This window comes from Furipterus horrens, unplaced genomic scaffold, assembly GCF_987537825.1.
Source record: "Furipterus horrens unplaced genomic scaffold, mFurHor1.1.pri manual_scaffold_16, whole genome shotgun sequence".
NCBI lineage: Eukaryota > Metazoa > Chordata > Mammalia > Chiroptera > Furipteridae > Furipterus > Furipterus horrens.
Genome location: NW_028327186.1, coordinates 6380476 through 6445000, shown reverse-complemented (window position 1 = coordinate 6445000; position 64525 = coordinate 6380476). Strand labels below are relative to the sequence as shown.

The 64525-nt window shown below is 42.8% G+C and overlaps 1 long non-coding RNA gene across 1 annotated transcript; it reads right to left on the bottom strand.

Annotated features, from left to right (window-relative positions):
* Positions 1 to 4542: 4542 nt before the first annotated feature.
* Positions 4543 to 12907, bottom strand: LOC149992037 (uncharacterized). The gene is made up of 3 exons (XR_016508503.1): positions 12793 to 12907; positions 8852 to 9036; positions 4543 to 4957 (listed from the first exon to the last, which is right to left on the bottom strand). It is a non-coding gene; the product is annotated as an uncharacterized LOC149992037 (long non-coding RNA).
* Between the last annotated feature and the right edge of the window lie 51618 nt (positions 12908 to 64525).

Here is a 64525-nt window from a genome sequence, read left to right as displayed (position 1 = left end):
CCAAGGACAGTAACAACAACAAAAAAATTCCCTTCAACTATAACACAAAGACAAACCCACGTAACTATTTTTCTCTTCACGGGTCAACTAGGATGTAAATGGTAGAACCGTGGTTCTCAGCTAGAAGTCATTTTTGCCCCCTCCTCTCCTCCAAGAGATATTTAGCCGAGGCTGAAGACATTTTTACTTATTTTTAGTTGTCATAATTTTCTGAGACTGTGATAATGGCATCCAGTGGGTACAAGCTAGGGATGTGGGACAGACGGCCAACCCCACCCCACCCCACATCCCCGTGTCCCCATGCAATAAAGAATTATTCTGCCCCAAATAACCAGAGGGTCACGCTGAGAACTTCCGCGCTATAGAAAGTGAAAACGTGGATTATAGAGACTGAAGGACTTGGGCTGGAACCTACCTGTGCCTTCTTAGCACGAGACCCTAAGTTCCTTGTCTGAGTGATCCTTGTTTTCCAAGTGTGAAGTGATATCACAGGTTTGGTGTGAGAAGTACGTATATATAAAAGAGTATAAGTATAACATCAGGCCCAAAATAAGGTCAATAATTAGGGTTTGCTTTCCTTTTCCTAATAACACAGGGCAAAAAAAGGCTCCACCTCAAAGTAAGTTCTGGAAGAAAATAATTTTTGAGGTGTGCTTTTCTGGGAGAATATTATATTTTTTCACTGGCCTGAGTATGTCTCACGTTTCTGTCATTGGTTTTTAAATATTCAGTAGTAAGTGGCAGATAGAGTTTGTTGAACTGAACAGAAAGGAGGAGTCTTTATTGATTTGAGGGACAGCTGAAACATTCTTAGTTCCCTCCGGCACCTTTCTGGTCGCTTCCAATGGCGTCATAGACTGTGTGATATAAACAGAAAACATGGAGGTTTGGGAGTCAGGCAGACCTAGTTTCAAATTTCATGTCTGCATTTCTTGACTCCAGGAACTTGGGCACAAGAAACCCTACACAGAGCTAGACGGTGCTCAGGACCTGCCGTCATTACAGTCATTGAAAGTAACTACTCTTTTTGCTTCTGTTTTTCTTGTTTCATTAAAGAGACAAGGGGTGGGCTGACAGGAGGACGAGGCTGTCTTCTTCAGTGGGAAGACCAAGTCCCACAGGACAGACCAGGGAAGAGAGCTCCCTTTAAGTTCGTAGAAATCAACCCTATGCATTTGAATGTGATCTTTGAAGTACTGAACTAGAGAAGCCCCCGATATTCAGTGTGATTTTTAAGGTGAGGATGTGGCCAGGTCCCACATATTACCAGAGGGACTCTGTGACAAACCGAATTTTCCAAAGATGGCTGTAAACCCCTCCCGCCCCAGACCGCACAGTGAGAAACACTGCAGATTAAGTCAAGGCATTTTATTTTAATATAATTTTGATACGCCCATTTGTTTCAAATTATAAATGCAATGCTTATTATAGGAAAAAAATTTTTTTTAAAATCTATGAAGGATGTAACATAAAAAAAATCAGATGACTGGTATTACATATTGTTCGGACAACTTTCTGTTTTCAAGTGTCTTTAGCTACAGAGTTCAGGGACAAAATTGTAAGTGACCAGGGTGCTAACTAAGTATGCGTCTTCCTATCCAGATGAAGTGAAAATTAAGATAATTATTACAAAAATGTAGGCCCCAAACCTACTTACCTGGACATTCCCTATAATTAAGGAAAGGTGTTTGGGAACATTGCCTCAATTTACCACTTCAGTTGTTTGAGGGAATGAGGTATCAGAAATTGGGTGGCGTAAGTTTCCTTTTCTGATTACATAAAACGCTTAATCATGTGATATTCTCAAAGTGTGTTTGCTCCGTGAAAAGCCTTTTTAAATATGAAACATACTTTGACTCAAAGTCAAACTGTTCTCAATGCCCAAATTACCAATCAATTCTATCAATTTCATTTGTAAAAAATAAAAACACAACCAAACCAGTGAACAAATTTAAAATCCATATTTCAAGGTATAAAATGCGTCCTAGAATACTTCTAGCAAGTAACATGAAGCCTACCCTGCATATTGTGCTGACTTCTGCCTGATCAGATCTACATGGACGATGGGAAGGAGACGGTCTTGGACAGACAGACTGTCCATTTGTCCCCATTGTATGGGCATATTGTTGGGTGGGAGTCACGGGGCTGGTTTGAGGAGAGAATGAAGAGGGGCTGCCGTCCAACCATTTAGAAGAGATTGCAAACATTTTTCTTTTTTCCAAACTTAACTGAGATACAAGCCCTCCAAAGGGTTTGGGTGCTTCTAGTTTTATTCTCTATGTCTCATATCAAAGGATGCTGGGTAAGTAGAGCTCTTTGTTAAGAACCATGAGGAGAATTGCTATAGTATGAAAAATCAGAGGAGTGAATAATGGGGTGAGCAAACACTTCCTTTGGCCTCTGGTTTCATCTTGAAGGGAATGCAGATGAGAAAAAGCCAAGCTGGAACCCAGAAACGCACAGCTATGCAGGCCCTGGCTACGGCCACGGAGAAGCCAGGAGGCATGTGGATGGACAGGAGAAGAGGGAAGTGGGGGCAGACGCCACAGACTTGTGACGCAGGCCCATGAGGACTGTCCCATATGGGAGAGGATGGGTTGAACATTTGAGGAAGGTTGAGTAAGACCTGCAAGTTGACAGCCTCCTTCCTTCTGGTTACCGTCTGCCTTTCTAAACCTACGCTCCTGGTGTCGATTTGCTGGTTGGTTTGTTGGTTTCTTACATTCAGGATGGCTGGTTTGAGACCGGCCTGCCACTCGGAGAATCATGCTCTGCAAAAAGGGAGGAAATATTAGCACAGGGAGGCTCTGTCTTGCCAAATGAAGTCTTTGGTTGATTTAGAACTGGATCGTTTCTCAGAGATTTTCTCCCTTGGAGGCCAAGCAGCTTTCCTTTCTACCTGGCCTCTTCTCCAATGGGCTTGTTTGTAAAATCACGATTTCCCAATGAATAGTCGTTTGCCAAGATCCGTAGTATGTTTGGTAGAACACAAAAGTGTATCAACCAGGAAAATCCTCAAGTTTTGTTTCAAAGACATAGACTGTCTGAAACTGTAGCCGTCTGTCCTTGACAGAAACGCTGGAAAGCCTAACCATCCAGATAAATACTTTTCTCCAACTTTGATTGTTCACCTGGAGTTTCAGAAATAAATGTGGCCTGTGTTAAATATTCCTGGGGCTGTGGTTGATTCATCTGGTTCTTTTCATGGCGAATATGTGTCCTGGTGAGGGGACCGTGCTATGGGTATTAGTGTCCAGCTGGGAGTGCAGTCTTCCTCTCACTTACGTTTCCTGTTACAGCCGTATCTGCAGGTGGTCACAAAACTGGAGGGCATCTATTTCCTGGCTTCAGCTGACTAATGAGCACCTAAGACATGCCTAGGACTTCGGCCTGCTTGCTCTGACAGCAGACTCTCTCTCTCCACTTGAGTAGTTCCTCTCCTTCTTAAATCAATCGAAACTTCTGTTTCCATACTTAAACAAATTAATTCAACCAGGGATTGTATTCAGTCGCTTAGGATACATAAGACCAATTTTATTATGGAACTGTAAGAAAAATAACAAATATTCAATGGCATAATTTGTTTATGTAGAAAAAGGAAACTTTCTTCCACATCCTAATCAAGAGCAATTTTTCTTTTTTACCGAGTAGAATGGGAAGGGAGAGAAGAAGAAAAAAAATTACCAAAAATAGGTGTCATATATGAAAATCAGTAGATAAGTAGAATATCATCTTGAGAATAGAAATAACAATAATAATAATAATGGCAAGTCACAAACAGATAGCACTACATTTCCCTCCCTTTTCGCCACCTTACAGGATATCCCGTCTAGCTGCAGAAACAAAACATGGAAATGAATCAGTCGATAAAGGATTTTCTCCCATTAAGATGTGGCCGATTTTGCCCCGTGTAGGGGAAGTGGAACAGTAAGATGGATGTTCATAATCTGTAGGGACCACAGTGGCTTCCCTCACCCACCGCAGTGGGCTGCAGACTTTTCTCTGTGTGATAAAGAATGTCAAGCTCAAGGTAGAAGCCCTTTATCTAAGTGTGATAATAAATTACACCATAGACTGACCTAAACATTTAATTTTTTCCAACATTGATAGTCAATATGTTTTGACTGCTGCCATCACTACCTTTGTTTTTCTTACTAAATCTCGGAAAACTGATGTCCATAGAAATCTCATAACTTTTCTTTGAGGGACAGGAATGGAAAATAAAGCAATAATAGTGAGGACTTGGAGTCCTGACAGAGCATAAGAGAGGCTGTTTTATTCAGCATAAATTCAAAGGTTATTCAGATTTTGTTACTGTGATATTTTTTATTTCGAAGAGATGTAAATTACTCTTAAACAACTTAATAGTTTTTCAAAGTTAAAATAAAAATTATTAATTAGTTGTTTTGCGGTGATCCCTTCACCATGTATGTGCATATGAAAACATAAAGTGGTGCACCTTAAATACAATTTTAACTTTTCAATTAGACTTTGAAAAGTGGAAAATTAAATTAAATTAAACATCAAGCATTAAACAAAGAAAACAAGGTGTCAAAAGTCCTTTACATTCCCAAGGTTCACGTGACCTAGACACAAACGTGTCCTCAGCATCAGGTACAAGACACATATTCAAAGTTGTAGAAGGACGTCAGCTTTTAACTCTCCTGAAAGAAAGACTTAATATGACACATGTTATTATCATGTTGGGATCAAAAGGGAGGACCGGCGGAGATGAAGTATCTAAAGAAGCCGCAGAAGGAAGATTGGGGCAACGCAATGGCAGGCAGCCTTCAAGGTTAACGCTGGTCCCCGTGCACGTGGCCGACTCCCCTCTCCTGGCCCACGTGGCCCGCTCTGTGTCACTGGCCTCTACCGCTTCTGTGACATGTTGGCTACAGTCCCACAGCAAACCGTGCATATCCTCTGATGAGTATCTGCCGAGCCTGCAGGCAGCGCGCTACGGTGTAAGCAGAAAAGAGGAAGAGAAGGAGGGCTTTGAACCTCACCACCGTCAGCCCGCTCAGGCCTCCGAAGCGGGCACTGCAGCGGGCCACCCAAACTGCTGACACCCTCCCTTGACCCTCACCAAGCACTCGTGAGCCTAATGACTTTGTTTTGGGGTTTTGGGAACTGAACTCGCCAGGGATGGGTTCCAGTCTTGGGTGGTGCTGAGAAAACCCGAGTGTGGCCAGAATCTGGCTGAGACCACCAGACGCGTTTCATGGGAGGGCCTCGTCCCGTCCTCTGGCCGGAATGGCTTACGGATGTTCTGGGGAGCGAAAAGAAGCCAGTCCCTGCCGCGCCCTGCTCAGTGAGGAGGACCACACAGCCCTCCTCTCGTCCCTCTGTGGGTTTATAGTTAGAAAACCACACCCCCTCTCCCATTTCGGAAGCTGGGGGGGTGAAAGGGAGAAAAAGCCAGGCAACACCCATTGCATCCTACAGCTGAGAAAGCCGCTCTCTTTTGGAAAAAAAAAAGCTAGAAAATAAATAAATAAAGGGAGAAATCCAAATGGGACTGCTCTTCAAACACACAAACGATCTTATGTTAACAGTTGGGATTAAACAGCTGTCTCGTGGTTATGTGATCATAACAGATGCTGTGTGCAAACGTTCCCTGCTAGCTTTGTTTTCCTTATTGCTGTTTGTGCAGCTCAATGGGCTGGATTCAGCTTAAGGGATACAGGTTTTTATTATCCTTCTGTGCTGCCCGGGCAGCTTTATCATCTCTTTAAGGGGAACGGGGGTGAGTGCGAGGGAAAGATGGAGGGGAGATGGGGGGGTGGGCTCTCCCGTGGCAAACCGGGCATGATGTCCTATTGATGAAATTCCAATACACTGGTTTACGGCCACTTGCCATTTAAGTGGCCCTAGTTCTATTCCTTTTTTTTTTTTTTTTTCTTTCTCTCTCTGTTTCTCTCTCTGTTTCTCTCTCTCTCTCTCTTTCTCTCTTTCTTTCTTTCTGGTGGAGTCTGTCCTCGCCAATAGTGCAGTGTATGCAGCTGGGATGGAATTTATAAAACAGAGAGGGAGGCTTTCTGATGGCTTACAGATGACAGTGTTGTCATGATCCGTATTTTGTCTTTCTTCCTCCCTTGCCCTCCAGAAGTAAAATGCGCAAGCCGATGTGGATTTTTCCTAGAAATTTTATTTCAGCCTCAGGGTAGGAATTGCCCTATCTGTCAGCCAAGTGATGTGCTGGACTGTCACTGTGTTTCTGGAAGTTCAAATCTGGAAGCCATTTTGGCCTGAATTATATTACTTGCTCAAAACCAAAATATCCTCTTGGCTCAAATTCTTCACAACATTGCTGTGATTCATAACACACTTGGCCTACCAACAGATTTAATTCTATTACTTATATTTTCCAAACTTCTGAAAAATGTGATGTAAGTGGCAAAAATAATGTTTCTGGACTTGAAAAGCACCTGGCTGCCATGAGGAGGAGGGAGAGAGAATGTCGTGGGCCAGTTTTAGCAGGTCTGGCGTGGGCTTTCCTGCTCATCCACCTCCCGCAGAACCCCCGTTCTCATCTATAATCGGCTGATCTTCCTTCACGGGCCAGCGACTCATCTGCACTGTCTGAAATTTTGGATCGGGGGAAGAAGGAAGCAGCTTCCATTGCTTAACATCTTATCCTACGACTCATACCTTTGAGTGGCATATCCTACCACGGCTAAGTCCCTCCCTTCTCTCATCATTACTGAAGAGGACGTTTTAATAATTTGCAAACTTATTTAAGACACCAAACTTTAATTGCCATGTTATTCTCACTCAGAAAAGGGATTTAATGATTATGGTTATCCCTCTGTATCCACCGAGGGGTTGATTCCAGGACCTCAGGCGGATACCCAAACCTGTAGCCGCTCAAGTCCCTGATGTCACGTGGCATAGTGTTTGCAAATAACACGCACAACCTCTCGTAGGCTTTTAAATCATCTCTAGATTACTTATAACACCTCACTCAATATAAATTCTGTGTAAATAGTTGTTAGGCTGTATTGTTTAAGGAATAATGACAGGAAAATTTTTTTTTACATATTCAGTACAGATAACAGCCATCACTGGCCTAACTGGTACATGTCAAGAACAATAGCACTTTTTTTCCAAATATTTTCGATCCACAGCTGGTTGAATCCCCAGATGTGGAGCCTTTGACTGCAGAGGGCTCTTCAGGGTTCCCCGACTCACAGAATGGAGTTGCCAAAGCAGTAACATTGCTATAGTGTTTTAAATACATTTCAAAACAACTTTATAGGCATTCAACACTTGGTTCCATGAACAGCTAGAAGGCCTTTTCTTAATCTTACAGAAGAGCAAGGCAAGGCCCATCTTCTAAGGCAGCGCCATGTCTGAAGTGGCCAGTTTACATGGTGGTAAGTGGTGCAGCCCAACCTGGTACCCAGAGCAGGGAAGCAGGGATCTGAAGCCATGCAATGCCGACGTCGAGGAGAGCGTTTACCCAGCGACCTCTGTTGTGTCCACTGTCTGGGTGTCTGGGAGGCGGCTGTACAATTTCGGGCTGCCTCCGTGGCCTCCAAATCATGCAGGCAAAGATCAGCACTCTTCTGCCAGACAGTCTGGGTGCTCCACAAATACGGAGAGTTTGTTTTCTCTGAGGCTGGAAGAACTGAACATCAGCTCTCTTTGTGGGATCAAGCCTGTGGCCACCCCAGCGCAAAGGGTCCTTCCAAAGAAGTTAACCATTAGGTAAATGCACATCTAAACTATAATAGGATTATACCTCACACTCATGAAAATGAGTCCTACATTCCAAAAAATAAAACACCCCAGAATATAAAACTTGTAGGCAAGGATGTGGAGAAATCATGATCCTTGTGTACTCTTAGTAGGAATGTAAAATGGTGCGGCCACCATGGAAAATATTATGGAAGTTTCTCAAAAAATAGAAATAGAGGCCCTGGCTGCTGTGGCTCAGTGTATTGAGCATCAGCCTGTGAACCAAGTGTCGCTGGTTCGATTCCCAGTCAGGGCACATGACTAGGTTGCACACCAGGTCCCCAGTTGGGAGTGCATGAGAGGCAACCACACAGTGATGTTTCCCTCCCTCTCTTTCTCTTTTCCCCTCTCTCTAAAAACAGATAAATACATACATACATAAAATTGTTAAAACAAAAAGAAAATGACTTTACATTAAAAAAAAAAAAAGGAAAAAAATAGAATAACTATATTACCCCTCACTTCTACTTCTGGGATATACTTAAATTGAAAACAGGGTCTTGAAGAGATATTTGCACACCTGTGTTCATGGCTGCATTACTCACAACAGCTAACACGTGGCAGCAACCTAATTGTCCCTCAATGAATGAATGAATAAACAAATTGTGTGCTATAAATACAACAAAATATTATTCAGCCTTAAAAAGGAAAGAAATCTGGCATATTCCAAATCATGGATAAACTCCGAGGACATTATGTCATGTGAAAAAAAGACAGTCACAAGAAGACAAGTACAGAAAGCAGAGTGAGAGAGATAGAAAGGAGCGTGGTGGTCGCCCCTGGCTGAAGAGGAGAAAAAGGGGAGTTACTGGTTATGGGTACGGAGCATCAGTACGGAATGATGACCACATCCTGGAGGTGGCTGCCCAATGATGTGACTGTACTTAATGCCTCTGAAGTAAACTGGACAGTGAAAACTTTGGTGTTATATGTACTTTACCACGATAAAGACGCAGGAACCAAACCAAACCAAACATCCAATAAGGGGCTCCCCTTGGCCTATTGATCCTGCCCCTCCACCACTGGGAGCCCGTGACTCTGAATGTAACACACAGTCAGCTTTTCGGCATCATCACGCATCCAGATACAGCAGCGCATGCAGAGGAGATACCTGCCGCGAATCAAGCCATCAGAGAGGCTTGATTTATACCCTTTCCTTGATGATTAGAAGTATGTCTAAGACCTTCATTCTTCTCAGGCTTGATACCAATTAAAATGCAAATCTTTCCAAGAGAGAATGTTCGGAGCATTTTCATTTTTGAATGCATTTCAGACCCTTTTATCTTCGGCCTCTTTCTGAAAACAAAACAAAAAACAGAACGCCAAAGGTTCTTTTTTATTATAGAGGCAATAGAGAAAAAGGGTTAATAGCTAGTACATACCAAGAGCCCTTACAAACTGTCAGGATGGAGACAAACAGAATGAGCCGGGGCTGTGAGAAGCCAGCAGAGAGGCTGATCCAGATGGCCCCAAACACATACAAAGAGGGTCAAAGGCACATGGCGGCAGGAGAATAAAAATAACAAAATAGTGAAGCATCTCTTTGTATTCAAGTTGGCAATTTCTTTTGAAAAAGCTATCTCACCTATGAGTGGCAGGAACACGCAGGAAAAGGTATATCCATACAGAGTTTGTAAAAATATGAAGACTTTGCCTTTTAGGAAAGCAATCTGATAGCATACTTTAAATTAAAAATACATCTACCCTTCCATTTAGCAGCCCCAATCTTAGGAATCCACCTCAAGAAATATAAGCCTTTTTCTTTACAAAAGTAGGTTTACAGTTGTTCGGGTGGAAAATAACACAATAATTAATAATAATACAAGAATAAACTCGGTGTTGGCATACTCACAACTGTGAGCCTATTTTTGCCCAGCCCTGTGTAAAGGATGTTTCCTCTAGCACTCTTTATCATGGTGGGGGGGGGGGGGGGAGAAAAGAAAAAGGAAAAAAATTTAAGCTTAGTATATCTATGCCATGAACTATAATACAACCACTACCAAGAAAAGAAATGGAGTCATATCACATGACTCGGATGAAATTTCCCGAAGAATTGCTGAGTCAACGTGCAGGAAGCATAGCCCGTTTCAGAAAAGCAGGTGCACACACGCACACTCTGTGGGCCCTCACACGGGGTCACAGGATTGTATCTGTAATGCATGTGCTGGAAGGCCCACGGAAGGGTCATTACGAGGCCATTCATATCATTTCCCTCTGGCAAAGCAGCTGACATGAGCAGAGAAAGAAGAGGAAGAAGTGAGTTGACACATTGAAAAGGAAAAGAAAAAGAAAAAAAAAGGTTGGCGCCCAAACCGACACGTCTTTTTGGCTTTGCTCTTTCCGTGAGTGAGAGTAGAGGAGGGATGCATGGAAGACTGAGTTTCTCCTACCCCAGGTCTTCTTGCGGTTTACCGATCATGTCAGGCTGCTCCTAGATTTCTTTTTCCTTCTGCTTCTGGCCCTGGGCCACAGGCCATGTGTGGCTTTGGCTGTAGAATTTCCTTGCTCCTCCAAGTTACCATTGCTCCTCCTCCCTCCGCACCCTCCGAAGGGCCCTCCATCCAGAACTCGTGTTAAGTGGGGCACCTTGAACCTCACTCATGGTGCACCTGGGCACTGACTGAAAACCTCTTCTGAGAGCTTTGGCTGGTATTGGTTTCATGCCCATGGCCCAACCCCAATTCCCAGTGTTTAAGGGCAGTGATTCAGCCAGGCAAAGCCAGATCTTATCCTAATCCTACAGTCTGGTGCTTGATACAACAGTCTGTGTAAAACCGACACCCCATGGCATCGGCCCCTCCTCTGAAGGGCGCTTCCTGTAGGCATACCCCCCACTCACACACAATAAAACAATCAAGGCCATTCCCCACAGCCCTGCCATTCCACATCCTCCATACTTGGGTCTCCTTGTCTTTTTCTGAGAGATGATGAATTCCTGCCAAGGTGAAAAAGTTAGATATTAACCTGCAAGAACTAGAAGGGGTAACTGAATTCTGAAAGCCTCAAAAAGAACCTCTACCTACATATCAGATTGTTAAAGAGCCCAAAGAGTGATTTTCACGGGAGGCGGTGGGGGTGGAGCACTGGGCGGGGGCAGGGAAGTGCAAAGGAAGGACCTTTCAGCTTACATCTTGGTGGCGTGCAGGGGTGAGAGATGGCTCTCTCTTTTTTGGCCAACCGTCCAGATTGTGGAAATCGTTCTTGATTTCACTGAGGGTTATCTGTCAATGGGAATGTTCATTTAAATCTTTTCCCATGACTTCACAGGCGTGAAGACGACTCTTCACACAACATTCTAAACCAAAGTCCTTACACTTTCACTTGTAAGAGCAGGAACTTGCGAGGAAGGGGGGATAGAGGAGAGAAGTGGATGAAGACACTAGCCCATGGGGGAGCCAGCAGGCAGCAAGGGTCCTGGGTCTTAAACCAGCACAACACACCTTCATGGAACCGGCTACTGGACATTCTGCAAAATTCCAAATTCACGTCAAGTCAGTTAACATCACTCAGTTAGTCTCGAGTTTGCTCAGCTCGGTCTTTCCTGGCCATCAGCCTGCCTTCCTTTCCCGGACAGAATCCTTTTTCTGCAGCTAAACACACCTGCCTCCAGTAGTTCTATTCTCTCCTTCAACTGGATTCGTCCCTGAACCTCTTTGTCAAGACTTCTTTTTTTTTTTTTTTTTTTTCCTTGCAGTGGCAAATTCTAAGTGGCTGCTTGCTCCCTGATTCCCAGCCAGAAATAGCTGTCTCATCTGTGGACACTTAATGTCTTCCGCGTCGCCCCTGAAGCCCTGCAGCCCACAGAAAACACACTGCTGTCACCTTTCTGTCTAGTTAAAAGCTTCTCTTTTTGTTCTTCGTTCTTGTTCCTACTCTGTTGAAAATGGCAGGTCCCCAGGTAATAACTTCTTACCGGACCCGCCTATCAAAAGCTCTTCCAATCACTCTTTCGAAAGCCAGTTCATTTACATTGTTTGGGGTTGCTTTGTTTTCCTCTCCCCAAGTATATGCAGAATGTTTGGGGAGCCTGAAGAATGGTGTTTATGGACTCAGGTAAAAGCCTAGTGTCTTTAATCAAAGGAGAAGGGGATCATGGATATTAGAGATCAGCTGTCATCTTTTGCCAAAGATACAGTTTGATTTTTGTTTGTTTGCTTTTTGTGTGTGTGTAGGTGTTTATACTGTTTAGTTTGTAAGCTGATCCAGTAAAGAAAGAGCATTGGATGCAGGAGAGCAATGGACCAAAGTCCCCAGCATTCTTGAGAAGGATGGGGGGCTAGGATTTAGAAGCTATGTCAAAGGGCTGGCCTTTGAACACAACAGGCACCTTTTTCGTCCGTTGCAATATTGAAGGAAAAAGATGAGACAGTGCATAGGTAGCTCAGTTTTTAATATTGAAAATTTTGTAAAAGACGAGAGATTCCCAATCAATGGCACCTATTTCCTAGGTGACTTTTGAAGCAAGGGCAGCTCAGAGAAAACCAAAGTTTCGGGAGACTAGAGAGGGTGTGGACTTTTTCAATGGTCCAACTTAGTACAGAAACCCAGCAGAGCTACGGGGTGGTGGTACGGGTCTGTCTGAGGCTTGGGGTTTTATTCTTAAAGCAAACCCAAGGTCGGCCAGGGGCAGCCCCCTGAGCCCAGTGCAGCTCAGGTATGGGAAAGGCAGATGCCTGAGTTAATCCAAGGCTGGGGTTTTTGAAGGCAAGTCCCAAGAGATGCCAGAGAGTGTGAGGTTGTTACAGAAACTTGGAAGGAAGTGATTTTAATGCATATCACCACATGATCATCACTGTGCTCCAATCACAGCAATTCCTTTAAGGCCTCATTTGCATAGGGCTCTTGTAACTTCTGAGGTTGGATATGTTTATAGCTCGTCTTCGTTGTTTGTAAAAACTCCTTTTTTCACTTTCAGGGTTCATAGGATGTGTTTCTGTGCATATGAAATCGTTCCTCATTTAAGTCCATTCCCCAAATTCTTATTACTTTTTCCCATGAAGGAAATAAGTCCTATTTTCTCCTTATAGATCATTTCATCCTGTACCATCTCACCTGTTTTGGTGCAGGTTGGGTGGCCCTTAGCAAGCTGCCGAAGGGTTCATTTGTATTTCCAGTGGCCCTTCTTCTCTTGAAGGCATTTTCCCGGGAAACTGTGTTTCCAGGCCAACTCTCCTAGATGGAAACACACACCATTATTGGTACCAAAATGCCTTCAGTGCTGTGTCGTTGGATTTTCTATTCCCATTAAGAGTCAAGTTTTAAAGTAAGCTTGTGGGAGAGCCTCACAGTTCCTTTTAGCATTATTCTGTGGGAAGAAAAAAAACTATTCAAGTTTCAAAATGTGATTTGTCCCCACAGTGCCATATGGAGGTGGTAGGTAAACTGAAAAAGACAAGGTACAATTCCTGGCCCTTCCTGTTCTGATTCCCGGCCCTCCGTGGTGGTATTCCAAGAGTGGTCAGCCTGGTCCTTTGGCTTCTTTCCTTTTTAACCCTTACTGTGCAATTCCTCATTAATTCCTGGGCCTGTCCTTGTTTCATTTGGCTGTCAAACTTCTCAGTGGGATCTGATTATACTTCAGACTATTTCTGTAAGAACACTAGCTCAAATTTGCAATGTTATGTTTTGTATTTGATTTCTAATTTCCAAACTATGTGCTCAACTGATGGTCATTTGCAAACTTTCAAAATGCATTCTCGGTTTCAAGCTCAGCTTGTTTGTCACCATCTTGTACGGAATAGGTGGCAGGACAAGGTCCCCATACCATAGCCCCTCAGGCCCCTCCACCCAGGGGGTCAGCCCCTATAACTTGGGATTGAGCCAGACCATAGACTGCCCTATCTTTAGGCTCATAAATAAGTAAATGAAATGTGTATATGTATATAAAATATGTGTACACATATGTGCATGTGTATCTATGTGTATGAAAACATATTGCATAATTTGTGTAAATATATTGATATGTGGGTAAATACATAAATAGATGTTATATATAATTTAAAATGCTGATTTACCATTTGGTTAAAATCTAGAGGCACTCTGTCTTAACTTCCACATTTATTGTCCCCCAAGCAGATGAGAAGTAACAGCAATAGCAAGCATTTCTTTAAAGGACATAAAATGCCTTTTGCCATTTATTCTAAAATGCTTCATTTATTTATCACAAGATATAGTCGTAAACTCACCAATATATTTTTTTCTGCTGTGTTTTTTCAACAGATCATTTCCTGTACACCCGCAGTGTCACAGATTCCCGGTCACGTCCCAAATGATCAGGACACTTTGCGGTACCCGGTACTTGGCTCCCAGACCCTGCTCTGCCGACCAGATGGAATGTGGGAAGGAAAGGACATCTCTCTTTGCCTTTGTCTTTGAGAAAGTGAGTAATTGTCTCTCTCCTCCCCTCGTCCCTCCATGGAGAATTTCCTGGCCCAAATTTTTAAAAAAGCTCCTACCACACTCCCATTTTCTGTAAGTGCGATTAGTGGCAGGCACAAAATTTGGAGCAAAGAGGCCTCTCGTGGCCTGTTGTGCCTGCAGGAATCCGACTGTGGCTTCAGGTTTTCAGTGCACAACTGATTGCACCCACGGAAAGACAGGCTGAACTCTGGAAATGGGTCCCTTTAAGACAGTTGGGGGATTGCATGCCTCCGGTTGGCAAATTGCAATCTTTTATAGAGACGCAGCCGTAGCTCCGGCTCACGCTGCCGGTCTGAAATCCAGGTTAGGCACCTTGGGTGAGGGAGAGCCCCACCCCCACTCTGCCCCCGCCTCCAGGTTCCCCTTGAACTACCAGTGGTCAGTGCATTAGTATTCAGCCTTCCTGGCTCCGTCTCCTGCTTAGCTCACCAGTCACTCTCCAAAAGGGCTTGAAGAGAGAAGCTCGGTCACACTGTCAATACAGCACATTTAACCAACTCTAAATTTGCTTTAAAGAGACAGCTACAGAGATTGACTTCTGCAAAGCGACTCACTCCACCATGAGGCAAAAGACGTCCATTTGCTCACGACTGTTATGAACTGTGTCACGGAGTCCGTAAGAAAGGGTTTCGAAGGAATTCCAGTGTGAATCCACTAATTCAATACTCAATCACATAAATTCAAGTAATGGATAGTAATGCTATGTTCAAAGCATGCTCTCAACTTTCATCTCTCTCTTTCGCACACAGACAGAGCATGCGTCGGGAAAGGATCCTGATAAAATAATAAAACCCAATTCTCATCTAGAAAAAAGAATCATTATAGGAGGATGGTAATTTACTTTATATGACCTTCAATTGATTATTCTGTGACTGCTACACAAATATCACAGGAGCTATTGATCGTAAAACCTACCAAATAGATCTCTAATAGCTTTTACTGGGCAAAAATAATTATGCTTGCATTGTGGTCAAACACACATAAACCAATGTGGAGGTATTAATGTATGGTATTATTACCCATCTATCCGCGAGGTATGGAGAAGACCCCGCGTGAGAACACACTATGTCTGAGTCCATGAAAGCTCAATATCCAAGCCACCAATTACAGCCGGTTACACTGAAGCATTGATTACTCTAACCGAAAGCTAGAACTGGAAAGCAGAGGCCGTGGCCTGCTTAATAAAACTGAAATAATCACGCGAGAAACCCTGACTGAGGGGGAGTTCTGCTGCCGTGGCCACGTAGCCGCACAAATTAGATTTCCGCGTGGTGCTGGCAGGAAGGTAACTTTTCAGAGTCAAGAGCTTTCTGTCCAGCCCAGATGGAGATCCATGATCAACACCCATAAAAGGTCAGGGTGTCTAATCAAAGACCAGATCATCTATCTCTCAAGGAAAAGCGTGCAACATAACCCAAAAATGCGGTGAGAAAAATACAAGGAAGGAGAAACTCCAGTTCCACCTTGGTGACCAGAAAGAATACTCTGCTCACAAAAAAATGTGCAAACAGACCTCAGTGGGCAATCCACGGAGGCTCAGGGAGACCCCGTGCAGATAAACCAAAGCCACAGCTGAAGGAGGAATTTCTCCAAGTCCTGGGCAAAATGTTTTAGACATCAAAGTCCTCAGCAAGCCTTTCACTTGCCCTCCGTCCTCCCTGCCCAAGCCAGTCTTTTAAATAATAATGAAAACATAACTACATCAATAGCAAAAAGTGAATACTGCTCTCAAGGTGTTAAGAAGAGGAGTGATACATTTTTAGCACCCGGAATAAATACACCAGCATGCTAGTGAGTGTGTGATGAATCAGAAAAAAAAGAGGGGGGAGAGAGAGAGAGATAAAGACTTTGTTTACTGATGTCGGCTCTGCGTGCATGTTTTGGGGGGTGGTGCTAAAAAGTGAAGGAGGAATGATAATTGTATCTCATGAAACAACAGAACTGGGGAGCAGTACTTCTGTCCAGACCACACACCAGAAGGATAGAATCAGAATGTGGCCCGTGGCGTGCGTCCTTCCTTCAAGTCCACAACAACAAAGACAAGGCCAGGGCAGCCTCCTGGGAAGCCCGGGTTGAGAACCACTGTCCAGGAGGAGACCCCCCTTACCCACGGGCACGCTCCTCCCGCAGCGCGGCGCACGCCTTGGCTTCCCTTCCTCCCTCACATCACCCCTTGCAGTTGTTAAGGCAGGAAAACTGGGGCCACGCTCACTCTCCTTTTCGTGATTTATGATTCCGAAGCCAGACAGGGGTGGAAGGTGGAGGCTTGATGCTGGCTGCTGTGTTTGCTCTTTTGTTTTGTTTTGTTTTGTTTTCCCCCCAGAGAAATAGGTTTTTTTTACTGTGAAACCTTGAAGGCTTGAAGCCACCAGCAAGACTGTCTGTTTTTCTTCAAGGCCTTGCCTGGATGGAACTAGCATCTACAGAGACACACTCTTGGAACATATAAGAGAGGGATGGGGATTCTGCTCGTCCTCAGTGGTTCTCAAATTACATGATAAAGCTGATGTTGGGGAGTTATGGGATCCAGTTATAAAATCTATACACAGTATAGTAGGACTTACCCCTGACTTCAATGGACAGTCCTAGCAGGCAAGGTGGATGCTTCACAATTAGTTTGCCTGTCTGGAAAACCAAGGCTTCCCTGTGGTTTGAGGTTCAGCTCTTTTTTCGAATTGTTACATCTGTTTTTATGGCCCTTGAGATCTAGGTTAGGTTTCTATTTGGGGTAGTTTTTGCATCCTATAGAGACTAGCTATTAGCGTCGTCTTAATATTGTTCCCTTAGGTCGCGGGGGAATGCTGCCAGAAGTACATGCGCGGGCCAGGCCGAGTTCAGAGTTAGCCTGCAAACTCCACCAAGGGGCACACTGTCAGAGAAACAGACCCGAGGCAACGCATTCTAGCACTAAAATGTGTGCTCCCTTCCGCTTCCCTTCCAAAGGTAAGCATCGGAAATCTTGCACTTCGCAGAGACCAGACCCAGGGAGGGTCCGTGTGGCCACACACACACACAGAGACACACACACGCGCGCACACGCACACTCGGGTGGCAGACCGGTGCAAGGCAGGCTGTGCAGCAAGGGGTAATGCGTGTCCCCTCCCACGGCCCTGCCGCCCCGCTGGCCACTACTCGCGGCGGGCTCAGCGCGCACTGCCCCTGACAGCCGAGCGTACCTGTCCGGTTCTGGCCCTGGAGAGCGCCGGGGCTTGCAAGGGCACCCGCAGCCAGGGAGGCGCGGCAGAGAGCGGAGGAACGCGGAGGGGCGTCCGGCAGGTGCGGCCCCACCTGCCACACGATTGGCGGTGGCGCTGGGCGCGCGGGGAGGAGGGGGCATGAAGGACAGCGTGGCTGCCGCCTGCGGTCGGAACAGCGGGGGACGCGCGAATGTAAATAGGAGCCGGCTCCGCACGCCCTGCACCCAGTGCCGCGAGCAGGCTGCCCGCACAAAAGGACCCGACTTGGGATGTTTAGACTTTGAAGATGGGCTTCTAGGATACCTCGGTGGGAGAAAGAAAAACGCACTACGGGAAGGTGGGGGGCGCAGAAGCCCGCACAATTTAGGGCTGATGTCTGATGAATCTTTGCGCCATCAGAACAACCCCTGAGCCCTCCCCTTCCAAATTACGCACCGTTTGTAACTCCTGTTTCCCATGTGGGTGAATGGTGCCTATCAGCCTCTGAGAAACAGAATGAAATCAGACCTTGACAGGTGCATCCCTTCTCTCAGGCTATCTTATCATTAAAAATGATTTTTTAAAAATGGTCTACGCTGGATAAAAATATATATATATATATGACAATTCATACGAAAGGCTATGAAACCTTTTTCCCAAAAACAATAAAATAGAATCTGTGTTCTAAATCTATGTTGCACACTTGAACGTGTAAAGTTTTCATAGCTGGTGTACCTTTTAGGTGTTTAGGACGCACAGGAGCAATTTGGCTGTGTTTTGTTTATCCTCGCAAAACAATGACCGCGCGTGGTTTTAGGCAATTCGATTTGAGAAGTGTGTTTTTGAAAACTCATGAAGCTAAGAGTAGGGATTGAAGCAGACAGATAACGGGAGAAACCGTGTTGTGAACCGCTGTGGACGGGGGCTGGCAGAGCTGGGGGATCATTCTGGCTCTTCTCTGGCAACTGAAGGACAAGCCCATCCACCACGAGTATTTCTTCCTGTCCCATCCGCAGCGCTGAAGGTAATATGTTTCGTGTCAGGGAATAAGTCAGTCCTGCCTGTTCGCTGATTCATTTGCCTCAGAGAGCAGCATAGTTTGGAGAAAATAGTGGGTTGTTTTTTTTTTTTCCTCTATATCAGGAAAATCTTATTCTACCTCATTGTGCCTTAGAAGGGGCTGCCCTTCTGCCCTTGCCGTGACCATCACGAAGACAATGAAAGCCCCGTTTATAAAAGCAATAGGTGTGACTGAAGCATGTCACGAAGGTATATTTTATATCATTGTAGCTGAAATGGGAGGGAGTGGGGTGGGGAGAAAGAACTTAGGTGGATGCATTTCCCCTTTAAATACCATTTTGGAATAGCATAACAGTAACTTTAGAGAATAGAAAACATTAAAAGAAGTTTAATCTCGTGAGGCTAACACTGATATTAAAAAATGCACCCATAAATTAAATTGGTGCATGTTTCTTCCTAGCAGTGTTTCTATGTATGCTTAAATACTAACAGAGTACCTTTGAACCCTTTGGGTTTTTCCTATATTATGTCAAAGGAACTTTTAAAAATATTAGCAGGCAATATTAATCAGTATTAATCCATTTTAATAACTGCATAAGTTTCATTGATCATATATATGATTTATTTAAACATCCCCCCCCCTTGTTGGATATTTAGATTTTAGTAAAGTAAATAATACAATAAGGAACATCTTAAGGCAAAACGTCCATGTTTTAAATTATTGATTTCAAATGAATGTTTAAATGCAACAGACAGTTGTGCCTTAGGAACATTTGATATTTTTATAATAGTTTCTAAGCTGCTTTACCAAAAAAACAAACAAACAAAAAAAAAAACCCTTCCAGCCTACCAATAGGAACATATTAGATCATGTATTTTACAGCATTCTCAGAAATTTTTGAGAATACTAACAAAAATTATTTGTTAATGTAGAGGGTGGGAATTATTTCTTTGATTTTTCTTTCCTTTGGTTGCTAATGAAGTTGGCCTCCTTTTTCTTTTTTAAAGTTGGTTTTCTTTCTCTCATTTTGATTGTTGATTCCCCTTTTATTTAATTATTGATGCAGTCTGAAGTCAACCTATGAAAATTTAGCATTCTTACAATTCCGTCTTTCATGGTGTTAATGTTGAACTTGGGTGGGAGCCTCAAGTTAAAATAATCATAGCAAGAAGTTCCCGACAAAACTGGGCTAAGTTGCAGTTTAAAGTGATCACCTCACTTTGGGTGTCCAACCAGCTTCTCCCCTTCCTTGTGGCGCATACAGTAATATTATCATCCGTGAAGTTACCCCGGAATCTTAAGGCTCTTCATATCAAATCGTAGCCTCCGATTAGGAAACGCGGAATCATTGATTCTAGTACTAGCTCTCTGTCTAATCTGAAAATGTGTGTTGTTTTCTTAAGCTGGGATGTGGTCATTTAAAAATGCCTCGGTGCATTCCAGCACCTTCTGCAAGTACTCCAGTGCCCAGTAAATAAAGTAGCAGCCCATGTCCCTTTTAGCAAAAGCTATATATCTGTTCAGACTTGTAATTTGCTCCATTTATATCCTTTGCCCTTGAACTCCGGTTATTAACGCAATGTTTCTCCAAATGATGCCATATAACTCTGCTCTGAGCACATTCACGGTGACACCACGCAAACATTCCAAGGGCCATGGCCGGCTGAGGAAGGGAAGCATGCTGGCTGAATTGGGGGAAGGTGCAGAGCATTACTCAAATGGAAAGGCTGTAAAACTATGACTGTTCTTATTCAAATCGTGACAAAGCCAGGGTCAGACTTTGCTAATATTCTGAGGTCTGGTTGGAAGATAATTGAGCAGAGTAGCTTTGATTAAAAAAGAAATAGCCAGAAAGAACACTTCTTCCAAGAAAGGAACAAAAAACCCATCAAAGGGTTTAAGGCAGGTGTCCTAATTATATATATATATATATATATATATATATATATATATATATACACACACACACACACACACACAGATATATATATAAAATGTATAGAGGTTTCCTGGGAGGTGGATTTTTGTTTGGTTGCGAAATGCAGATTATAGGTAAGGGTACTATAAACCAAATTCTTGTGTGCCAACTGTCATGAAATATACCAACTTGGGGTTGTAAGTAGTTTGCCTATTTATATAAGACAATTGGATATTAGCTGTGTTTAATTTTGTTTTCATTTTAAATATAAAAGTTTACTAATTGATATTTGGTGAAATTTTGGACAGGGAGGGGGAGCAGTCTCCTCCTTCAATACCCGTAAAAGGAATGTACTGATTCACCAAATTAATAATTCAGGTGTGATCGCAGAGACTATGTGAAACCTACTTTGGAGCAGAAATTGTTCTGCCCCATTTTTGAAAAGGGCATGTACAAAAAGGTGGTTTTTCTTGAAATGAGAAAGTCATACATCTGGAATATATAACCATGAAGGAGCTTGCCCATTTAGCCTATTTGTTTCAAGATAATATTTTTAAAAGTTTATTTTCTGAAAGCTCTTTATTTGAATAGATATTAATAGATTCATATTAAAAATAACTATGCTGCAAATACCACAAAAGTTTTTCTTTTCTGGCATTTTACTATGAGGCAAATTGTTTATAGCAGTGAGATTTCATTTGTGCACTGCCTCCCCCAAATCCTAGGCTATGCATAATCCAGGTCATGCAAAATATTGTGGATGAGAAGCAGAAACTAAAATACCATCAAATATTGAATTTCATGCTGAAATATAAGCTGCCATGAAACCTCTGAGCACATGTCTATATTCTTAGTACTCACTGTGTGTCTTTAAAATGAAGTAAAGAAAAAGAAGAACACTTCTAACTACTCTAGTTGGTTATTATTTTTGTTAATACACCAAACATGACCTGAGTACATTTGCCCGTGCAAATACACATGTGAATATTGTCTATAAAAAATAAGCCATGGCTTCCCCAAAGCACCAAACACATTCTTAAAATATTAGCTGCTCTCATTTTGTTATTATTCCAGAGGAGAAAGAGTTCTGTGTTCCAAGTAAACTGTATTAATACTATTTTGATAAAGTACAAGGCTGTTCATTTTCTTGCAGTTTTTAAAAAAGGTAGTTAAAATACTATAGTACTATATAATTTATAATTTTTCATCTTTCTAGATGTTAATTATGCATGCCACACACCCTAGTGTTTTTTTAAGATTACTTCAATATTTACATTGTTTAAATGCTATTTTTGAAGTAATATATTATTAATTTTTCCAGCAATTGATTATTCCCAGCATTCGTGGAGAACGGCCAGCTGGGAAGTGAAATAGAAAGAATGCGTGAGGCAAAATTGAGTTCTGCCAACAAAGCTAACGATGCCACATAGTAAAGGAGATTAATCTCTATTATAAGGTTATTGAAGAATGAAAAATTAAAATAGGAGAAATAGATGATGGAAGAATTATATTCAATGATGTAAGATTTAATTAAAGTAAATCATTCCAAATTCTACAAACATATGCAAATTCTAAAAATCTGAGTGCTGGGCCTTAACACACTTTTAAAAATCCCTAAAATGAAATCTACTCAGTATCAAAATAAGGAGGGAACTATTCATCTGAATATGTTACTCCTCGTTGTATTTGAATAAATATTCCATCTTTACAGTGATTTATTGAGTTAACCTTGACAAACCCTAATTAACAAGAAAACTGGTAGCCCTCTTAAGGAAGTTCCATAATAGCATCGCTTCCAAGAATTGTACACAGTGAAGTAAAAATCAGAGTGGCTATAAAATAAGATTTTAAAATATTACCAACTTAATATCATTCTCATAAGCTTCACAAGTCCAGCACAATATATTTCAGGCCTGTGAAGGTCAACACAAAATGACAGGTACTGTACGTGATTTGCAAACGTCATTTTTGGGCAAGCTGTTTTCCAAGACTTAAATTAAATTAAAGGATCCCTTCCCTAAGACATTTTTATTTTTACTGGATCGTGGCCTCATTTCCAAAGAATATCGCTTTTATGCCCGGTTGTCAACTAGAGATAACCGTTATGAAAATGAGCTTGATAGCATGTGGCAAATACTGATTAACTGCTGGCCTTCCTCCTTGAAGAAATGATTTTTTCTCATTGGAAATAAAATGCCAAGGGTTTTCCTCATTATTTGCAACTTCATCGTGAGATGGCAGTTGACAGAGGGAACCTGTCCTCGCGCTTATGAACACAAGATTTGAGCCAGACACAGTGGGGTTCGGATCCCACGTCTGCCACTCATTAAGAAGCTACTTAACCTGCTTGTGAAGACTGGTTACTTCATGTGTGAGGTGCGGACAGTAACCGGTATTTGTCACAGTGCAGCAGGGCGTGATGCGCCATGCCAGGCTCGGAGGGCGTGCACACACAATCCAGGGGTCATTCTCACTAGAGGTGATGTTATCATTGGCCTCACATCTGTATTATTTATTAGCTTTTATTCTATAAAGTGAGGCAAAAGTAGGTTTACAGTAGGGAGTGCATGAAACACAGTTTATTCTTGTATTATTATTTATTATTGTATCATTTTCCATACAAACAACTGCAAACCTACTTTTGCTCCACCCTGTATTTTTCATTATTAACTTTTCTCCAACTGGCATTAGAATTTTAATGCTCTTGCTTTTATATGCTAATATTAGAGATGACGATCCTGAAATGACATAGTTTTTTAAAAAGTAAGTTTGTGACCTAAACAACAAAAGTCCCATGAATGTTCTTGTTTTCTCAGCTTTCTGGACTATCTTTGTGTATGTTTTCTTAGAGGCAATTTGTCAAGTGCCAGTCAGTATAGTACTGTAATTTTGCTTTGAATTATATTTAGCTCATAGATATATTTAGGAAAATTTATATCTTTTTACTATTGAATTTTTCTATCTGACGAACACTGCCACGCTCCATTTAATTAGGTATTCTTTTATGTTATCTAGGAAAGGGTAAGCTCATTATTCCGTTCGCGTAGTTTCTGCAGGACAATACACTCCCCTTTCCTGTATGCTACTTTGGGCTGGATTATTTGGTCACTTGAGATTTGTCACTTGAAGAGAGTTGAGGAACACTGGGCCTCAATGTTTCTGTAAGAGAGGTTCCCATCAAACATCAAGCCCCGCCCCAGAGGGAGCAAGACCACTGAACCTGCCCGGTTCCGAGCGCCTTTAAGCCAAACACCTCTTACATCACAACATTGCTGAGAGCCAGAAATATGTTGGAAGCGCCCGGTCTCCTCCAAGCCCACCCCTCTCCAGTGTTCCTTGAGTATGTCAACTCTTGGCTCCTAAAGAATTGAGATCTCTGAAACTCACACTTACCCAATACAGAAACATGTGTAACAGGATCACATAGTTACTCACAGAACACTCCCTGGTGCAGAGTGTGTGTGTGTGTTAAAGTATTTGTCTTTTTTCACAGGCCCGTGCTCCTTCTGCCTTATAGAAGGAAAAGGGTCATAAATAGTATACTGGTAATCTCAACAGTCTCATTGGAATAGTTTTGTTTTTTTCTTTTCTTTTCTTATAAAGAAACAATTTTATCTCCTTTAGATAAAATGGGCAGTCCTTTGGAGATACCCCATCCTCCTCCCTCCTCTCGGAGTTGTTGTCTGGGCAACGATTCTGTTTTGGAGGCTCAAGGACGGATGTTGTCTTTGTGTCTTCAGGGTGTCCCTGGCCTCTCCCACTGAGTGACTGCTCTGGGCTGCTTCCGGCACAGGTGACAGGGGTGTGAAGGCCACGCCCCCGGGCCGTGCAGGTACCTGCTCTAACTCCAAGTCTGCTTCACTGGCCTCATCCGGGCCCACGGGTGCTCCCCAGCCAGCCTCCTGTCACCCCTCTGACAGTGGGACCTGCTCCTCTGAGTCACTGTCCCGCCCTGCATCTGGCCCTCAGTCTCAGTGGTGCATTTGATGGTTTCTGCTTTGGGGTCACGTTGCCCCCTGGCCCCAGCGTGCCCCGGGGCAGGCTGCCTGCTTCTCCCTCTCTCAGTTACTTCTGTGCACCCTCTCCAGGGGGCGCATCGCTGCTTCTCTAAACTGGGTCCCGTCCTGGTGCAACTGAAGGTAACAGAGAGGAAGTCAACTCTGCTCTCCTGCCCTTGAACACAGCTACCACCCCAGCGCTGGGCCACCTCCGGGCGCTGTGGGCAGGCTCTGACGTGACCCCTACCGGGTTCCAAACAGGCAGCTGCGCAAAAGGGCCTCTATCCTTAAGACCACCCTCAATTAACCAAATAAACTGTCTCTCTGGCTGCAACTTAGACAAAGGGAGCTTATGATATCTATGTCTGATCCCCTTTCCCGCCAGCCTTGCCCGCCTCTTCTTCCCGGTCTTGCAGGGGCAGCCTTTTCTTATGCAATTTCCTTCTGCATCCTGATTTCAGTCTCAGAGCTAAATTATAACCTTGGGAGGGGTGGGGTTGGGAAGACAGTGAGTCTAGTAGGATAGAATCTTTAAAATGGTTGGTTCACCAGCGAGGCAGATTCACAGTAGATTTTTTGTTTGAAGCTCCCAGAAGAAATTGTGTTCAATTTATTACACACAGCATTGAGAGAACAGAGGGATCCTTCTTCACGTAAATAGCCATAAAACATACCACTTAGCATTGTTGTCAGGGCTCTGTCACTTTGCGAATGCATGACCACAGTGCCAGTCACGTGATTACAAGATTGTCACAACAGGGTAATTAAAGCATCTCGTACTCCTGAGTGTGGAGATTCCGAGGGGCGCGCGGATTTTCATCTTGACTTACAGGTCCGTGAAATGGTCAGGGTGTGGGGAGTGGGTTCTCCTGGGAGAATTGCTTCCCACATGTCCTCCATACATGAAAGGGGACAGAAACTTAATCCACACGGTGACATTTTCAAAAGAGGCTACTGAGGAAGAGGAGAAAGAAAGTGGTTTCCTAAGGGTGTTGGGCAGCATGATGGGAACTGCAAAGCAATGGCTCTAGTATCGATTCACCCAACACTCCACGGCATAGTGACCGATAAATAAGCCAAAGGACAGCTAAGTAACAGCACACTTCATGTGCTCTCTTGTCCAGGTATCCAAAGATCTGACAGGTGTATTGTTGGTAATTTAGAGGGAATGAGATTTAAAGTTTAGAAGGAAAAATAGAAACTCTAAGATCTACCTTGGAGTGCAGATCTTGATGAGATGTAGAAAGGGCAATACAGCGGTCCCTCGCTCTATCACAGTTCACTCACCATGGCCTCGCTGCATCGCGGGATTTTAAAAAATATTCTATTTTATTATTCATTTATCACTGTATTGCGGGGTTTTGCAGTACTGTATACGTATGTTGTTAAAGTTACATAGGTTTGAGAGTGTAGAATAAATGTAAGGTTTCTTCTTCACGGGGTGGGGGGTGGGGGTGTGGTCCGGAACGTAATGCCCATGATAAGTGAGAGAACACTGTATATTTTCTTCTCTCTGAAGTTCATTTTCCTTCTCACCGTATTCAGCCTTTGGGGGGTAATACATGGATGTGTGACAGCAGTTTGCTTTCTGACATGACAGTTATATCTATAGACCTTGGTGTTTTTTATTTTTATTTATTTATTTGTTTTACATATACAAGTGTTTGAAGGCCTTTTCAGCGTCTCCCGCTCCGCTGCCGCCACTGCTCCGTCTCCCGCGTGGCCTCCTAGGAGTGAGAACTAACAGCACCCTCGACCTCTGGGCCTCCCTCCTCACTCAGCTCAAGTCCGAGTTCACTTGATGCTGTTGACTTTCTCAGCGTAGGGCAAGGGCAGTTTGCCGAAGGTGCCTGCCGTGGCGAAATCTCACGCAAACTGTTCTACTAAGGGGGCGCTGACCCTCCAGTGGGCACCGGCTCTCTGTGGCTGACTTGCTTCCAGTGCCTTCATGGCGTCTGCCAAGGGTGGCCCAGAACACGCAGGGCAGAGCCAGAATCCCAGCCCCCGGACACGGGGCAGTGGTAAAAACAGCAGAGCGCTTGAAGGCACGAGTCAGAGACGGCACCCCTACTCTACCAGCTGTGAGACTCTGAGCCAATTACCTTCTCCCGGGGTCCCTCAGTTTCCTCATCTGGGTCATGAGAAGAATAGCATCACCTTGTCAGGATTGCATGAGATAATACATATCAATCTTATAGTTCGCAATTCTCATATATGTAATAGCAGCTCTGCCCTTTATTACTTGTATGAACTGGCAGATTCTTATTTGAGCCTCACTTGAGGTTCATTTATTTAGCAAATGAAAACCCAGGCTGTCCAGTGAAACTTGAATGTCAGATAAACAACAAATAATATTTTAGGATGAAAAATGGTCCATGAACTGTTTAGGATAGAACTCGTATTTATAAAGTGTTCAGCTTTTATTTGAAATTGCAGTTTAACTGGGCATCCTGGGTTTTATCTGGAGACCCAGCATCAACCTCCTGGTCTGACGAATGAGTATATTTGTGTTTACATGAACTGACATCACAGGCTGCTTGAGAGATGACATAAAAATATACATGCAACCTTTTTGCAAATTGCAATGTGTGGCTCAGACCTGAGGGAACGCTCGCGTGATCAGAGTGGCTATTGTCCTCATGAGGTCACACGCAGGTCACGGGGTCCGCAAAGTCAACGAGAGGAGATACTTTAAGTTACAGACCAGTTAACCTGGCCAGCCCTTCCGAGAGGGCAAGAACCTCTGAGTTATCCACACCAGACTGTCCTTTCTCATTAACATGCCTGTGCAGATTTCACTGGTGAGTACTTTTTGTTCTTGAAAGAGGAGGGAAGAGGAGGAGTTTTAAAAAGACCGGGAAGGAGACTGCAAACCTTTACACAGGGAGGGTTATTTCCTTTTAATTAAATTTCTAGACATGCAATTTGCCTTTTCCGATGCATTAGGTGTTTCATCAGTTTTTCTTTTTTTTTTCTTTTTTCTTTTGCCCGTATAGTGGCAAATCACGAATGGCTTATTTCGGGAACAATCAGAGGAGGGGCCGTTACAGAGCTCACTCGTGCCAAAGCTGCATTTTAAGCATAAATACTCCTTCAACAGAGAATTACAAGGGAAATGTCAAGGTGTTGAAACAACTCCAGGAGATTTTAACTCTCACATGTCAAGTGCATTCAGGAAACGAAAGCACTCAAACACTTTCATTTTCAAAGTAAAGAACATAAGGTATTTTCCATCCCTTCTCCTGGCCCAGAACTTGATCCCAGGACAAGATAGGTTTCTGCATAACTCAGCCCATTTCTCACACGATAATAAATAGAGAGAATAGGGCCTGTGTGTCTACAGTGCCCAACTTACTGGCTTATTCTGTCCCTTTAGTAAAATGAATAATTTTTTTTTTTTTATGTCAAATAGGTAGAGCAGATTTTTGGCAGGACGTAGTTAAAGGAAGTCTCAGTCACATGACCGAAATTTTATTTTAAACTAGTCTTCCCGTAGACAGTGCCTCCAAGATAGAACCCACTGGGCAATTTCCTACCAGATACAGAGAAATAAATCTCAAACGACACTTGGCCGTTGACTTCGGATGCAAAAGCCTTGGGTGAAGAGAAACGCGTGCTGAGCACCTGCCACGGCACAAATGGACGGGCCCCAAGCACATGCACCCCGGGACGAAATGGGTCATTTTCCCACTGAGGAACCTGGTTCTCAGCTGGCAGGGACAGCAGGCAGGATAAAGCTCTCTGTGTGAGATGCTGACAGCCACAGCATTGCACGGACAGGAACTGAAGATCAGATCTAGGGAGGGCGTCTCTGGCCACAGCCTGAAACCAGCCCGTCAGTGCCCGGCTCCCTTAGGCGCCTGATGCAGCGCTTTGCTGCAGCGCCGGCCCTCCCAGGCTCTGCAGGGTCCGCCTTGCAAGTGAGGTTCAGACTCTCGTCTGCCCTCAGTGAACAAGATGGGACGCGAGCTGTGAGGTTTTCAGACGAATATTTAGATCATTGCAAGTTATCTCATCGTCAGGAGCAAGCTGATGGAGCTGGAGCCGAGTTGGAGACAGACTGTGTTTACAAGCCCTCCTCCTCCTCAAGGTAGATGTTTGAGGAGAGAAAAGAAAAGTGAGAGCTGGGATTTCCGGCTGACCTTGGAAGCAGCGATGGCCAATCCCGACCACAATCATAGCGAGGATAAACAATCGCGCATATCGCCGCTGCTCCATCTCCAGTGCTGAGAAAAATTAATTTCCTATTTGCGTCCCATTCCCATAAATACCCATGATGATGTATTTACATCCAGACTGCATTCCAGCCGAAGCTCACAATACCTGGGCCAACAGCATGAGTCTTGCCTTTAATCGGTTACTGTAATAAACATATAAAATGTGTTGTGTTTTTTTTCCCTGAGAGGACAGAGCAGTGGCTACATAAAAGGCCATCAAATGACACATCCTCCATCTCCTAGCAAATAAAAAAGCCATCAGCTCATAACAAGGCGGTGATAAAAGGTGCTGAGGCCAGTAAGATTAAGACTTTGTAATAAGGTCCAGGCGCCAAAACTGACAGCCATTTTCTTTTATATTTATCATGTCCTCGCACCAGGGTGAGAAGCCATGGCTGTGTCCTGTTGCTGGCTAGAATTTATAGCAGCTCCATTATTAGGAGATTGCAGCGAAATGGGGTAGAGGTATGGTTTTCTGAGAACGTTACGCTGGCCTCCTACATTAGACACTTGACAGGTTTGTCAGCTCTTAGTAACAAGCCTTGTAAAGTACTTTAATATCATTAGCACTATTTTCTTAATGTGTCTGCTCTCCTCACAGCCTGAAAATATCATATATCATAGGCTGGAGGGGAGCACGGATGGCTCTCTCCCCTTTTCTGGCTTTTTAAATGTGATTTTATAGGAACACATCGAGTTGCTATTTTAATCAAAAGAATGCGGCCATTTTCCTTTATTGATTATCAACTAAATATGTATAAATATGTAGTTAGGGGTAGGCAACCCTTTTAGAGGATATTGCAAGAGCATAATGAATGGCTTGCTGGGGTAAACTTGCTCACTGCTTGCTACAGTTATATTACATGCCGTAAGGTTTTCCATTCTGCACTCTTTGTCCAAAGATTCGGGGGGTCCATGTTCAGGGAAGAGACGCTCCGGCCAGACCCAAAACTCTGGTAGAAGGCCCCAGGTAGGCAAGGCCTAGAGCAGATGCCTTTGAAATGTTTGCACATACGTACCTCCCATTTTATAAACGAACATAAATTACAATATGTTCTGTAGTTCATGGTGCATTTCAAAAGGACCCACATTTAATTTGAAAAAAAAAAAAATCCAGAAATCGTGTGGGGCTTTTCCTTCCTTTGGGTGGTAAGCACAGTAGCTCGCGCACGCCTATCTGCAATGCTAATGTAACCCAGCGACCCGGCAGTGCAAGAGTCTTATAAGTGTTTTAAATTTCAAAAACAAACACACATTGCTCTGTGAGTGTAATAAAATTATAAACTTGGCTTTGATCTCATGTTTAAACAGGACATACATCTTAATAGGGGTCATGTTTATTTTTAATGTTGTAAATATTCTCATGCATGACCTTGATCATCAAATTTTCATTATTGTCAACAATACCATGAAATCTATACCAAAAATAAGAATACATGGACACACACACACAGAGGGGTTTATCACCGCCAATAAAATCTCAGTCAAATTATTCTATAACTTAAAAGAAGGGTAAAGTCAAACACACAGTTCAGGTCTGGGCTAGAGCAAAGAACCAAACACCAGCCTCACGCAGGCAGTGTCAACACTACGTTAGTTACGGCACATCTCCCCAAATGTGTATTTAACTCATTACTGGACGTATGCCCCGGCCGCGGCCGCTCCCACCAGTACCTCAAATGAGAAATTAAGGGGTCCTGGAGTGGTGTATTTTCAGTCAGAATCACTGCCCCTTGCTCAGGGCTCAGCACATAGGTAATCAATAAATATTGTTTGGAGCAGTAAGGAAATGAGTCTCTTAATTTTCTCCGTCTTACCTTGAAGTTTCTGTTCCTATTTGCCCTTGGCAATCCCAGCGGGTTACTTTGCAAGAAACAAATACACACCATGTGGAAGGAGCTAGGACATCTTGATCGGAGATGAATTCAGTCTCCCCCCTGTTCTCCACTGACTTACATATATGCCTCTGCATTTATAGCAAGACCATGTGCAGATGACCTCAATGCAGTCACACTAAATGCAGACAAAGAGACATCAGTAGGCCGCCCAAAATGTTTGTGAACAAATTACTTCAATGTACCAACAAAATTTGTCATTCGCCATTCAAAAATATTATTTTGAGAATAACGCAAGAAGAATGTGGACCGTTATCTCCGTCACCACACACAATCTTTATGTTCCTTGTTTGGGCAATGATTCCAAGATCTAGTTCACAAAGTAGAATGGTCAGTTTACATTTGGTCAGTCTAATAGTTTGGTTTCTGTTTGTTTAGAACCCCCTCCCTAAATTCGATACTCCCACTGTCTTTGCTCATTTAAGTGAGAAGAGGATGGTTCATACTTTGGGCCACCTCTCTACCCACCTGTAGAGAGGATGGGAAAGGGTCAAATACATACTTTGTCCACTTTTATAGTCAATACAATAATTGGTGCTGATGGATTCATTATATAGTAACTAAGGCTGATTTTTCTTAGGAAGGAAATGACTAAATCGTGTATTTTTCAGTGGTGTCTGGTCACCACATGAGGCCCTAACCTAACCTTTTAAAGATATTTTATGCCTCTTCATCTGTAGGAAAACCATTAATTTGATGTGCTAAGAAATTGTCCTGTGAAAGTGTGACCGTTCACACAGTCTAGTTAACATGAGTACATTTTTTAATATCTGTCGATACGTGACTTTTGCTCATCAGTCACATGGCTGGTCATAAAATCATTTAGTCAATTTATTGCTAGAAATCATTAAGAATTAGACTTGTTTAAGTCCGTAAATTTACCAAGCTTACAACATTTGATCCTATCTGAGAAAATACCTTCTGATTGAGTCTTTATGTGTACCACACCAGAGTAATTAGTCAAAATCGTTGACTGACGATTTATGGCCATTCAAGTGTCTCAACAGCTCTAAAGCTTCTCTACAATGTTGCATTAACATTGAAAGAGACTGTTACAAAACTTAGAGCTAAAAGGAATTTTGACATCACTTGAATGGTCTTCCTTCTTCACTGTAACAAAAACTGGTCACAATGTAACTGTTCGTGTTCTCCTTTCCTTGACGTACGCCCTGGGTGGGAGTTGTCCCGTTCCTTCTCTTGCCCATGCTCAAATGTGGCACACGGGCAGGAGAGGCGGCCCCCTTCTTGGTTCTATGTCCCATTGTCTAATTTATCTCCTAACCTCCAACTTCCAGAGTCTGAATGACATTTTAATTGGCCCAGTGGTTCTGGGCAAAGTCATAAACAGCGTCTTGACTCTCCCTTTAGTGCTCCACAGAAAACACCAACGTTGAGTTAATTACTAAGAACAATTTAGTTAAATGTTACCATATTTATAAGACTCAGAGACAACTGATTGTAAAATCAAAATGTCACCTTGATGATTTAGTGTCCCTAGATTGCATTGTTTTCCGATAAATGTGCTCATTATTTTGGCTTGGCGAAGATGTAGGACAAAAGGAGCGCCACCCCCTGCTGCATGCAGAATAAACTGATGTGACTGTCTTGGACAACAGGCTGACATTATCCGATAATTTGGAAATGCGTGTACCATTCAACATAGTAGTTTAGCTTCCAAATGTATACCTACAGAAATGCTTATAAATGTGCCCTGCAGTATCCAGAATAGCATAACTCTAGAAACACTATAATGTTCATCAACTCTCTAATGAAAAAATTGTGGCATGTTCATACAATGGAAACGATGTTCATACAATGGAAACCATGTTCATACAATGGAAACCATGTTCATACGATAAAAACTATATACTGCATGAAAGGGAATGAATAGCTATGTGTATGACCCGCAGTGAATCACAAAAACTTAAAGTCGAGCAAAAGCAGAAAGATGGAGAAAGATATACACATGTGATTCTATTAACATAAAACATTTAAAAAGCAAATCTAAACCTCACACTGACTCGTGATCCACATTAAGGTGAAACAGCTTTAAAGAAAAAGAAGGAAATTGTTAACGCAAATTCAGGATAACGGTACAAAGGTGGACTAAAGTTTGGGCATGTGCCGGGAAGGGGCGCACTGTTACTATAGCTCTTAGCCATGGAAGGTAGGTAGGAGGGTGTTTTCAAAAACACCAATTATTTTAAATGCATGCATATAATTTATGCATGTTCTGAATATCAATATCAAAATTTTTTTAAAAGTAACAATTGCTAAATAAAAAAGAGAAAAGTGGAGATGACTCCAAAGATATACCGCTAATTCTTTCCCTTGTTTTCACCAAATAATAATAATAATTAATAAAGAAATAAAAGAAATAAAAATAACAATAACCTTGAGTAGTCTTTGGTGTAGGCAAAAAAGGGCAACCCTCTGAGGTGTGCATTTTATTTCACGAATAGCATTGTGTTTCTGTAGTGTATCAGATTTCAGTGAAAGCTGGACAGAGATTATTTAATGTACGGGAGAATTATATGAGCTCTGTTGTATTCTCTGCACTATTGTCCCACATGGCTAGTCGTTTACAGTGTGTATACAGGGGATGATTTTAAGTCGATTATTCAGACGTTGAAGTTAGCCAAATGCAGTTCATCCCAACACCCGTTGTTATACGTTCGTGTCTCTTTTTGCAACAGTCTTCAAAGGCTAACCCAGATGCTTAAGGCGCCATCCTCCCATTTCCCCCAGCAGATGTGTTCGTGAGGTCACTTCCCAGTCACCACTGCTATATAATTGCAGGAGATTTTTAGATCAATCACGTTCTTGCATTTCAAAATAGCAGATACCATTGGCATAGTTTTTACCTCGGTCATATTTTCCAAAAAGAAAGAGAAGAAGGTGGCACACACTCAGTGACGTTTGCTGAAACACTCAACAAGACCAATGAAAAACACACAAAGCATCATACCCCACTCTCCCCTCTCTCAACAGCTCCGTAAGGTTCGTACTGCCATTAATCACCCCCTTCTTACGGAGGGGAAAACTGACGGACAATGAATATAAAGACTTGCCCCAAATCAGTGGTTCTGCTCAGGTATGATCCGGGATGGTTCATCCTCTTCACCACTCCGATAAAGCGCCCTCCCTCATCTCTAAGTGGGCAAAGAGTTTATTGCTCTAACTATACATATTTATCGTTGTCTATAGGAAAAAGACCGTCTTCACAATGCTTAGAGTAGTTCACGTACGTCATTGCACTTTTTTTATTTTTTTTGGCAAATTCATGATGAACACCATTTACTGTCGGCAGAGTGTGTCCACGTCATGCGAATAATACTTCCATTGCTTTAGGTTCAAGGCTTCAAAGGGCTTGTAACAGGAACTGTAAAATGCTGCCTCTGGCTCCCACTTTCTGGGCACGACTGACATTTATTTCCAGGAGGTGACTGGCATGTGCTTATTTCTCAGCGTCCGTCTTGATCACACCAGCCTGGTAATTAGTGCGGAGGAAAATCGCTATTGGATACGGCCCCCTTTCAACTGCCATGCCGCCGGAGTGGGGGAGAAAGTTGTTCCCTGAAATGAGAGCCCAGTGGTGCCGTTGTATTGACTTTTATGTCATGTTTGCTCCGGCTTACTAGTCAAAACAAGTTTCCTGGCCCAGAAGGTTCCCTTTGCTTTATGAAAATGAAGCTGTCTTGTTTTCTGGTTCATAAATCATTGTCAAGCGGCGCTAGATAAGAGAAACAAGTTCAGATTCCAGAATGATTATCCTTAGAGATGATGTATTAAATATACAGAATACAAGTTGATTTTCATAAGGCATGTTGACTTTGCAGAATGAAGGCTGCAGGGGAAAATTATCTCCTCAGAGGAGGTGTGAGCGATTGCACAGCCTCCCTGGGTGGGAAAAACGGACGTGAGCGCCTTCCCACAGAAAGGCATGAGTGCTTTCTCCCACTTCCTCACCGTCGCTCACCTGCTGTCATTCTTTCTGGCGTGGGTGCACTTTTATCAACGACATAGGCAGCGTATTTCAAGGAGACTCCCTTTCCCCTGCCAGCTGCCACATCCCTTCCATCCTCCTCTCTGCATATCGAGTTATCTTGTAAAATCGTCCTTCACCCTCTTTATGTCCTAACGCCGTTCCCCCTGAAGTTAGCCCGGCTTCCGTTGTCCTGCTGCGGAGGAGGGGTCCCAGCGCTCTTGCGCAAGAGACTGTTTAATGTCTCATCAGAGAGGATCAGGGGCCACGGGAGTGGAATCTAAAGAGGAATCACAGTGGAGGCGAAGAGAGTCCCAGGGCTGTCCCGAGATTAGAGGTGTCCCTGTGGCCACGTGCAGGGCAGGTTTCATGGACATCTCTTGTCCTTAGTGTCCTGAGGCTGACTTTTCCTTTGAACGAGGAGCTCCGACCTCCAAGCGCACTCAAGTGCGTTTCACTGAGGAAGAGAGATGTTTCTTCCGTGTGAAGTGTGTTTTGCCCCCCACCTGACCGCTCAGTTCCTACTGGAGCTTCCAATCTAATTTCAGACACCCCTCCTCAGGGGACCCCCCCGCGCCCCCGAGCCATCACCTGGGGTCCTGCTTCTCTGGACATCCCTTCATGCTCTTAACAGGGATCATCAAGAATTCACTGCATTTTAAATAGATATCGCTGTCACCTGGTGAGACGGAAGGTCCATGGAGCCTGATGTGCATGTTGGCACACACATTTGCCTTAAGTATCTGGTGGCTGAGCGTAAAGAAAAAGAGACGTGTTCCTGAAGCTATTCCACGTTCTGAGTAGAACTTCTTCTAACTGGGCATGTGGGTGGAGGGTACGTTCTAGGCAAGTTTTCATTCTATTGCCATAACTTTTTCTTGCTCAGGATGGGAGATAACATTCTCACCGCGCAAAACAACATAAATGTATACATACCACCTTCTATTTCCTCTGTGATGGAGAAGAACTTTCTCTGCCCACCAGGGAATGTCTTTGATTTTCTTAAGTAAGATGCTCCTGGGGAGGTGACTAGATTTAAGACGAAAACCGCGAATACCACAAGCCTCCGTGCTGGGATTCAGAAAGCCAGGGCGCCTCAGACGGGTATAATCTTTGCTGCCTTGCTCCTTTGACCGACTTATTAGTTATGTCTATACCTACGCCTTTTACTCACTCATTTAGCAGAAGGTAAAGTGAGGAGTTGGAAATTTATTCCAAAACTTTAAAAGATGCATACGACCCCTCAGGGTCTGCACCTCAATGTGTATTTCAACGGTATGCATGCAAACTGATGTCTTCTGGAAAATTGTCTCAATTTGCCAGGTCACTGTAGTTGCAAAAAAAAAGCTTTGAATTTGTAATCTAAGGGCAAAGTGTCTACTGGAACGTCAGGTTTTCTAAGATGCTTGAAATCTCCAGGTGATCGGTTCACTCATGTAGACTTTGCCCCTTTTCTCAATATTTGGGCGTTTGTAGATATAATCCTGTTTTATAGACGACTGTTGTGTAGCACTGGCATTGTGCTGCGTAGGGAGAGTGAGTTTCTACAGAACAATCGATAGAAAAACCCTGCATGGTTTATTTTCTATTACGTCTACCTTCTAGGTCATTGAGTCAAGTTCTGGGGCAGGATTTCTAAAAGACTGGCGAATTTTAGAAAAGATCATCGATAGCATATGTAGCTGAGCAAGCTGAAATAATTACAAGCAAATTTCATGCTTCGGGGCATAAACTGATTTCCTGCAAGGGTCAGGAAGGAATCATGTTGCCTTCACCAATGTCCATGGCATCGGGTAAATGACCCATCTATTTTTGTTTGCTTTTGCCCTATTTTTCTGAAACCAATAGGCTGATCAGTTTGCTTAAGCGTGCAGATCCGGTCAGCCCCTGCCCCTCCGTGGTTACAACGCACCGCATTTACTTTCCTCATGTTATTTAAGAATTTTTCGCTGGGGCAAGCCACGGGATGGAACCCCAATTGGGAAATGTTGCCTAAAAAACGTAAATGCTCCTTTTTGGATCTATTTCTAATAATTCAAGTTCTGGAGGGTGAGAGATGAATAGAGAAAAACACAAAATGACTTGATTTTGCATTTCTTTAGACTCACTGAGGATTCTATCTCCTCTTGCCAGCCCTCCAGACTTTCCTACGTCCAGCCCGAGGTTTTCTTAATAATCTTGCCTCTTTCCCCAGCTAACTTTTTCCACTGCCTCTCTTTCATTTCAAAATCTCAACCCAAACATGCATCGCTCTTCGGGAAGCAGCATCCAGTACCATAAACCATGGATTTTTTATTTTGGTCACCCCTTTGCGGGGGGCAGGGAGCCAAGGTGGAGGGCAGAGGAGCACATGGCTATTCTCAGGGCTCCGTCCGCTGCAAACTTAGCACAGAGGCCACTGGGCTGATTGTACTCTGTGCATCTGAGCCAAGTAGCAGAGCTTCCCGCCGACAGTGGGATACATCTGGGCCTGATAACAATTGCAAATACTCAGGGTGCACTTTAAAAAAGAGCTTATGTTACCCTGTGAAACAGCATGTTTTACAGTCCTCAGGACAGGCAGATAAATAAAACAGCTCCGAGTCCAGGGCTTGGTGGGGGGAAAACGTCTTTCGTAACATTTCACTGAGAGCAGAAAAAATGGCCCCACTGACAAGGGAGTATTTGACCCTCGGAAAATGTTAAGTTCCACCCACAGCTGTTTGAGGAAATGGGGGATGGGAGACAGGGCTGCCTTCAGTGAGGGGGGCTCGGAGAGGACAGGCACTGCCCGTTCAGAGGGGACAGTTTTGGAGATTCAGCTTTGATTGGAGAGTGGGGAGGAGAATTTATAGAAGCTTCTTCTGCACACACGCCCGAGGAGTCCATGTAGGAATGAATGAACATACTGAACATTTTAGGATGCAGTCAGCATGCATGTTGAAAGAATCATTTCAGTTAATTTGGGAGGTGTCTTCGGGGGCAGATTGAACGCATGCACCACAGCTAGGTGGCTTTCCTAGCTCATCATTGGTGCTTTGGGGGTGATACTGGAGATGGGGAGCAGACAAGGAAAACAAGTCCCAAAGCCAGAGTTCCTCATGACACAGTCCCACTTGTCAGTCTGCACTGGGCAGGGAGCTCCATGCGATGTCCCTTCCGCTTACACACGTGATAGCACACATATCTGCCATCACCCTTCCTTCCCAATGGAGAGTGGCAACATCATAAAACAGAGGCTGTCACTGACCAAGGGGCTGGCCAAGTCCCCCGTGTTCCGCGGTTCCACCTCTTTGTAAATGTGGTTTCCACACAGCAGTATTCTTGGCCTTCCACCGGGCATGCGTTTTTGTGGCACGAACCCACACGCCCAACGTAGTCATCCATCTTAAGCACCTGCTCTTCCAGAGCATTTTTCTTTAAAAATTGCCAACAGGAATAACTTTATGATAGAGAATCTAAAAGAAATAAAATAACGGGAGTGCTCCCGTTGGCAGAGCACTTTGGATTTTACTCATGAGGGCGTTTTTTCTTTTGTGATTCTCAAGAAATCATGAGCGGGATGTGGTCTCCCCTTGGACAGATGCGGCAAGTGAGGCCCGGATCCACATAGCACGGAGTCCCATGTGCCACAGCAGAGCCTGGCTCCAGTGTACAACTCACTCCTTAGTAACAAAATAAGATGCCTTTAGGGCCTGGCTGCTGTGGCTCAGTGGATTGAGTGTCAGCCTGCAAGCCAAGTGTCACTGGTTCGATTCCCAGTCAGGGCACATGACTAGGTTGCACGTCAGGTCCCCAGTTGTGGGCGCAAGTGAGAGGCAACCACACAGTGATGTTTCTCTCCCTCTTTCTCCTTTCCCGTTTCTCTAGAAATAAAATAAATGATAATTTTGAAAAAAAAGTGCCTTTATTCATTACTACCTTTCTATGGCATAGACATGTCAAATTTCAAAAGCACTTTCCAGTCTTTCCTACACCACTTCCTCTAATACATACATGTAACAGAGCCTACCCATTTTAACATCACTCAATGGTGAGGCACAGGGAGTCATACATTTATTAAGGGAAATAAAGTAACTAATGCAATGTGAACGTGGTGTGTATAAGATATAGTCTCCTACATATATGGATATTCAATATACCTAGGAGCATGTGTTATTTTAATGATTTCATGCCCTACCCCCCAATTTGTTCTCTTAGGGATGAAAAGAAACACCGATTTTCTTAAATATAATTAATGGGCTTAGAGGCCTCACTTCAAGTTTTAAGGCCTGCTCTCCTAGAGACAAAAGCCCCCTTTTCTGTAAGTTGTATGGAGGTTCTGTTTGTTTATTTGTTGGGGGGGGGTGGGGATCCGTTTCTCTGGGAAGCCGGCTCCTGTGTTCTCCGGGGTTATAAAAACGGGAATCATTTTTATTGGCAGCGCACTGGCATAGTGCTGAGACAAATGGAAACGTGGAGATAAGGATCCTCCGAGGTGAGAACGCGCAGCTGTTGGGAATTGGGAGAGAATCTGACCAATAAAGGAAGTCACTATTTTTCCAGGCCTGAAGTGAGTTACAGGGCGAGGCGGGTGTTGTATATTTATGTAAGGCAGCAGCAGGGAGTTTCAGCGGCTGTATATTGCTGAAAGAGCATCATTCACATTCAGGCTGAGACAAAAGGTGGAAATGAAGCAACATCCTGGCCCAAGAAGGCCTCACGACAGAATAATAACATTTCAGAGAGGGGGGCCGTGTGCGAGGCCGTGGGTAGGCCTCAAAATGAGGAAATGATCAAGATGCCTTGTCAGGCCTTCAAAAAACAGTTACACGCACACACACACACACACACACACACACACACTCAGGATTAAGGCCTGGCCAAGCGTCCTTGGGAAGGAAGGTCATTTATCTTTCACAGAAACGCGTACACAATTACTTGCAACCTTCATCAGCGTAGTCAGCAAGATAGGTTTGCCAAAAGTCCTAGAAAAAAAATATATATCCATGCACATATTACAGCGGAGGCCCCATTTGGTCTTTATTATTATCAGGCACTCCAGCCTCACTACATCAGCGCGGACCCTAATTCAGGACCCCATTTGAAGGCCTGAGTGGTCGGGGGAAGGGGTGGACGGGGGGGAAGAAGCGGCCTTATCTCCTGTTTATTTACTGTGTCCTTTTGTTTAGAGGAAGTTGCAAGTGGAAGGAAAGGGTCATGAAATTACACTCTTCTAATGACAACTGGGGAGAGGGAAAGAGAGACCATCCGCTGCAGGGAAAAATGATCAAAAGAGGAAGAAAGGAGTTTTAACATTCAAAAAATATACACAGCTCATCTAGGGGGTTCTTTGAAAATACAGTGCTTTTGTTGAGTGGGAATAGTTTAGAGTGCACTCGAATGCTGACGAAAATGTCAACATTTTTAATAGGAGAGTGTGATAAATATCTCTGAGACTTGAGTCATTTTAGAAAAAAAAATGTGAAGTAAGTACCTCTGGTCACACAAGAGCTTTAAATTAATACTAAATTAAAAGGTTATTAGGGATGGAATCAATAACACAAAACTGAGATGAAAATAGTGTATCTTACCCTTGAGGTTTATTTATTTTTGAAACAGATATGACAATAATGAAAAACTTAAGTGAAATCGAAAGGCTTTATGTGAGATATTTATATGGCAGGCCAGGGACTAGATTTGAGAATCCGCCTTATTAGGACAAAGTGAAATGAGATGTCAAAGTGATTTTGCACAAGGAAAACCTAATTGAAACCATAAAACACGTATTTACAACCTCAGGACTATTTTGCTTAAGTTTGAAGGGAAGGATGGAATCGCAGAATGAATAGACTCACTTTTATTTTTCGCTTACCTCCATCCTCTGCTGTTTTACACCGGAATATTCAGCTGTCGTTTCAAAAAGGAAAAGGAAGAATAGCGAATGGAAATGATTGCATTTCCTTCATGGACCCTTCTTCCAAAGTGTGACTCCTCCTGTTGCCATCGGGTGATGGCCGCTGCCAGAGGTGGGCTGTCAAAAGCATGAGGCCACTGGTCTGAGCCTACATGGGAAACCTTCCTATCGACACCACGTACCCCATCTCCTGGTGTGCCTGCCGGGCACTAAGGATGCGTTGGCAGAGAACACTCTGAAACAGATCACTTCCTGGAGCCTATCCGAGAAGTGCTTTAAGAGAAAAATGTGTCATTTCCCCAGAGTTTGAGCTCCACTGAGAAAAATAACATCTTAAATACGGATTGTTCCTTTTCCACTCCTATATTTAATATAAATAAAATAAATATTAATTATATTACATTATATTTAATGTATATTATATAAGGTATATTTTATATTAATATATAATGCATATTATATGTTTATTATACATAATATTAATTATACATGTTATATAAATATCTGTACAGGATTTCTTGAACTAAGAATTATTGGTCACACCTGTAGAAGTTCATATAAAACACAGCAGTGGCAGAGGGGGAAAAATTCTTTCTCTGGTTTGTCCCCTAAATGTTTGAGAAAGAAGCCATCGCACAGTTACAGGGACCCATGGATTATTGCATGTGGTGAAAACCCTCCTGTTAGCCTTTCCGCTTTAGCCTCTGAGAGTTTCTTTCCTTCTCCTCAAAGCATTTAGGCGAATAGGGAGGAGATTCCTCCATACAAAAGTGAGGGGGTCAGTTAAACTTTCCTCCCCAATTTATTCATGAAGGGGCAGGTCTCCCTGTGTGTCATCCTGCCCCATGGGGTGACGTTTTCCCTTGTGGAGAAGGAAGGTGGAAGGACAGGAGATCAGGGGCTGGGCTTTGCTAGGGATTTTGTTGGGTGAAGGGACTGTGAGCAGAAGTTTCCAGAATGAGGACCAGACCTGATTTAGTATCTATACAATCTATACATGTGTGCGTGCATGAGTAACAATGTGTATCATAAATATAAACATTTATATAAGGACAATATATAAAAACATATCGTCTAGAATACATGTACCACATAACACAAATATCTATTCCCTGTATCTGAACCTATTTATTTATCACTATTGAATAATTGCGCTGACCTTTCAGTGGCTACAAAGGAGTTACAGTGGAAAATAGACTGAATTAATATACTGAATTAAATTTCTTAAATCATACTGGTTCCAGCTCTGCATGTGGCTGTAGTGGCAACTTTGTGGGAGCCCGATACTGTGAACTGGTCACTTTAAAAATTCTTGTTCTCGTTCATAAAGATTACGCTCCCCGTTGCCCTCTGTGTACAAGCAAGCACCGACAAGGTCAGGAGATTTATTAGTCTTTTAAGAAATCCTTCGTCTTCTCTTTCAATTTTAACTGTGGTTTAATGTTTTCTCTTAAAAAGTTCGCTATTTTTTCTTTTTAAATCATTTCCTGTTTTGTTTTGGGTTTTTTTTTCTTTTTTTGTAATTTTTTTTCTTTCCTCCACCTCCAAACGTAATTCACATTTAGGGGCTTGTGGGGAGGGAGAACAGAGTCTTATAATGTGAAAGACCTTATTTTAGTTGATGAATAGGTTCCTCGGTTTTGCCATTCCAACCCCAGCATTCAAAAATTATCATCTTTTATACATGTGGGAAAGGGAGGGGGTGGGATCTGGCCTTAGTTCTTTGAGTCGTCAGGAAATTACAAAATGTATACTTGCGAAGTAAGCAATTTTTGCCGTCCGCCCGCTCATCCATCTTTTTAATGAGCCTTGTTTATAACCCGACGCCATGTTTCTAGTCACCTACCCTGTTTACATCCTTGGCCCCTTTAATTAAGAGAAGAACCCGTTAAAAGAAAGGAAGAAGAAATATTAATATGATCTGATTAATTCAGCTAGCGGGAGGTTATGGGGTACCAAGGTTATTATAACCTATAAAGGCAATGGGAATAAAGCTGTATTCATTTGTAATTTTATTAGGTGGAGCAAATTAGTGAGTCTGCATGGCTGTGACAAAAGACCCACTCCTCCTCTCCCTGACCCCCCACTGCAAGGGCCAGGTGCCCAAAGTTGGGCTCCGTATTAGGCAAATGAGATCTGATAAATCTCCACTGCCCATCTAATGAGAACCTCCAGAGCCGTGGCTGTGCTAATTTGGAAAGATTAGCTGGGATGTTCGCGTAGGGCTGCTTCCAGGCCAAGGAACTAAAAGCGAGGCCTGGGGAAGAGGAAGCAGAACCTAGAAAGGGTTAAAGACAGGAAGACCCCCGGCTGCCTGAAAAGGGGAAGGCCAGGAAGAATGGATAATGTGCCAACTATCAGAAACAAAGTATCAAAGGCAAGTTGGAGGGGCGAAGTGAAAACTCTCTTTTCAAAGAAATGTCAGTGCTCGCCAGTCGCTTTGTGATGATAAAAAGCAAGAAGGTCTACCTGGGTGGCCTTCCCCTCACCTTGAGGCTTCCCACGCCAGCCCCCTGACAGCCCACCTTTGGCCCACTTCCGTGCAGTCAAAGGAAATCGCGGGGTTTGTTTTCAGGGAAGATGCGGTGGGCCCTGACAAGTGAAGAATGGCAAGTGAAAGAAATGAGACATGGCAGGGAGTTTTTAATACAGAGATTCCAGTGCGCATCAAGGGAGGCCTTCAGTGCATTCGCCTGGGGACTTTGAAAAGGGGTTTCCTTATTCCCAAATCCTGTCCACACAAATTTGCTTGGCCTCCGGGGTGCAAAGGATAGTTTCCCTTGTCTGGCTTCCTCGCACCAAGGCTTCTCAAGTCTAATATCAGAGTTGCTGCTAATCTGGTACTTGCTCTGGCTCGACTTAGCTTCTCCCGCCAATAATATCCATCCTTCTGCCGCTCAGGGCCACCTTCTCTATTGTGAACTTAGCACTGGGACCTTGGAGGTCCTCCCACTCCAGTTGGGTCTAAAACTAGGTTCCTAGTTAGTATGTTTTCATACTTGATTTATATTGTGATAGTTCTTAGTCTGACATATATCCAGAACAGAGTCCCAAAGGGCCCATCTGAGCTGTTAAGCAAATCCAAGGTAAAAAATTAGTCTTTTATCATAAGTAGGGCATACTAACGAGTGTTTTTATAAAAAGAAAAAAAAATCATAAATTAGATAACAGCATCAATATAGTCCAAACATATAGTCCAAAATCCCATGGAGAAATGAATGATATTTATCTTAAATAAGGACTCATTCCAGTGGCCAACATTATTTAAATGTTTTAAATTATATTGGAATGAGCAAAAAATATCTAAAAACAGTTAAATAATTTAAAAGAAAAAAAACCTCCCTGGTTGAACAGAGAAATGATTATCAAGAAAAAAAAAATTATTGTAAATCAATAAAAAAGCAGCATTATTTTGAAATTTCATGTTTTTTTCTCCTCCCATTACAACACAGAATAGGGATCTGAAAATATGGAAGACAAAAGTCATGCGATGTTCTCTCCTTATTTTAAATATATCTCTAATGTAAAAAAAATTATATAAATTCATATTTATCGGTGTGGGAAGAGATCCCATGATGAACATGTTTTAAATCCATCCAAACTCATTTTTTTTTTTCTTTTTCCTCTTGGTGATATTTCCCTTATTTAAAATTGCTCTGGCTACTTTTTCAATGAAAAGTGATCATATCAATTTTTATACTTGTATAATATTTAAATGTTTTTTTTTTTTTTACTCTCCCGATTAGCAATTTGCTTCCACAGGTCAGATGAGTTATAGTTAAAATCTCTATAACAGCAGAGAGAATGCCTTACTCCAGAGCAGCTAATACCATCAGAGCAGAGACTCCAAATATCTGTGGAGGCAAATAAGTGAAATACGTGCCCAAATGCCTATCACGCACCGCTTGGGAAAGTGACCTGTGGGTTTGAATCAGAATCTGTCCTTCTTTCATCATTGACGCCACCACACTCGGAACATTTGGTTTTTTATGAGTGATAGGTTTAGAGAATGTCCTCCAGGGAGCATCCCAGCTCCGGCCACTGTGTTCTGTGTGCCCTCTCTTTGCCTCTGTTCCTCATCGGTACAAAGGGGAAAATAATGCTCGTGCCTAGCTCCGGGAGTTATGTTGGGAATTAAGTGACCTAATACATGGCAATACTACAGGTTAGCGCTCATCCTCGTTTTGCCTTTTATTTTAGGCAGCAGTTTTCATGTCAGTTTCTCCCCCCCACTCAACTGTGAGCCCCTTGAAGGCAGGAATAGTCTTACCTCCGTGACCCTCCATACCTAGCATGGAAGTTCTACCCTAAAAAGAGGGAATGTGACATGGTAACATCTTCTACACTGGGTGGGGGGAGCAGTACGTGAAATGACCCTGTCTAGAACATTCAGTTCACCCTCAACCCAGTGTCGTGGTTTCCCTCTCCATCTTCTGCTTTTGTTTCGAACAGAAATAATACCAAATCGGATAATTACCAAACAAAGCCACATGTGTAACAGAATCCTTGGGCTGCCTCGATTGAAACAGAACCCACGGGCTGTTTAGTTAGGGGCCCGATAGCCCGCCGCCAGAATCATAACTGTGAATACCAGAATTTGGTGAAAAGAAAAAGAATTGTTTATTTACACAAAGTCCTGCCTCCTCCCCCTCCCAGGCCTGGCCAGTCTTAGGAAAGTCAGAAACACCGTTTCCCTACTTCCCAGGCACAGTTCAGCTTTACCAGCAGCTGCCAATCACTCAGTCCTGATTGGGGAGGTCCTTTCTGTGCTGTGGTGCCCTCCAGCTCTCAATGCAGGACCGCCTGCATTCTCAGCCTCCCTGTAAACTGCCTTCTTCCTGCAAACCGCATGGATCTCCTCTTCTTCTCAAAGCAGTCTGGCAAGAGCCTCTTCTTAAAGCCGTCTGGAGACCCCTGCTCCAAGCCAGATGGAGGGAGCCCACGAGAGCCAGAGAGTGAGGGCGTGAGGGCCAGAGAGAGCCTGAGAGAGAGAGCCTCCTAGAGCCAGAGCCAGCCCCCAAAAATATGTCCACAGCTCCTTCCCTCTTCCTCCCTGCCTCCTCTCTCCCCCTGCGTCCTCTCACGCAGTGGGTGTTGCAAACCGTCCTGACCATTCACAGAACCCTACGTCTGCTTCTTCCCTACCAGCCCACAGTCCAAGATCCCTCCCACCTTCCTGAGTCTTGGAAGTAAAGCGGATCTTTGCAACAATGTTTTCAGCCACTAGCCCCAGGCATGCAAGGGCATCCTGAAAGCTGCTTCCTGCTCCCTATTTCCCAGCCGCAATCTCGGGGGGTTTGTTTTTGAACTCCCCTGTTTCTGTAACACATGGAGGCTGGACTGCAAAGCCACATAGTACGATAACGATAAAATGCTCAATATGTGAATATCTGTTGGCTACAACATGGGTCCATTCACATATGTAACCTTATCCTCTCAAAGCATAATGCAGTTGTCAGTGTTACTAGGAAGGAAGAAGCAGGTATTTTGGAAAACTGGCTCTGCCGCCTTGTCAGCTACATTTTGCCTTTATTAAATGATAGCACTCAGCTCGTGGGATTGTGGGGAGTCTTGGTGATAACATACGTAAAGCACCTGGGACTTAATAAATGATAGCTATTGTTACAATAGTTATTTGTAGAGAATTTAACTCGAGGGTTTCGCATAAGCATAAAAGGCTTAGCACAGATGTTAGCTGGTAATAGCTCTTTGATAATAAGGATCTGCGTGTGAGCCTAAAAATTCAGAAATTGGTTGGTGATCCATAAGCAAGTCCGCCTGGTCATGTACAGGGAGGCACAACACCAACTGCCTCTTCCACGTAGACTCTTAGGCAGGTGTCTTTCCAAAGGAATCTGTCCATGGACGCCTTCGGAAGTCTGAGGAAGCCTATCCCAAAAGCAATGATTCTAAAGGAACAACATAAAATACATACTAAAATGTTAAAAAGACAAGCTTGTGATACCGCAATATATACGTCTCTTTTGTAACATAGTAAGTAACAAGATCTAATGGTAACTCTCCTACCTCCCATCATGTGAAAGACATGGGAAGCATATGCAATTCTGTAAGCTATCTGTGACATCACTATGTGATAGGAATATATCTGTGAGGTCTCTTTTTTTATTTTATTTTATTTTTTAATATATATGTTTTCTATTGTTAGCTTTTATTATTATTATTTTTTAGATTTTATTTATTTATTTTCAGAGTAAGGGGAAGGGCAGGAGAAAGAGAGGGAAACATTAATTTGTGGTTGCCTCTCACGCACCCCCAACTGGGGACCTGGTGTGCAACCTAGTCATGTGCCCTGACTGGGAATCGAACCAGTGACACTTGGTTTGCACGCCGACGCTCAGTCCACTGCACCACAGCAGCCAGGGCTCTGTGAGATCTCTTGATGGTAAATCATAGTTATTGTTGACACTGGCCTGATGCGTCATCCACGTTCATAATGACAGGGATGCTACATTGCAGTTAAAAATTAGTGAAAATAAAAATGCAGTAAAGATCCAAATTCATGGGCCTGTTGTCCTAGAACCTCAGAGGAAGGATACCTGTGCTGGGACCCCATGTGAACTATTTCTGGTCCAAAACCTAGAAACTTCCTTTGCTTTAATCAGCTTGGTTTACTCTGTTTTTCCATAATCACACTCCCCATTGGCACTTCAGTACATGATGTTACATCTTATGAAGTTCATAAAGACCTTCAGAGCCCAAGTCTGAGAAATTGTTATGGAATACTTAAGCTGTCTCTTCTACCTTGACACAGGCTGATACTGCAATTATTGTGTTTATGTTTTTAGTGGATTGGGAAAATTTTGGTGTAAGTGTTAGAATGTACATGATAGTCAAGTTTGAAAGTGGATGCAAGAAAATTCATATTAAGATATGGCAATATTTTAAGGAATAAAATGCTTTGGGAACAGTCATAAAATAGGGACTGCCTTCCAGCTTGGGACGCCTCACATCCAGTTGTGCAGGGTGAAAAGACTAAGCTTTGGACAAGTATGCACGCCGTGACATTGACCCTTATCTAGATAAATGTAATAATTCCTTCTCCCAGATACGAAACGATTCTTCACACTATTCGATGAAAAAGTCCAGAGCAGGTATGTAGCTGGGTATATCAGAACCAGTTGGGACAGCCTGCTGTGTATCTGGCAAAAGGGAATTGCAGTTAGGCGAGGAATCCATTGTGAAGACAGCAGACAGGTCTAAATGGGTGCTTTGGGTAGTTGCAAAGGTTCTTTCTGCATGTTATGGGCTCCCCATGAAAGTAACACATCCAAAGGAATAGCACTAAAGTAAAATCTTGTTCATTGCTTTTGTATTTCTGTGCTACTTGAGAGAGGGCTCAGGATGGGAATCCACTCACCTGACCTTTAGCAGGCAGCCAGACACAGTGGGGCTCTTTATTGCATGTTTATATTTGCAGTACTAAAAAAGATTAATTGATTGTTCAATAAATTATCGCTTTACAGATCGGGTTAGTCTCTTAAACAAACCAGGATCACCTTGTTAACATGTAGATATAAATTAATTGTTTTCAATAGGATGAACATTATCCCCTATGTAGGTGTGGCAATTAGATTATTGATTTTAGGTAAATGTCTAGTTAATTATGCAATAGGCTTCATTTCTTCTGTTAATTAAGCTACTGCTCTTTTAAGTCAATAAACTATGGCCTCAGGAGAAATGTGAAGTTTCCCATTAGCAGGGTCCAACTCCTTCCCCCCAAACAGGGCAAAGTGTGAGCCCTCTTCTTCTGTCAAACCTAAGAGTCAAATGAAGAACTCTTAAGAGTGAATTGTATTTCCAGTTTGTTCATCATCCATTTCTAGAATCCACGTTAAATTGAAATCTGAACAGAAATATTGACTTGAAGGAAATCTACTTATTTTTCTTTTGTCAAACTCTGCCTAAAAGACATTCTAGTATCTCTGTTGCATTTGGTCTTACAACGACCAGCTTTATCTTACCTCCCTGTCATCTCCACCCAGGACTCAGCTGCTCCCCACATGGTGTCCCATCACGTCATGTAGGTGTCAGTCACTAACCTGACTTAGCTTTTCTGAATCGTCCTGGGAACAGAGCTGCAGGGCAGTTCACAGTATCGTCACCCACATGCCTCACGCGGAGTTTTTCGTTTTGACCAAAGATTAATCCACGCATCTTGACTCGTTCTGTTGTAACTGGGAAGTGTCTTCTTGTTTGTTGTATCTTTTGGGGGGGAGGGGCTCTAGTTGCTTTGCCTGAACACCTGGAATCTGAACTTGGCTCTGCTTCTCATTCTTGTTTCATGACTTGGGGCGGCTTCTGACTCATTGATTGGCTCCAGACTTTGCTTTGTGTACTCCGGCTTCAGTGCCAGAGTCTCCCACGTGCCTTCTCTTGCAAATCTAACTGTGGTTTCCACATCGTGGACGCACAACAATAATTAAGTAGATGAATGGAAAGCTGGGAGCCGCATAGTTCATTTGGAGGAAGCCCTGGGTACATTCTATGCAAGGATGTCACTAGGTCCCAGATAATAACGAACGGGTTACTTTTTTCTCTTTGACATTGACCTACAGAAAGCCCACAGAAATAATCATTACAGCAGTCATCACTTCGTTCATTGAGTGCTGAGTGTGTTTCAGACCTCATTCTAAGGTAAATGACACGCATTGTCTTAGCTTGTCTTTACCATGGCACATTTCAAACACATTTTATTATCCTCATTTTATAGGTGGAGGAACTGAGGCATAGGACCCAATGTCACAGTGAAATTAGGATTCAAATCCAGGAAATATGACTACAGAATCTGTACTTTTAACTATACAACCTAGGTACCAGCATTCACTCAGTAGCCAAAGGTTCAATAGTGTGTCCAGCTGGTTCAGTTGACCTGAAATCTCTTTGGTAAAAATAACAGCCACCATTGAATAAGAACTTATTTCATTGGCTCAGTCCCAAAGTGAGCATGCAGCCTGCCATTATCTCCGTCAGGGCTCGACCACTGAGGAAGGGACTGGCTTCTAAGAAGCAGAGTAGATGTAAAGGTGAGGATGGCTGGGAGTGCAACACCAGCATCCCTCTCCCTGCTAATGATGTTAGCACTAGACATGAATGACACATAAAAACACTCTTTTTCTCCTGATCAAATTACTTGCTCAATACGCAGAAGTAGCTGCAGAGCAAATACACGTTATACTTTTATTTGAATATCCCCCAATTAGTTTACGCTAGTTGGATGTAGTCCTACTGACCACAGAATGACTTTAGGTGCCTCTTTAGAACCAGGATATTTCCTTGTATGGTGAGAGTTATAATTAGCTGTAGAAACTGTATTTGTTAAAAATAATCCCCATACAAGAAACCTGGTAAAAGTTGTGCCGGTGTTTGCATGAAGCCTGTTACACATAATTTTCTGAAGCTGTTTTCAATCATGCAAATGATTTTTTCCTTTGCAATATGCTAATGCAATCTGATTTATTTCAGTTGTAAAAGTTAATTACAATGTGTTTGTGAGTCCCTAAAGATGATGTATTAAATGTTTATAACCAGGATTATTAAAATGTCCTGTCTCGATTACAGAGCTTCTCTTTCAAACACTAGAACTAATTGTAGCCTTAAATCACTACAACCTCACCGTTAAAATTAACACCAGGGCAGCACTGCATAATTTTAATTAATTTTAATTTGGCCAGAGCAAATTAATTTTTGTTTTCTAGAAGGACAGCTAAACTCTTTTGTAGCCTGTTTTCCCTGAACATGAGTTCATAAACTTCTTTTCTTTCCAGTGATTTCCCTCCTCTGAGGATTGTATCATGGGATGGAATCCTTGTTTATGTTTTGGTTCGAATTTGTATATTTGTTTCTCTTTGTTCCTCTTTGCATCTCAGTAAGGAAGTGAAACCAGGGTGAAATGTGTGTAGTTCTATGGTCAGGGAGACACATTTTGCACTGTTTCATCCCCTTCTTACCCTGGGTCTTTGCAAATAGGGATGTTCAGAGCCCAGGAGACACGTTCTCTGAGATTTCCATCTTTAGCACCCATTAAAAGCTGCCAACACTGATTTCAAAGTTTGCAAAACAATTTTCTACGGACTATCTTCTTTGAAGACATATCTAGATTCTTCCCTCTTTGTGTTCAGCAAGTGTGTCAAAATTGATTACGTCATGTGAATAGCTAATACTAAATCTCCCATTGTTCTTATCAGGCTGTGCTGGACCTGAAGAATGGTAACATATGGGCTAAAATTCTATTTATTCCTAAAATGGATACATCCCTCACCTCCAGTTCCCATTTCTCTGGATAGCATAGCTGGTCTCTTTATCCAAATGAGAGTTGTTTTAAAATTATTGATAGCCTTGATAAAGAACTTTGAACCTGTCTCGTAGAAAGTGAACATGACACCCTGAAATCTAGAAATCAGTGGTAAATACTATGTCGGATTCCAGGGCTTTATCTTATTGATAATAAGTTCTAAATGTTTTGAAGGGTGGAATAAGTCATTTCTATCTCAATTTACGTGTAGATATTTGGGGATGATATGAATGTATATATTTGCAGATCATTTTTATTTTAAACTGCCTATCCAAACTTCTAGGCATTCCTTATACACTTAATGAACTAAAATCTTAGAAGCAGTCTTATTTTCTGGCCCCAAAGTAATAATCATAGCCAAAATAAACCATGAGTTTAGTATTAAAAGTTAATTTATGCCATATAATTGAAGTCTAAACAGATCAAACAATTCTCTGTCCTAACCAACACATTGTCTTTAAGAGTGAAAGAGGATGTGGTTAATAATTACATGAGAACACTATGCATAAAACTGGAATTTCCTGAGCAAACCAGAAGATTTCCTCCCCCAAAACAGACATGACAGAGGAGATTTGGGATTGGCTAGAAACGAAATTATAGCCATTCTCTTCACACTCTCACTGTGAACACGAGTGAATAAACAAAACTTCACCAAGTCCGTAAAAACTCTTGGTTTATCATTGGGGAAGTTTTCCTTAAATGAAAGGAAAATCAGTCCGTGAGAATTGGTATCAGCAAGAGTAAGACAAGAAGCTCATACTAAAACCTCAGAGAACAATAACTTTATTATTTTTCTTGTTATTGACTCTGAAGCATGGTGTTCAGAGGTTATATTACACAATTTGAATTTTAAAATTTATGTTAGGCTTGCTTTAGGATATACTAAATGGACAAATTAGTCAAAATATTGTCAAAGTTTTGAGGACTATAACTCCTAGTCTTTATATTCTTTTTGATTTTTTTTTATTGTTGTCGTCTGCTTTTGTTGTCAGTTACTAGGAAAAAGTGATTAAATTTAGTTACTATGATTCTGGATTTTGTGGTTCTAATAGATTTGCTTTAGATTATTATATCATCCCTTTTGATTGACAATTTAATTATTATGAATTACCCTTCTCTATCTCTATTCATATTTTCCTATAAGGCTTACTTTTATTGATATTAATATAGCCTTATAGTTTTCTTTTAGTGTTTGCATGGTACCTCTTTTTCCCATCCTTGAACTTTAAATTCTTTAGATGTCTCTTATTCTATCGATGTCTCCTATACGCAGCACAGAATTTAGTTTTGAAGTTATTTTGGTGGTTCAACAATCTTTGTATTTTAATTAAAGAATTTGGTCAATTTATATTTAATATAATTTCTGATAATAATTCTGTTATTTTTTTCTACTCCCTTGTCTTTATTTTGATTAGTTATCTTTTAGCAATCCAGTTTTGCTCTCTGAGCTCTATTAGCTTGAAAATGATAACTTTTACCATTTTTTCATAGCTGCCATAGATATCACGTTATGACGGCTTGATTTTTTAAAGTAAAACATTTATTCTATTTTCCTCTTACAGGACAAAGTAAGAACCTTAAAACATTTTATCTTTATTTTTCCTACCTTCAAATTTTTATATGTATTTTGTATATTTTAATAATTTATGTTTTAAGACATAAGATGTCATTATTGTTTAATATACTATAATCATTAATATTTACCCACATCCTTACTATTTGCTGCTGCTTTTTGTTTGTTTCTGCATTTCTCAGATCCCATCTGTGGTCCTTTTTTCTGCATAAAGCATATCCTATACTATTTATCCTGTACATATAATTGCATTGTAGTAATATTATATTAAATATTATACTAATATCCTATACTATATTATTGTTCCTGAGCATTGAAATTTTTCACCTATTATTTTTTCAACTATTTTTTTCTGACTTATTTTCTCTGCTCTCTCTTTCTGGAATTTTTAACTCACACATTTTGTAATTATTTGTACTATATCTTCTAAATATCTTACTCTCTTATTTTCCAACTTTTTGCTTCTCCGTTCTTAACTCTGTGGAGATCCTAACCAAACATCCAGCACACTAATTCTCTTTAGCTCTTTCCAATCTCCAATAACCAATGAATTGTGTTCTTAATCTTCCTCATATTTTAAATTTTGTTCTTCTTAAAATTTTCAATTATTTGCCTATATTTTGCATTATGTTTTCTGTCTCCTTAAACATAGTAAATATAGTTATTTTAAACCATGTACAATATAATATCAAAACCTGGAACACTATTTTGTAACCAGTGGTTCTTGCTGTCTATTTTTTTTTTTTTTTGGTCATATCATATTACTCCATTATTTGCTTATTCATTTTTGTTGTCTACTAGACATTTGATAGAGTCCTGAGTTCTTAACCCAGATTTTGAAATTGGAAGAGTCTCGTGCCTCTCCACATAGCACTTAATGTTTCAAGGCTGGAACATAATCCAAGCAGAACTAACCATAATTTTGTTCAAGGGTTCTGTTTTTTTCCCCCTCAGTATATTAAGGAAGACCTCTTATTTTTCTAATGGAGTACCTTATTGAAGTGGAATTTTGTGCCAAGTTTCTTAACGCTACCTGTCTTGTCACTACATCCAGAGATTCTATCTGAGAAATAAGGCAAGAATAATTAATCAAGGTCAAAAAATGAAGAGAGTAATTCGGTCCTGATTTTATCCTGCTAAATGATAGCTTGAGAGGCATATCTGTAGCCACCACTCACATTTCCTATTTGCATGGCTCAATAAATTCCCTTTATTAGTTTAGATGCTTTCAAATTGGGTTTTTGCAACTTTTAATTAAAAATTTTCTCACTAATTTATTGAATTAATGCAGGCACAGGAAGAGGTTTCCTAGTTGTAAAAAAGTTCTGGAGAAGGAGGACTAAAAGCAGAGGGACAGAAAGAAGACTACTAATATGAAACCAGTGGTAAAATGCAGTGCCCATGGCCAGTAAGAATAGAGAGATGACATGTCATATGTAAAACCTTCCTTGTAATTCCATGATAGCCTCTCTTATGACTTCCTTGTACTTGCATGAAATCAAACTGTATATAAATTCTAGTATCTTAATTCAAAATAGTTAACCTCTGGATAGAGTACTTGCTTTAGCAATTTTAGTTTCCACTTTTCCACATCGTCTTATCTGGGTGATGAAATGTGTGTATTGCCCACCAAACAAAGAAACTTTCAATTCCAATCCCAGTGGAAGTGACAATTCCATTTATCTTCATCTTTGCCAGCAATGGTATAAATACAATTTGCATTGTTCTCCAGAAACTATTTCAGTTAAAAAATGCAATCAGTTGCCTTCCTCCCAAGCTTAAGATACGGGTAGCCAGGGAGACCTTTCCAAAAGAAGGTTGTAAAAGTACTTAGATAATAGATAAGGGCTATTCTACCCAAATATGTATGCAAGGAGGAGATGATAGACATCTCGCCGGAGCTTACTAATGTTTCTAGATAAACATTTCTGGTCACGGATGATTTTTAAAACACATATCTGCTTTCCTGTGTTTCTTCTATTCACTCTTATTGTGGAATCCAACTCTAAAATTGGAATTGGGTGGCAGAGTTGTTCCTTGTTCCCCATGAAGGGTTATCAAGGCCATAATACACCATTTTCCTCTTTCCCGAGCCTTAATTGTGCTAGTAATCGCATGATTTACTTTGAATTGTGAGAAATAGAGGGGGGAAAGCACCAAGAAGAGCGAGGTGGGCTGTGAAACATGGAATTGTTTGTCATAACGGCGGTGTTTCTCATCGGAAAAAATCCCTTTCCCAGCGGTGGGAAAAAGTTGAGAGTGCCTGAAAAATCAGAAGGAATGAGACACTTCTCCCCTCATTCGCTCACATGTTTGCAGAGGAGAAGAGGCAAATAACTCCCAAGCCAGGATGAATCACCCGCTTGGAATTCACACATAGCATAAGACCAGGGGGCTGGGAGCTACAAAATGCCAGATGCAAATGTTCCAGTTATAGCACACTTCCTAAAAGACAACTTCAAGTCCGTCCCATCCCGCTCACTCTTCCCCAAATCCTGGTTTGTGTCTTGTCACCTACACCGTAAACAGAGCAGTAGGGTTCAAGGAGATAAGTACAGAGATGTTTGGGGACAAAGCCAGGGGACCGGCTGGGAAAAGAAAAGACCGAGGAAGCCCATGTGCGTGAAGCCAGGAAAGAAAAACTTAAGGTTATGCACACTGAGGCGTGGGAAGATTCCTCCAATCTTGTTAAAGTGAGTTAAGTTCAAACACTTCTATCACCGGCGACACCGAGCGAGTTCCAGAGTCATGTGGCTGATGGCACCGTGTGCTTCCTCAGTGACTGTGCTCTTTAGGCTAGAGGGAAAATCTAAAAGTTACACCTGGCAAGTATATAGCACAGCCCTGGGAGGTCTGTACTAAGGTACCCACTTAACTAGCAGGTGTCTCCGCGTGTGCACTCAGCAACTCTTTAACTCTTAAGTGCTTTATGCCAAGAGAGCAGGGATGGAGATTCTGTTACGTATTATAAGTTGTTGACTGCTTGGTAATTGTTTCATTTTCAGACCCGCTTTTCTTATTAAGTGTGATAAATGTACAGGTTTGAAATTTTTGAAAATGCAAATGCAGACACACAGAGGCTCACCCCATGGTATTAATCATTTTTTAGAAATCAATCTATTTGTGATTTCTTAACATAAAATTGGATGCCTTGTTGCAATATCTGAACTCAAATTATTCAAAAGTAGCTTTGGGAGAGGGATTTCCAAATGGAGTAATAACGGGAATTAAGCTCTAGAAAGAGGAAGAAATGGAGAATATATTTTTCAAAGATGTTATCTATTAAATGGGGAAAAATTAGTGAAAACAATACAAGCCAGAAAGAGTTTTGGCTTTATATAATTATACACACACACACACACACACACACACATACATACACACACACACATAAAATACATATATAATTATATATACACACACATATATCGTCGGCAGCCGTCCGTCTCGAGAGACGATGGTGTAGCTTCTTAAGAGTCTATCTGCACCGCCGAGAATGGCTGTGCAGTCCAACTCGGGAGTGACACGGTATCTGTCTCCTCCCGTGTTGAATCGACATCTTGCGATGACGCTGGAGTGTCCTCTCCAGTGAAGCTGAAGCTACAGAGCCTGGGCAGGGTGATATGGAGGGTCTGCTGTTGCCCATGCAGCAGACCCCCCCTCTCTTCGCAGCTGAAGGGTCCAAGGGAAAGACGGAGTCAATACAGCTTGGCTTCAGGTGCGCCGCAGGAGTTGCCGGTGTTGACTACAACGTCAAACCGCCTTAGGGACTCCGGCTCCGGATTTTCTGTCAGGGTTTACTCCCTTAGCCTTTCCCCTGAAGAGGTATGCCGCAAGGCAGCGGAGGTTTTTTGGAGTCAGAGTTTTCCTTCTCTGATACACACACATATATAATATATATATAATTATATATGTATTTTATATATAATATATATTTATATGTAAATATAATGTAATTCCTTATAAGAGTTTTAATAAAGTTAGGTTTTTTCTTTTATCTGAATTTATTTTTACTTTACATTTTAGAATTTGTTATTTGAGCTCCGGACTTAAACCCCCCAATCAGAGCCTCCATGGCAGGTGGAAGAAAAGGGTTTGGGGGAGAAGGTGAATCATCCAATGCAGGTAGTTGAATCTGAGCTGTGGGCCCTTCTAAGTGAGTTGGTAGGAGCTTAAGCTGGTCGGGTGCAGAGCAGTGTTTAAACAGAGGGGAGCCTTGTATACTCGGCTGAAAGAATGGACACCCTATTGAAGCCGATGAAGGGCAGTGACGGGATTCACGCAGGGCAGTGATGTGACTGAGCTTGCTTTTGAGAAGCACACATTGAGTGCCAAGTGAGCGGCACACTGCAAAAGTGGCCCCCGGTCAAAGGAGGTGAGTGGCGGTGACCCAGACCCCCATTCCTGCAACGGACACAACTCTCACATCAAAGATGGCCACCTGCCTTACAGCAGTGGTCAAGACACCAGGTGGGGGACAGGCTGCAGGGACACTGGATCAGGGAAATTCAGTGGACTCGGTCACGGCTGGGAGGTGGAGAGGAAGGAGCCCGGAAAGTCTCAGCCAACAGCCGGCCTAGTAGAGGAAAAGAAAAAAAGAAGACAGAATCCAAAGGAACATCAACAGAATTTTTTTTAATGAGAAGAAGGATGAGGAATCTAAGATGGAGAAAGAGCAGGCAGGAAGGTGGGAGAGAACACAGAGAGGCGCCATGTCTTGGAAGCCTAAAAGGTGGAACAGTAGGTGATAGTCTGAGAGCCAGAGAGCGGCCAGAACGGACGGGAACGGAAGCGCATGCCCTGTACTTGTGCTCGGGAGCCTGGGCGAGGGTGTGAGTCAGATGTCTTCGTGAATAAGGAAGTTGGTAGTTGGCACCATTCAGCCCGATCCTCATAAAGAGAGGGCTTTGCACCCCCGTAACCGCCCCACTGCGACCCAAGCTGCAGCAGCCACGGCCTGTCCGATGATACGCTTGGCCAGCTGGCCACCTCTCTAAGGGACCACCCAGCAGCCCTCAACTTTCCTCATTTAAGAATTGGCTCCGCGGTGACCTAATCTCCTGGTGCGGAGCTTGGGCTCTGGACTCAGACGGCCCAAGTTCAAAAACAGCCATGGCCGTTTCAGGATACCGCACCCAGGACAAGCTATTTAACCTCTGCAGACCTCTGTCTCCTGGGCTGGAAAATGGAGACAGCGTACTCGTCATTTCTATGTCGTTTCGGAGGGCTGGGAAGGGTAAAGGAGGCGGTTCGTAGGGGGCACGCAGATCGGCACTGGGTTTGCAGTTAGTGCACAGTCCGCTTAGAAGTCTCCTTCCACGTCCACGTCGCTCACACACACATTAGCCTCCCACCAAGCGGGCCACCAGCTGTTGGTTTGAATCTCTGTCTCTCCTACGCTGTGAGCTCACTTCCACCCCCGGGCTGCTCATCCTGGAAAACCCTCTACCAGCTACATAGCAGTGCTTAATGGCAGTTTGCTGAATAAATTAATGAGCCCATGAGAGAATGGTTTCAGTACTTGGATGAAGGGCATGATAATGCCACGGGAAGGGGACTCTTAACTACTTCTGTTCAGCTCTTTGACCAAGAGTCATGTTCTAAGCCTTATTTTAAATGAGGTTTAATGTCTACAGGAGGCCAGTAACAAACAGATATCCTGGGAATCATTCATTTAAAAATAATCCTAGACTTGTAAACATTAGACACAACTATGGCTCCATACTTTATAGTTATATGACTTTACCATCAAAAAAATATATTCAGAGGCTGTATGAATCATTTATTGCCACAAAAGCATGGGGCTAGAATGAGCGTGTATTTCTTGGGTGTCTGCGATTCTGCTGAGGTCAGCTGGGGTCAGGTGGGCTTCTCCAGACAGAGAATCGGGCTGGGCTGGGCTTTAGACAGTTTGTGGCTTGGGCTCTGATCTGCTCCACGTATAATAATCCTTATGGGGCCCAGGCGGTAGGGGCAGAGACCACGAGGGGGAAGCTCCTCTGGTGCTTAGCGGAAATGCAAGCAGGCAAACCCAGTCAGTGACGCATTCCTGCTTCAATGCCCTGCTTCCATGGGATCTGCCAACTTGCAAGGAAGTCACGTGACCAAGCCCCAATTCAAGGTGTGGGAAGCCCAGTCTACAGTGGCCCCCCTCTATATCGCGGTTCACTTATCGCGGCCTCACTGTATCGCGGGATTTTTAAAAATATTATATTTAATTATTTCTCGTGGATTTTTCGCTAGATCGCGGGAGTTTGTGGTACTGTATACGTATGTTGTTAAAGTGATGTAGGTTTAAGAGTGTAGAATAAATGTAAGGTTCCTACTTCGCGGGGAGGGGGGGGGGCTGGAATGTAGTACCCGAGATAAGTGAGGGAACACTGTACTTCTTCCCTGGCAGGGACTGCAAACTTCCTTAGCAAAGGGTGTGGACATAGGGAGGGGAGGTAAATTGGACCTAATCCTTCAATCTGGCCCAGGGACCTGGCCCTGTTTTACTATCACATGTTATCTCGGAAAAATAAAAGAATTCAGATAAAATTTGTTCTACAAGAAAACGGGACAATCCATTTTAGGGTGATACGTAGCTGTATAAAGTCATAAAGGACTTTAAAGTCATTAATAGCCTGTGGGGAGACAGATTAGGCCCCTCTGTCCTCAAGGCACCAGGGTCTGGGCCGGTTACCGGCCCCCACGGAACCCAACATGGCCCTCCCCACGGGTCCTCGCGAGCCCCGTGGGCAATACGAAGCCCACTCGAAGGGCACAGTCATCGTCGGCAGCCGTCCGTCTCGAGAGACGATGGTGTAGCTTCTTAAGAGTCTATCTGCACCGCCGAGAATGGCTGTGCAGTCCGACTCGGGAGTGACATGGTATCTGTCTCCTCCCGTGTTGAATCGACATCTTGTGATGACGCTGAAGCTACAGAGCCTGGGCAGGGTGATATGGAGGGTCTGCTGTTGCCCATGCAGCAGACCCCCCCTCTCTTCGCAGCTGAGGGATCCAAGGGAAAGACGGAGTCAATACAGCTTGGCTTCAGGTGCGCCGCAGGAGTTGCCGGTGTTGACTACAACGTCAAACCGCCTTAGGGACTCCGGCTCCGGATTTTCTGTTGGGGTTTACTCCCTTAGCCTTTCCCCTGAAGAGGTATGCCGCAAGGCAGCGGAGGTTTTTTGGAGTCAGAGTTTTCCTTCTCTGATGTGCCCTGACTGGAAGATCGAACCAGCGACACTTAGCTCGCAGGCCGACGCTCAATCCACTGAGCCAAACCAGCCAGGGTCAAAGTATCCATGTGGAAATAGCGTGAACAGCACACCAACCGAGTTTCGTTGGCACCTGACACGCTTTCCGAACGAAGCAGCCAGCAGTTTGAACAAGTCGGACACTCACCCACTGTTTAGGAGCACTGCACAGTTGGGGAGGAAGACGGGCATTAACCCCCCAAATGCTGCCCAGGCCGTTTCCCACGGTGCAAGCCTGGGCCTTTCCGAGCTGACGAGGTGTTTCCACTGCTGGAGTTTTCTCACCTTTGAAATAAGGGATGAGCCCTGTCAAATCCTTTTTCAGCACAAGCAAATGGCCGATTATTATGATTTAGTTGACCTGAATTACAAATACATACAAATACATGTATTTACAAGTCAACTGATTACAAGTGTGCTACAAATCGACATAAATAAAATCGTTATTACCTAGAAATCATAATACCTTTTATGTGAGGTGGCGTGTGAAGTGTACACACATATATGTCACGGGGAATAAGTTCTCCAGCTGTGGAGTGGGGGCACACAAAGAGACTTTCCCTTTAAATACACAACAGAAAAGCTGAAGCAGATGTGCCTGAGAGCTACATTTTTCTCTCCTAATTATTCAGAGGAAAGGAAATTCCCCTTTTTTATATTTATGCCTTTCCAAGTGAAAGCTGGCAAAAACATATTCTCAAAACACAAAAATATGCATTTTTTTTTTTTGCACTTTTTACAAGGCGAAAGACCTACAACTGGATTTCTTCCCTCTGGGGGGATGGATTTGATGGGATCCATCCTTGTCAGAAATAGCACGGACAGGCCTGGGGGGTTGTAAACAGACCCTGGGGGATGCGTGGATCACTGAGAGGCAGAACTGCAGCTCTAGCCCAGAGGACAAGTTAGAGCGCTGACTTATGACCTTCTTTCAACTGGGGCATTTTAATAGCAGTGGCTTGATTGACTCCTTGTCATCGAAGGCACCCTAGATGGGGGCTGTTTCTTGTTTTTAAGCAAGTGGATAAACTTTAGCAATATTTTAGGGAAGTTGTTCAGATAGTCAGCAACCATTTCTCATTTTTTTCAAAGCAATAACTGTGTATCTTCAGTCATCAGAGAGTCAAATAAGAACAAAGCTGTCTTACTGAATACCTACCAAGTTTTAGACACAATATATTTGTTCTAAAGTAGGCATTAGTTTCTTCCCCTTTCGACGGGAGGTATGAAACTTGGGGAGGTTAAGCACGTGCGTGCCTGACCTGTCACTCAGGAGGGAGCATAAGTGCTGGGACTTGACCCCAGGTTTCCGGACAGAGTCCTTCTTTCCATTTGTCATGCTGTGACCCATGTGTAGAAGGCACTCCATCCTTGCTTATGAAACAAGTGGCAAAATGACATAAAATGACTTTGCATGAACTGAACAATAGACTCTTCATCGTATTTCAGACGGTCAAATGCAAAGGCTCTTTGTGAATGCCAGTTTCTTTTCAGTTTTAAAGGGTGGGGGGTACTTAATTTATACCTTGGCCTGGGGGCTGAATTGGTGTAGTGCATGAGAAGGCCTAGCAGCGTCCCTGGCACGCAGTAGACAGGTGATAAGAATGAGGCCGATGTGGACAATGACAGTGATGATGTTGGCATGAATACCTCTTTGCACAGAAGTGGCTTCCACAATTCTGGACTGCGATCAGACTCACAGGCTTTATACCGTGAACTGATAAATTAAGACTGAGTGGTGGGGCCCTGGCTGGTGTGGCTCAGTGGATTGAGCGCTGGCCTGCAAACTGACGGGTCTCCAGTTCGATTCCCAGTCAGGGCACAGGCCTGGGTTGTGGGCCAGGTTCCCAGTTGGGAGCACGTGACAGGCAACCACACATTGATGTTTCCCTCTCTTTCTCCCTCCCTTCCCCTCTCTCTAAGAATAAATAAAAATTAAAAAAGAAAAAAGAAAAAAAGACTGGGTGGCGGAGAAGACAAGGTTTCTACTAATTTTTTTTTTGTTGTTGTTGAATTACTCCAATTATTATTTCAATTCTCCACCTCACACGCACTGTGTGTACTATGGTGCATGATGCCCAGGGCAGCAGCCTCGCCAGCAGGTGGAGAAATTCAGCTCAGTGGGTCTACCAGTGCTAAAGTCACGCTGGAACCAGCTGGGTTGCCCACAGTTTCCAGCCTCGGGGCTGGGAGACTGGATGCTAAGGTAGCCTGGATTTCTTATGGGTTCACAAAGCCCTTGTTTCAGGTGCCACCTGGCTATTTAAAAAATTTCTTGGAATAAAATGTCTACAGCCCTCTACAAATCCGTGCCCCAGTTTATTTTATGTATTTGTTAAGTGAAAAGAGAGACAGCAGATGGCTTGAATCATATTTTATGGCTCTTTTATTTGAACTTAGAAATATACACATGTTCATACAGTAGTATCTCAACAACTAAAAAAATGCATATTTAGCTTGATTATGTGGAAAATTACTCAGCTCAAATGAGTCATTGTGCTTACACGCTGCCTGGAACTAGCCTGGTTGTTATTCTGCTACCTGGTAGAAAATACTCCCTCAAAAACTTACATTTAGTTGAAAAAAAAAAATGAATGCTTTATTTTCAGAAATTACCTAATTTGTTACAGTGACGTTAGACGGCGTCTTCTCATTACTCCAGACTAATTCTGTCACCTGTACTATGGATGCTGTTCTTGTCCCTGCACCAAAGATGACTCTTAGGTCCACCTTACTTGAGATAGAGTTCCAGAGTTCCACACGAACCTGCCCGCTTGCAGGAGTGAGAGGAGGCTGCTAGGTATTCGTATTGTGGCCAAAAAGTCCCCGTGGCATGTTCAGGTGACTCATCGCAAAATGAGCTGGTTTTAAACTGAACGAAGGAGGCGTTCTTTATCCTTAAACATTTTCTTCCTTTCGCTTCCCCAATAGCTGATTGCCGATATAGTCCTGAGAAGTACATCTCCCCTCTAGGTTAAGTGAGTTCTGAAATGGACACACAAGTCATCTTTGGTGTGTGAACTGTTACGGTTTTGCTATCACGAGTGACAGAAAGTGGCCATTTAGGAAAGGAGATGCCTTCTCTATATCTAGCAGGGAAGAAAAAGGCACTTGGGCTCAGCTGCGGGCAACCTTTCTGCCCCAGGCCTTGGCCTTTCTGAGTCTCACTGTGAAGCTCCGGACATAGTCCGAGTTATAACTTATCCCTAGTGACTCAGTGCCCGGTGGCCAGCTACCATTTGCCTAAATCGCCTCTGACAAGGTGTGATTACACAGCTAGCAGGTGATGGGCAGGGATGGCCTGCGGACCTGTCTGTCTGTCCACATATTCATTGATCGAAGGGCTGCAAGGGGTGGAGTTCCTGACCGTTTGGGGCACGGCCCTGCTGCGCCTGCAGAGTAGGAAGTGGAATACATCAAAGGCCTCATGAAAGCCAGGCCATTCTCACGTCTCCCTTTCCTATTTCTTTAGAGAACTTGACCAGCTGTAGGCTTTGCATCCTCAAAAATTAAAGCAGAGGATGATGGTCAACTTCAGAACTGGGAGAGTCAAATTTTAAAGTGCAAAAGGGTACGCTCTCCAGAAGAACCCTGTTCCTCTCTGCCCCTGCAAATCGGACAGCCACACTGAGAAGTGGACACCTGTACTGTGAAGGGCGCAGGTACGCAAGTACACCTGATTAGCTCTTAAACACGGAGTTTCTCTCAGTGGTCAATCACAAAGGGTTTCAGGGAAAATGCACTATTTGATCAAGGGGAAGTCACTTGACCACCCACAGCGAACTGATCTATTTCCAAAATTTATATTCCAACTACAAATGTATCATCTCCTTGGTGAGGAGAAGAGAGGCATCGATCAGCTTGAGAGCCTAGAAATGTAGTCACTTCCTTCTTCTCTGTGTATCGCAATGATTACATGGTTATGGTAACTTTCCCTCTTTGGATTCAATTTTATGATCTATAAAACAGGTCTAAAATGGTATCAGTCAGGAGTTATAAAATATAGATTATGGCTCCAGCACTACTAGTGACTCCTTTGATGAGTAGGAACAAATCTTTTAATTACTGTTATACTTTACTTTCCTCGACTGTACAATAGTGGTTGTGATGGGATTAGAACTCAGGGACCCTCAGCCTGGACTCTGAGGGGAGAATTCAGAAGATCCTTGCATCCATCCATCAGTTTCATCCCGCAGAGCTGTGTCAGGGCTGGGGCTGACTGTGGCTGTATTTCTCCCTGGCCCATTACTTTTATCAAGTTCTCAGAGGAATCTTCCTCCCTCAAAACGTGTAGAACCCTCTTAACTAAATGCATCTACATTTTTTCTCTGCCAGGAATAGCATTTGATGATGCCTTGAATGCAAAATAGTAAGATCTTCAGATATGGCATTTAAAGGTTGCCACCATGCATTTCCCTATCAAATGTTTTGAAGATAAACGAATGACTTTTTTAGGATTTCTTAATCAAAAGTCTCTACCTACCTGAAGGAACGATGGGAAGATCATGGTGGGGTTGTGTGGATCCTGATAATAGAAGCAATTCCTTATGTATGTATATTTTCTAGGAGAATCAATAGCTTTCATTGTATTCTTAATCATTAAAAGGTCAAGAACCACCGGTTTAGTGAGTGGAATTTGCCCAAATATTTTTTACTAAAAATGGGTATCAAGTAAATTAAGACAGATCATCTCGGTTAATGTACTTGATTGGCTATTCTAACCAGTGGGCGAATAGGCGCACCTTGGGAACCAAGCCATTCATTGTGAAGTGAGTTGATTAATGTGAATGCTTAATAAATTCAAATACTTCCAGCTTCCTTCCTTCTTTCTTTATCATTCCTCCATTTTCCTTATTTTCATTATTTAAAGTTCTGGAGAGTAGGTCATTGATTCAACTATTTTGAATATTTGGTACACAGTCTCAACCCCAGAAACAATTATTCTTATACCTGAAATTACTTGGTTGTTGTTGAAAAGAATTTAAAATTATTAATCAAGAGCCTTAAAAATCTCCATAGCCTTTGGCCACGTACTTATATTCTTAATAGTCTATTCCAAGGAAACATCTAAAATCTTAGTAGAAGGAATGTTATTGTGAAAAGTTTCCCTTGTAACATAATTTATGAAATCAAATAACAAGCATATCAGACTAT